This window comes from Rattus norvegicus, chromosome 16 (genome assembly GCF_036323735.1).
Source record: "Rattus norvegicus strain BN/NHsdMcwi chromosome 16, GRCr8, whole genome shotgun sequence".
Taxonomy (NCBI): domain Eukaryota; kingdom Metazoa; phylum Chordata; class Mammalia; order Rodentia; family Muridae; genus Rattus; species Rattus norvegicus.
In genome coordinates, this window is record NC_086034.1 from 55866456 (window position 1) to 55938544 (window position 72089).

Sequence of the window (72089 nt, forward strand, 5' to 3'; positions counted from 1 at the left end):
TCAGGTTTTTTTTTTTTATATAGGCAATTTAGTGCTATAAACTTCCCTTTAAATGGCTCTCATTGTGTCCCATAGGCTTGTGTATATTGTGTTTTCATTTTCTTTCAGTGCTAAAGTTTTTAATTTCTCTCTTGATTTCTGTGATAATAGTTTTCATTCAGTACTGAGTTGTTCAGACTCCATGAGTTTGCAGACTTTCTGTTCTTTCTCTTGTGGTGGCTACTCAGCTTTAATCCATGGTGCTCTGACAGGATGCAGGCTGTTATTTCAATTGCCTTGTATCTGTTGAGACTTGCTTTGTGTCCAAGTATGTGGTCAATTCTGGAGAATGTTCCATGAGATGCTGAGGAAAAGGTGTATTATTTTATATTTGGGTGAATTTTTCTATAGATGTCAGCTAGCACTGTTTGGTCTATAATTTTATTTAACTCTGGTATATCTCTGTTTAGTTTTTGTCTTCATGACATGTTTATTGGCAAGAATGGGGCTTTGAAGCCATCCACTAGCACTTTGCAAGCTTCAATAAGTGTTTTAGCTGCAGAAGTTTTTCTTTTATGAACCTCTGTGCCCTTGTGTTTGATGCATAGGTATTAAGAATTGCAATTTATTTGGGTGTATTTCTTTCCTTCAATGACTATATGATTTTCTTTCATATCTTTCTTGATTAGTTTTGGTTTGAAGTCTATTTTGCCTGACATTAAAATGGCTTTACCTGATTTTTGCTTAAGTCCATTTGCTTAGAATTATCATTTTTATCTTTCTATCCTTTGATGGTAAGTTATATTTCTTGGATGCAACAGAAAGAAGGATCCTGTTTTTCAGTATAATCTGTTAGTCTGTGCATTTTTCTTAGAGTATTAAGACCACTGATATTGAGAATTTTCAATGAGCAGTGTTTATTGATTGCTGTTATTTTGTTGTTATTGTGTGGATTTTCCACCTCTTTTGATGTACTGTTTTGGGATTACCTATTCCTCTGTTTTCTTGGGTGTGATTAACTTCTTCAGATACAGTTTTTCTTCTAGTGCCTTCTGGAGAGCTGGAATGATCATATCATGGAACATTTTTATACCTCCATTGATTGTGATTGATAGTTTTTCTCGGTATGGCTAGCATCTGTGGTCTAAGACCTTTTGACCTTCAGAATTTCCAGTGAATTTATTTCAGTGGGTCTACCTTCATATGCTACTTGGTCATTTTACCATGCAGCTTTTAATATTCTTGCTTTCTTCTACATATTTAGTGTTCAGATTATTATGTGTAATGGAGAATTTCTTTTCTGATTCTATTTGGTGTTCCATTTGTTTCTTGTACATTGACAGAAATCTCTTTCTTTAGTATGGGGAAATTTTCTTTTATCACTTGGTTTAAAATATTTTTCTCTGCCTTTGACCTTTGTTTCTTTGTCCTCATTATTTGTAGGTTTGATTTTTTTTATAGTGTCCCAGATTTCCTGGATGTTTTGTGCCTGGATTTTTCCTTCCTGTATTATTTCTTTAACTGAGCTGTCTATTTCTTCACCTTGTCTTCAGGATTTGAAATGCCCTCTTTCATGTCTTATAATCTATTGGTGAGGCTTACCCCTAGAGATTTTATTTGACCTCCTGAATTTTTCACTTTTCAGTTTTATTCCAATCTGGGCTTTCTCCAGGTATTCTCTTTCTACATTCATGTCTTGAAATGTTTTCATTATCTCATTCAACTCTTTGTGTTTTTATGTCTTCATTAATTCTTATCATTTTTAAGGTCCTCAAACATATTAATAATTGCTATTTTGAAATTCTTATCTTGTGCTTCAGTTCAATTGCATCTCTCAGGGCCTACTGCAACAGTATTTCTGGATCTTAGAAGAGACATACTGTTATGCCTCTTCGTGTTTGTGCTTTTGAGTTCGATTTTTGATGTTTGAGGTGTTTCTTGATGTCAATATTCGGTTTTTGTGGGGAACCGGTGTGGTGACAGTCCCAAGATGGCGCTCAGGACGGCAGCTAAGTCTCATGACTAGCACCTGACTTCCTCACACACCTGAAACTAGCCACGTCCATTGTGAGAGCTGTGCAGGCGCACCATGACGCAAGATCAGGTCATGTGACGTGGACCTATGAACTGAGATTACGCAGTCTGGACTGAGGAGGCGGAGTTGAGGGAGGATATAAGGGAGTGTGCTCGGGGGCTGGGAGGAGGAGAAGAAGAAAAGAAAAGAAAGATTCCTGCTAGCATGCTGTAAGGTTCCTGAATAAACTGCTTTGAGAAGAACGCTGTGTCGTCGCTCTTTTCTGCGGGTCGGAAACAGAAGTGACAGGTTGTTGTATGGTTGTTCCATTACTTGGTTGCAGTTGCGCTTCTGGATCCTAGACAAGTGTGGTGGCTGTGGCTATGGGGTCATTGGTTCAAGTGTGCTTCTGCAGGTCTCAGGTTACACAAAGGAATGGAAATGGGTTTAGGAGGAAAGGCTGCAAGAGGTTGGCCTTTACCTGATAGTTTGAGGATTACCTATCAGTATGGTGAAGATTAAGCCACAGAGGTGAAGGCTCTAGGAGGCACCAATCTATGCTCAATTGCTCTGCATTCAATGAGTTGGGTAGGTGTTGTCTTTACCAATGGGGCTCTACCATCAATGTGTGGAATGTGATCAATAACCTTGACAACAGCCTAAGTTGTTTGTGGGTTTCCATGGGACCTCCGACTAAACATCTCACTTAGATGTAACCCATTCCTTGAACTGGAAATTTCACTTGGTGGCAAAAGATAGCTATTTGTCCTTCCATTATTTGGTGCCTTTACTTATAGTTTCTACAAATAGAATTTGTTTTTATGGCACATATGAGAAAGAGCAGGAAGTGAGAGGAGAGGAAAAATTGCTATTGAGGTCCTTTGTCCTCAGCTTCCTGTTCCCACTACATTATGTCATGCCTCCTTGTCATAATGGGTTTTTATGCTGCCAAGACCTTAAGCCAAAACAAACTTTTCTATAGATTGCCTTGGTTGTGGTATTTAATAGCAGTATCAAAAAAAAAAAAAGCTAATACACAAAGACACACACACACACATAAAGGTCCTTTGTATCTTTCAGATTAGAGACCAATGTGAAAGCCAGGAAGTACAAATGAAAGAAAGAAAAAACATCCTAACACACTACACCCACTAAGTGATTCTTCGTGAAAAAATTTACTATTTTTAGGACAAATACTAAACCTGGAAAGGGAGTTGCCTTATGATAGTAAGGGATTCTTTTTTCAAGTCTTATTCTATTGCCTTTATGTGTGTGTCTGTCTTTTTGTATTAGTTATTTTTTCTTTCTTTCTTTCTTTCTTTCTTTTTTTTTTTTTTTTTTTTGGAGCTGGGGACTGAACCCAGGGTCTTGCGCTTGCTAAGCAAGCGCTCTACCACTGAGCTAAATCCCCAACCCCTAGTTATTTTTTTGATGCTGCTATTAAATACCACGACCAAGGCAATCTATAAAAACATTTATTTTGGCTTAAGGTTCTGGCAGCATAAAAACCCATTATGACAAGGAGGCATGACATAATGTAGTGGGAACAGGAAGCTGAGAGGTCTCATCTTTAAACCTCAGGCCCAGCAGAGAGAATTAAAAATGGGTGAAGATTAAAAACTCCCAAAGCCACCTTCAGTGACATACATGTTCCAGTAAACTACACCTCCCCAAAGAGTGCCACCAACTGGAAAACAACTGCTTAAAAGCCCAAGTCTATGAGAGTCATTGTGTATGTATGTGTGTGGGGAGGGGTGGTGGCAAGAGGGCCAGAAAAGGGTTTCTTAGAGTTTCTTTGGTGTGAAGTGACACCTTGACCAAGGTAAGTCTTATAAAGGAAAACATTTAATTGGAGCTAGCTCATAGTTTCAGAGGTTCATTACATTATCACATAGTAGGAAGTATGGCAGTGTGCAGGCAGACACAGTACTGGAGGAGCTGAGAGTTCTACATCTTGACCCAAACGCAACCAGGAGAGATTCAATTCTGCAGGCAGCTAGGAAGAAGGGTGTCTTCCTCACTGAGCAGAGTTGAGTACCAGGTGCACTCAAAGCCCACATATGCAGTGACACACTTTCTCTAACATGGTCACATCTCCTCCAACAATGCGTACCTTTTAATAATGTTACTTCCCATGGGCTAAGTATATTTAAACCGCCACACAGGACATCAGATGCCTTGGAACTAGAGTTATAGGCTTTTGTGAGCCATCTAATTGTGGGTACTGAGATCCAAATTCTGGTCCTCTAGTAGAAGGGTATGTGCTGTCAGCCACTGAATTACCTCTAGCATAAGCCTCCTAGCTTCTACCATGCTTTTCGCAGTTACCTGTCTACTACCACCCTCATAGTGTCTTTTGCTTCCTTTTCTTCTTTCTTCTATCTATTTAAACGATGACAACAAATCAAATAAAAACAAAACAACCAAAATGAAACCCACAAAAAAACAAACCAGGATTCTCTTGGGTAAAAGCATGTTACATGCCAGACCATGTACTTGAATAGCAATTTCTCCATTTGACTGTTTTTTTACCACTATGTGAATCTTTTAGCTCACAAATGGAGTTCCTCTTCTTGAATTTATTTCTGAAATTACTGCATATCTTTAATTTCCACCTTTTAAATTTGTCTGGGTTTTTATTATTTCTATGAATAGGCCTGTAAGGGCTTTGTCAGCAAAGTAATAAACAGCTTGGTTTTTCCAGCCAACAGAGAGAGACATATTGTAGGCTTTTGAATATTAAAATTGTTGAGTACCTCCTGGGGCTTATATGCATACATCCAGAAGACATCTCCAGATTCTTAAATACAATTCTGAAGGTCCACATTTCTTTCATTTGCATACGACAGAACTCTCAGAACTTTTTAGAAGGATGAATCCATATTTATAATATAAACTTTGAAGCGATTTGAAAAATATAAAGATCTTCTGAGCCAAATAGTCAAGATATTTTCTCCTTGTTTCCAAGAACATTATCCATATGTGATACATAAGACTTCTATGTTTCTCTAAGACAGAAAAAGTGAGTAGAATTTATTTCTAAGTCCATTATCCTCTGGATCTCATGCCAGACAATCACAGTGTCTGTACATTGTGGGTAAATGTCTACTTGGTGCCAAAAGAAAAGTCCCATCATTTAGAGACAAAAGCTTTACAGGAGGCATTAATAATCCCTTCTCAGCTTCCATTCCAAACAAAATTGTGCTCAGATCTGTTAACCATTGGAATGAGGGGCACAAGACCAAGGTTCTACTCCTTCTGATGAAGTATTTAATCTTAAATGCTAGTTTACTTTACTAGGACAGCAGAGGAAGATGGTGCCTATTTAAGGATTTAGTTTCAATGGATGTGTTTCAAAGACTGCCCTTTGGATTCCTGTGGTTTTAGTTGTTATTTCTGGGAAAAGGAGATTTGGGGTTTTTTTTTCTCTTCTCTATTTTAAAGTTGTTAGTTGGGTGACCCAGAAATTTCCCAGAACTGAAAATTTGCTTGTTCGTTCCATTTTCTCCCCAAATTGCTCTCATCATTCATCGATTGGTTCCTTCATTCATGATTATCCATGTATGCATGGTGTACCCTACTCTTTGGGCACAAGAATGTTTAAGTTTGGTCTGATTTCAGAGTCATAGATGTAAGGAGGAAGAGGGAGGGCTGGGATTTAGGAACTGGGGTTGAAATCTAATAGAAATATTTGTTTCCTCTCTTCTTTGTCAAAGATTAGAAACTGTTTCTGTTGCTTCTGGAACAGGAGCGTGAAGAATAATGAACTATATTTTTATTTCTCTCTGTCCCTTCTTCCTTCTCTCTCTCCCTTTGTCTGTCTGTCTGTCTGTCTGTCTGTCTGTCTGTCTGTCTCAATATGACAGAATCTGTTGAATGTTTTAAGGACATTCTTAACACAGCAGTGCTTTCTCCCTTGATCTTTAAGTGGTGCCTGCAAAGCATGCTTGAACCTGTGGTCTCCCTCTAGTCTATGCTCTGCACTCTCTATGATGGAAGTCAAACGTTCTTGTCTCAAGTAATAATTGGCTAAAGGAAAGCATATGCTTCAGTTTATGAAAAAGTGCCTCAGTAAGGAAGACCAGTGGTCCAGATGAAGGGGGTGCTACAGGGCTCAAATTTTTGCACATATTAAGTGCTGTTTGGGGAAAGAATGAAGAATATTTCATAAGGGGAAATATTATGCTGCAACTTGGCCTTACTTTGAGTTCTCCATTTCCTCCAACCCTCCAATGTTCCTATCCCAGGAAGGGTTTTGATAAGGCTCTGCACCTCTAGTCTATATTGGTGTTACTTGAAAACCTTCAACGGAAGATCTTGGGTACCTCAGATCTAACAGGCCGCACACTTTATGACGAGAATGCTAATGTGGTTCTTTTCCTGTGGTTTCGTTTACATGCAAAGTTTCTCAGAGATTTTGAATTCTAAAGGCAGGAACAAGTTCAGCTAATTTTGTATTACACTTAAGTTGTAAAGAGATTAAAATGATGCAAGATAAGAGAGAAACTGATAGGAAAGACATAGACAAGAAGAGAGGCTGGAAGTAACTGTGACCAAGGGGCAGTGATTATTTTCAATACTAACTAAAAAAAATTTAAAGATGAAAAAATATAAAATTATTCATAACAGTAAACCACAAAGAATTCTGTGAATATCTTTTCATTTAGTTTCTGTCTTCCTCTACAAATTGTGTTCTTTATTCTTCCTACAAGTCTCTTGAATTTGTTAAAGTTAATTATTTAACAGCTTAGGTAAACAATTTTGTGATGTTATTTGCTGAATAACTTTATTAAAGGTTAAGAAATATTTTGAAAAAAGCAGAAATGATGGTGTCTCCATTTAACTCTCTTTGACTCACTACACTTCCCAGAATCCCTTGCCCAGGGGTAGCACTTTCCACATTAGATGCAGGAGAGTTGGGCCCTTCCATATCAGTCAGCAATCAAGACACAACAAATACTCTACAGACTTGCTTACAGGTCAGTCTGATGAAGCATTAACTTCAGTAACAGGTACTCTGATGCTTTTTTCTAGCCTCCATGGGCTCTGGAGCACAGACATATTCACATAAGATCATGTACATAAACAATCAACAAACAAAAAGATCCCACATCTTTGGAAAAAAAAACACAGACAAAACAGAGGACTTGGAATAACTTGTACTTTTGATCAGTACTCTTTCTATTTGTTTAGAAGTGCACATGGGAAAACTTTAGGAAAATTGATGATAGATGACATTTGATTTTAAGAAAAACCTTGTAAGCAATCTCATTTTATTCAGAAAATAATAATTGTCCCTAGATTCAATTTAGTGCTATAATTATAGTCAATATGCTTTACTTGAAATTGTAGACTCAATAAAAATAAAGATTTCACTTTCATACACCCATTATTTCTTATTTTTTTTAAAAAAGGAAAGCTACCCCCAAGTTTAATGAAGCCATTACAGAAGAAATGGCACAATCAATTTCTAATATACAACACTGTGGCAATGAAATGAGCTATAATTTAAGTAAAGGCTTCTTCTTTTAGGTCGGCAGAAATGCAAAGAAAGCATTTTATTAGCATCCCATTTCTCTTACAGTCAGGAAGATGAGGCTAATGAAAAGACTAGAAGGTTAATAACAATCCCACTTCATTCACCATTTATTCTTTTAAAATACACAGCAATGTTTGGAGCCATCCTTACAGAACAATCTTTTTTTTTTTTTATTAACTTGAGTATTTCTTATATACATTTCGAGTGTTATTCCCTTTCCCAGTTTCCGGGCAAACATTCCCCTCCCCCCTCCCCTTCCTTATGGGTATTCCCCTCCCCATCCTCCCCCCATTGCCACCCTCCCCCCAACAGTCTAGTTCACTGGGGGTTCAGTCTTAGCAGGACCCAGGGCTTCCCCTTCCACTGGTGTTCTTACTAGGATATTCATTGCTACCTATGAGGTCAGAGTCCAAGGTCAGTCCATGTATAGTCTTTAGGTAGTGGCTTAGTACCTGGAAGCTCTGGTTGCTTGGTATTGTTGTACATATGGGGTCTCGAGCCCCTTCAAGCTCTTCCAGTTCTTTCTCTGATTCCTTCAACGGGGGTCCTATTCTCAGTTCAGTGGTTTGCTGCTGGCATTAGCCTCTGTATTTGCTGTATTCTGGCTGTGTCTCTCAGGAGCGATCTACATCCGGCTCCTGTAGGTCTGAACTTCTTTGCTTCATCCATCTTGTCTAATTGGGTGGCTGTATATGTATGGGCCACATGTGGGGCAGGCTCTGAAGGTGTTCCTTCAGTCTCTGTTTTAATCTTTGCCTCTCTATTCCCTGCCAAGGGTATTCTTGTTCCCCTTTTAAAGAAGGAGTGAAGCATTCACATTTTGATCATCCGTCTTGAGTTTCATTTGTTCTAGGCATCTAGGGTAATTCAAGCATTTGGGCTAATAGCCACTTATCAGTGAGTGCATACCATGTGTGTCTTTCCTTACAGAACAATCTTATAGAAACTTGAAGGAATGAGTTAGTTCTTTGGACAAGAAAGCAGCACAGCTTGATTCCTCATCCAGAGCACTCGCAGTGACTCTGGCTCCTATGTCACCTGTTGTAATTATTAGGTTCATAATCTGAAGCTGAATAGGGCCGAGGGACAAACTAGGCTGGAGCATATTTGAGGCTCTGGTTCAAACCCAAGAATTTTGAAAAAGAAAAATGAAATCTTTGATTGTCAAGTCGCTGAAATGAAATTAAAAAAAAAAGTCATTGAAATGTATCAAAAAATATCCTGTTACCAAAATGAGAGAGATTGCAGAGGAGTTCTTATGTAATCCGTGTGTCTGTTCAGTGTGTGTGTGTGTGTCAGAATATGTGAAAGTGGCCCCCTCTATATATGTACAGGTAGGTACATGACTATACACATCTATGCATTCATGGGAAGGTCAGAGGTTAATTCAGGTAAACAGAACTCTTCAGGTTCTGTTTACCTTTGCTTTGAGACAGGAGCTCTGATTGACTGGACGTTTGCCAAATAGGCTAGTAGGCTAGCTGACCAGTGAGTCCTTGAGATATCCTGTCTTTTGCCCCAGGCACTGGGGTTCTAAGCTCATTCCATCATGCAATGAGTTATTAAACAAGGTTTCTGGAGATGGAACTCCAGTCCCCATGTTTGGGAGGCAAGCACTTTTCCAACTAAGTTTTCTCTCCAGCCCCCATTGTAATTTTCTGTCAAAGAGAAGACGTTTCAGTTTTAACTGCATATTTCACAGCTTTTCCGAAGTACCTTCCCCAGTGATTGCCCCACCTACACTCCTTGTTAGTTTTCAATTGCGGTGTTCTTTCTCTGTGCTGAGAAAATTACTTTGGCTTCTTTATAGGAAAAATAGAAAATCATTTGGTTAGGAAGTTACTAAATTTCCCTCCTTTCATTCTCAGCATGTTTTCCCCCCTTCGATATACATTTTACCTGTCTGCTTCTTTCAAAAATATATAAAAGATTGGAATTGAATAGAGAGAAGAGTAGTAATTTTAGAGCCCACTAAAGTTGGTTGGCTTTGTGACAATAACTTAACCTTGTAAGCTTCAGTTTTTATATCTTTAAAATCGGCATTGTGATACCTTTGTCACCATACTGCTGTGAGATACCAGGTAGAGATGCTTACTAATAAGCCTTGAATGGGCTGGAATTAAATAAATAGCAGCTGTCATAGAAATTAAGTGTTCTCTCATTTTTGTAAAAGGGCAAACATCTTTCTACTCCTTTCCTCAGCATTGAAAAATCTTTCACCGTAGTGAAGAGAGGTTTCTTCCCCTTGTTCATTAGGGATGGGAGGCCTTTCTGACCTCAAACCACAACCTGCCTCAGGTGACATTTGTGAGATTCCTAGTTTGCTTTCTGTGGCTGTGATAAACATCATGACTGAAAGCAACTTGGGGAGGAAAAGGTATTTTTAAGCTTATAAACTAAAGCCCATCATTGTGGGAAAGCAAGGCAGGAACTGAAGCAGAGGTCATGGAGGAGTGAGCAGTGGCTGACTCTTTCTGTCATTCTTACACTTTCCAGAATGACCTGCCCAGGAGTAGCCCTATCTTCGTTTGGTGCAGGATGATGGACTCTCCATACCAGTAAACAACCAAGAAAATACCCTATAAACTTGTCTACAGGACAGTCTGGTCGAGGCATTTTATTAATAGAAGTTCCTTCTTTCCAGATACTCTAGGTTGTATGAAATTGAGAAAACCAAAGAAAACAAACACCCCAAAGCCAAAACAACCGGAATGGTGTCCTCTTTAGATTGCTTCTCCAGAAGTCAATAGTCACTGCCTCTATTTCCTTTTCTTTATTCTCTACAATAGTGGCTCTCGAGCTTCCCAGTGATGCAACCCTTTAATGCAGTTCCTTATGTTGTGCTGACCCCCAACTATAAAATTATTTTGTTGCTACTTCACAACTGTAATTTTTTCTTCTGTTATGAATCTTAATATAAATATCTGATATGTGGGATATCTGATATGTGACCCTGGGGAAATGGTTGCTCAACCCTTAAATGGGTCATGATCCACAGGTCGAGAATTGCTGCTGTACAACCAATCTTTCCGTGTTGTACCTTAGAAACTACACTTTTCAAAGTTTCTAACTCTTAAACCTCGACTTAAATGTGTTTCTTTGTCATCTGTCTCCTCACTGTCTATAGAATGGGACCAACTTATCTTCTGGGAGCAATCTGTTGGCAAATAAATAGTTCTCTGTAGAATTTTTGATGATTCTAGATAATGCAAAAATGTCTTTCATTAAAATTCCAATCTCTGTTAAATTATTTTTGGAGGCTAACTGGACATGCATTTTCATGTTGAGAATAACTAAACTCACATTATTTATTTATTTATTTATTTATTTATTTATTTATTTATTTATTTATTTATTTATTTATTATGTATATGTGATATAGAGACAGTCATTGAGAAAGAGATAGAATGCAGAGAGAATCAGGGAGAATCTGTGTGTACTCAGAAGAGTGGAAACAAACATCAGGTGTCCTGTTTATCATTCACTCCTTGAAGATAGTCCTTCTGTAAAGCTGGGCTAGTCTGTGAGCAAGCAGCCTTTAATAACCCTCCAGTCTCCCTAACACCTTTGCAACACCAGAGTTACAAATACAGGGTCAACAATGTCTATCTATTTGCCTTTCTTCCTTCCTTCCTTCCTTCCTTCCTTCCTTCCTTCCTTCCTTCCCTCCCTCCCTTCCTTTCTTTTTTCTTTTTAAATCAGGGATGCTGATCTCTGAAGTCCTCATGCTTATATAGCAGGCACTTTTATCCATGGATAACCTCTCCTTTTCACATTAATTATTAAGACAATGAGTACATTTGCCTCGGCAAACTGCCTGCTACTACAATGTGTGATGCTTTACTGCTTGCTTAGCTTTTTACTTCTTCCTGTCCTGTCATGTAGTTGCCACTGATTCCAAGAAATTTGAACTTGACTTGCAGTAAAGCTTTTTTTCCTGAAGGAGAAATGATGGTGACTGGAAGCATGCCTGGGGAAGGAGAGAACCTGAAGGATCTGCCCTTCCTCTCTTTCCCTTGTCCCTTCTGTTTTTTCTCAGTTAGTTAACTGGCCTTTCACCTGGTATAGCAGAGGAAGGCTAAAATGGAATGTTCGTGCTTGTTGTGTGATCAATGACTTAGCCGCCCAGAAACTCTCTTTCTCTGTCATTAACCATCAGCCATTCTTTAACCTAAAATGCCCTGGCTAGAACTATCTCCAGTCACTGTCAGACTGGCAGGAGCACAGAGCAAGCTCTCTGTTGACTGCCTTGAAGCCAGATAGCATTCACTTTGATTGAGGCCATGAGGAGATAGAAAAATTCTTGAAAGGAATGCTAGGGCCCTGGTGTTTCAATGCTAGCTCTCCCCAAAGACATAATGTCACTGATAATCTCTTCCTCTTTTTAAAAATCTCTTCCTCTTATGACATTCTTTTCTGTCTATCATCTTGCAGAAAAGTCCCTTAGTTGTGTAGATGATTCTTATAAATTTCCTTAGGAACTCTTCAAGTGTTGCAGAAGTCCCTGTTATCTGCACTGGAGAAGGTCAACATGTTCACATCATGAAATCTGTCATTTTTAATAACCCGTTTCACACATGCATGCATTGAGGACATCTTTTTAAGTGTCCTTTTTATAAAGGAGGGTATTCAGCCTTAAAGATGTTCTTCATCCTTTTTAAGTATACACAACCAGTGAGTTGAATTGTGAAGCTGAGATTTCGTTCAAAGCCTGTCTTTTGTCAAAACCCATGTCTACACATGATGCCACTATATTTATGTCTCTCTGCTCTATTTATCAGTATATCCTTGCTTCTTAGAAAATTCCTCAACCTCCTGGACAGTTAAACTTCAGTACTAGTTGACAAACAGTTTATAAGTATTGTTTAAATGTTGCTACACATCCAAGTCAGGGCTATGGATTTTGACAGATTCACAGGAAATACGTCAACACAGATGGTTACCAAGTCACACGACCAGAGATAATAAGGGAAGGCAGACATGGCTCCTGCTGAGGAGACCTGTGAATCATTCCTTTCTGCATTCAGATCTTCTACAATATTACGTGAGCACTGTCAAAGTACCAGGCAAGTAGGAAAGTAAATTATCAAGGTGATGTTTCTTCTGGCACAGATAGAGTAATATAAGAAGATTTTCAGGATAAGAAAGGGACCTATCAGCAGCAGCTCTCTGCTCCCAAACCCCGTGGGAGAGAGACCTCACCGCCTGATCAGGTGGGCACTCCTGCAGAGCGGAGGAGACCAACAACAATGCCCACCCCTGCCCACATCCCTGGCCCAAGAGGCAACTGTATAAGGCCTCTGGGTTCCCGTAGGGGAGGGCCCGGGAGCGGCAGGACCCCTGCGCCTGAGACACTGCTGGAACCTGAAGGAAACAGACCGGATAAACAGTTCTCTGCACCCAAATCCCGTGGGAGGGAGAGCTAAACCTTCAGAGAGGCAGACACGCCTGGGAAACCAGAAGAGACTGCTCTCTGTACATACATCTCGGACGCCAGAGGAAAACACCAAATGCCATCTGGAACCCTGGTGCACGGAGGCTCCTGGCAAGAGCGGCGCAGATCTTCCCGGTTGCTGCCACAGCGGAGAGGACTTAGGCAGTACCCCACGAGCAAACTTGAGCCTTGGAACCACAGGTAGGACAAACTTTTCCCCTGCAAGAAACCTGCCTGGTGAACTCAAGACACAGGCCCACAGGAACAGCTGAAGACCTGTAGAGAGGAAAAACTACACGCCCGAAAGCAGAACACTCTGTCCCTATAACTGGCTGAAAGAAAACAGGAAAACAGGTCTACAGCACTCCTGACACACAGGCTTATAGGACAGTCTAGCCACAGTCAGAAATAGCAGAACAAAGTAACACTAGAGATAATCTGATGGCGAGAGGCAAGCGCAGGAACCCAAGCAACAGAAACCAAGACTACATGGCACCATCGGAGCCCAATTCTCCCACCAAAACAAACATGGAATGTCCAAACACACCAGAAAAGCAAGATCTAGTTTCAAAATCATATTTGATCATGATGCTGGAGGACTTCAAGAAAGACATAAAGAACTCCCTTAGAGAACAAGTAGAAGCCTACAGAGAGGAATCGCAAAAATCCCTGAAAGAATTCCAGGAAAACACAATCAAACAGTTGAAGGAATTAAAAATGGAAATAGAAGCAATCAAGAAAGAACACATGGAAACAACCCTGGACATAGAAAATCAAAAGAAAAGACAAGGAGCTGTAGATACAAGCTTTACCAACAGAATACAAGAGATGGAAGAGAGAATCTCAGGAGCAGAAGATTCCATAGAAATCATTGACTCAACTGTCAAAGATAATGTAAAGCAGAAAAAGCTACTGGTCCAAAACATACAGGAAATCCAGGACTCAATGAGAAGATCAAACCTAAGGATAATAGGTATAGAAGAGAGTGAAGACTCCCAGCTCAAAGGACCAGTAAATATCTTCAACAAAATCATAGAAGAAAACTTCCCTAACCTAAAAAAAGAGATACCCATAGGTATACAAGAAGCCTACAGAACTCCAAATAGATTGGACCAGAAAAGAAACACCTCCCGTCACATAATAGTCAAAACACCAAATGCACAAAATAAAGAAAGAATATTAAAAGCAGTAAGGGAAAAAGGTCAAGTAACATATAAAGGCAGACCTATCAGAATCACACCAGACTTTTCGCCAGAAACTATGAAGGCCAGAAGATCCTGGACAGATGTCATACAGACCCTAAGAGAACACAAATGCCAGCCCAGGTTACTGTATCCTGCAAAACTCTCAATTAACATAGATGGAGAAACCAAGATATTCCATGACAAAACCAAATTTACACAATATCTTTCTACAAATCTAGCACTACAAAGGATAATAAAGGGTAAAGCCCAACATAAGGAGGCAAGCTATACCCTAGAAGAAGCAAGAAACTAATCATCTTGGCAACAAAACAAAGAGAAGAAAAGCACACAAACATAACCTCACATCCAAATATGAATATAACAGGAAGCAATAATCACTATTCCTTAATATCTCTCAACATCAATGGCCTCAACTGCCCAATAAAAAGACATAGATTAACAAACTGGATAAGCAACGAGGACCCTGCATTCTGCTGCCTACAGGAAACACACCTCAGAGACAAAGACAGACACTACCTCAGAGTGAAAGGCTGGAAAACAACTTTCCAAGCAAATGGTCAGAAGAAGCAAGCTGGAGTAGCCATTCTAATATCTAATAAAATCAATTTTCAATTAAAAGTCATCAAAAAAGATAAGGAAGGACACTTCATATTCATCAAAGGAAAAATCCACCAAGATGAACTCTCAATCCTCATCTTCAGTTGGTTTATATACAAGTGTGCAATTTCTAGGCTTGAAAGTAAAATCATGCTATCTGGTGCTGGATAGAGGAGCCTTATTTTTTATTATGGCAGCTTGCTATTTTTGTAACATGGTGATTTGGTTGAACACAATAAAGTACAGTAGTAACTGATCTCCCCTTCTTCCTGGATGAGTGAGGAGATGATTAAATGTTGATGTCAGCATCCTTGAGCATATTCAGATGAGCTTCTGCTTCTGTTGAAAAGGATGCTGTGTTTGATTGTGGTCCGAAGCTTTGAAGCACTACTTGGCATCTCCTTCCTTGGAGGTCTCACTGTTTAAACATAACAGATTTGATAGCTTGTTGGTAAGGTGAGGTCCAGCTTGTCTCCACTAGGTCATCTTCATGTGAATCTGGTGGTTATACGGTTTTGTTCTAGGGATATTTCATTTTTTTAATAACAGTTTTAGCTGACATTCATGGAGAGAATGAATCCTTAGAACTGTGCCACTAGTGAAAGGAAATCCTGTCTAGAGTATGTTTCTTTACAAAGCTGTGTCACACCATCCTTTGGGCCCTCTGCTGGAAAAGTAGAATCAAGTCTCAAATAATGCCTTTTAAATTGTATCCTCTAGTATTATAGATGTAGGACAGTACTGTATCATACCTCTGTGGATGTAAAATAGCTTGTACTTGCTTTATGATACGTAGTAGTGACCGTGCTTTATCAGAGCTGTTTTTAATGATGTTGCTCAGAATGTTTTCTTTCCAGATGATGATTGAGAAGCTAATTTAAAAAAAAATGGTGCCAGGTACCACAAGAGTAACAGAACTGTGCTGTTTTCTTGGGTTTTGTTTTTTTACTTTTTTTTTTTAATGGAGTGTGCTGGATGTCTCTACAGTTTTGTTCAGATGACTGCAGAACCTGGAAAAGCTGTTGGTGCTGTTGATGCATAACACACTGCTATTATTGGTCTTTTTATATAAATATAAATATATATATATACAGATATATAATTTGAATTTTTTGAAACTTTACCTGTGCTGTCAACTTTGGAAAAAAGTATCCCCGTTTACTGTGTTGAGTTGGCACTGTACAGAAATTAACAGCCATATTGGTCTAGAAATGTTGAACTTAAGTTTTTTCCATTTGTACAGGGGTAACACACTGTATTAAATATGTAAGGTCTTATCTACGTGGGTTTGATTACAAAAACTAATAAAGTATTCTCTAAATTTAAAAAAAAAAAGAAAGGGACCTATCATTTGAAGTAACAGGATAAGATATGACTTGAGTTGTCAAAGTGAGCATGCTGTAGATTTGGTCGAGCTTACCTTCGAAACGGAAAGAATTCCCAACTGTGTGAAAAGTCAAGAAAGGAATCTTTCAGTCGAGAGGGCAAGGAAAGCAGTGTTGGTGACTGGGGAGCAAGAACTATCTAGCAATTTTTAAAAGGCGAGTTCAGGGATCCGAGTTGCCCTGATTGCATGTGAATGGTGGATCCTTAGTGAAGCAGCAGTAATGTGGGAATCCACTCTATACTTCCCAGCTGCAGTGGAACACTTTCTTGCCACCTGCTCTCTGGAGTTCTCAAATGAACGACACAGAATGCCAGGGCAGGTTGGCAGGAGAGAATGGGTGGGTGGGGCACCGTCATGGAGGCAGAGGTGGGGGGATGGGATAGGGGTTTCCGGAGGGGAAATCTGGAAGGGGGATAACATTTGCAATGTAGATAAAGTATCCAATTAAAAAACATGAAGGGAGAAACAAAGAAAAAAAAGATGCACATGCACAGTCTTATTTTTTAAATATGCCCCAATCAGCTCAGTCGCTGGGCCACTCCCCTCCAATATTCCCGAGTTCATACGTACTAAACCTGTATTTTATCTTTGCTGCCCGGGACCCCGATGGGCATCCTTCCTTGGCCTGCTTTGTTACTCTGTCTTCTGTAGGTCTTCTGCCTGATCTTCCCGCTTCCGGAGAATAACAGTATTTCCTTTCTCCTTCTCTTGTGGGAATTCTAAAAGTCCCGCCTCTGTCTTCCTTCCCAGCCATTGACTGCCAGCAACTTTATTTCCCAATCAGAATCAATCAGGGGGCAGAGACTCAGTACAGATGTGTGGGTTCCCACGTGATTTCAGGAGCCAAATTAACACATAGCTTTAGAATCAATCCAGAACACCTTAGGCCTGAGTCATGTGGTCCTAAGACCTATGGCTTCCCCGTAAGCGTCTGAAGGTGGAGTGCAGGTGATGTCTTTCACTTTGTGTGGACACGCTTGCCACAAAGGGCAGTCATCTATCAGTCTCAAACTCTTCGTTTTTGTACCCAAGCATCATGACCAGCCCCTTCGAATCTCACTTCATAATTTACAGCAAGTTTCAAGGATATTATGTGTTTATGTCTTCTATTAAAATTTGTTACCTGAAGGGGCTAAAGGGACAGTTTCCCTCCATTGCAGTTCATGTTCTATTTACTCTTATTTTACATGTACTGATTAATTGGCAATTAGACCTCCAGGGTTCTGGTTTCCAGAAGCATTTCTGTAGTTGCTCAATGAAACAATTCTAGCTATGGCTTTAAAGTGAGCTTGCAAATGTAAAGTTTCAGATGTGTTGATTTTAGAACAAGGGGGTTATCTGGGCGGATTTGAATTAATTGCATAACCCTTGTAGTGGATGAATGTTTTCTTTGATCACAGGAAGTGTATCAGGACAATGAGTAGATGAATATTTTCTTTGTCTGATTACAGGAAGGATATCAGGACAATGAGTTTCAGTTATCCTGAAAGAAAGGGGACATTTGAGTGAATTGCGCACACACAGTGGTTCATGGGTCAAGGAACTCCAAGTAGGTTAGTAGGTTATAGGATTTAAGGACATCTTCGGCTGACAGTTTCCAGAAGAGTGGGACCTTCCATAGTTGTCCACTCAACAGCTACAAGAAAGAAATCCTGTAATTAGAAGAGAGGTAGGAAAAGATAAGCACCAATAATTTGCCCAAAGTCAAACATTTTTGAGGATAGTATCAGGAGTGGAAAATCTAGCTGCTACATGTTCAGACTTCTGACCTACAGAAACTGTGAAGGAATCCATTTGTCCTGTGTTAAGTCACCTGTTGAGGTTTGGTCTTTTGCTGTGTATTGAATGTTAAGTGTAGGCCCCCTACACCTGGTTGCCCTAGAGATGAGAGAGTCTGCATGTAGACCCAAGTGACTCTATATGAACTTGCCACATGTTTTTTTCTGATTGGTAAATAAATATGCCAATAGCCAGTTGCTGGGAAGAAAAGACATTGGTGATTTTTAGGGTACCTGGGCCTAGGGGGTTGAAGGAAAACCACAATGAGGAGAAGAAGGTAAGGAGGAAGGGAGAGGTTAGGAGTCAAGAAAACCTGGCCCTAAGGGCTGGCCAATTGGAGTTAAGAGCAGCCCAAATGAAACATACTAGGTAATAACTCAGGAATATCGATAGGAAAGTAGATTGTAATAGCATAGAGGGTAGATAATTGCTCAGCTCTTGTGCTCTTTAAGCCTTATTGTAAATAATGAAATTCTGGGTCTTTTATCCAGGAACTGAGTGACCAAAGCGGGGGTAGACCGCTCAGATTGGGATTAAAAATTTCTACAACACCACTAACTGTAGTAAATTGTTATATGGTATTAGAAAACTAAAACATATATGCTACTTGCAAATATTAGGAGCTTCACTTTTTCAACGGGAACTGAGGTGGCTTCCAAGAGGGTTTTCTCATGCCGGTCAGATTCTGGAATCAGTCAGGTGGCCAAACAGTTACTTGATCACAGATTGATGACCTATGGTCAGCACAGGGAACAGTCTCAGATACAGCGTTTGTTTAGTTTCTGAGATAGGTCTGACTGTGCAGGGCTCAGACTGGCCTGAACCCATCTAGCAGCCCAGACTTGCTTTGAAGTTATAATTCTCCTGCATTAGCTCTCTTAGTGCTGCCTTTGCATTTGTGAGCCATCATACCTGAATAATTGTTATCTTCCTATCCATTCATATGACATTTTGGTCCTTAATGCTCTAGTGATTCCAGAAGAATGTGTGGAGTTGAAAAAGTCATGCTAGCCAACAGTGGTAATGCTGTCATACTCAAATAGCCATTGATTTGAGTTTCTGGTAATATTGACACAAACATGTTTTCTACCTGTAGATATATATCTATATATCTATATACCTATCTATATATATTTGGATAGGTATATAGATATGGATATAGATATATATTTATATATATACACATCAACAATATTATGAATAATAACAGTATTTGACAATAAAAATAAAACATGGTGTTATTGGTTTATACATTTTTTACTATAATTTTAATGTATAACATGAATTCCATTTATAAGAAAAAAGAGGGCTGTGTTAGCTTGCAATGTTGTGCCAGGAAGTGTTCATGAACCCCAAAAGACCGCCAAGTATGTAATAGCATGAGGGTCTCTCTATTGGTCTCCTCCAGCCAAACCCTGACAAAGGAGGACGGGAAGGGAAAGTAGAGCAGCCTCGAACCCTCAGCAGGAAAGGGTTGATAGGAGAATAAGAGCAAGTGAGGGGGTAAAGGAGGGGGTGTCCGGTCTGACAAGCATCTAATAGAATGACTATAAGCTGACAGGTGGGGACTCTGAAGCAAGACCGTATACAGTCACAAATGGTCTGAAAGTACACCTGAACCAATCAGACTCATCTTTGACTAACTGTTGCTAGCAAGTAGCTTGGGAGTAATTCTGGCAAGAACAAGCCACGGGGTCCTGCTTGGAAAGTGGTTATTGCTGCAGTTTTGCTGGAGGTCAATTTTCAGGCCTTTTTTCCTTTAAGACAGAGGCCAGGCCCAAGATGGAGTAGGTTTGGATTCTCAACAACACTGCATACCTATTGCCTTTACTTGCATCTCTTGATTGCGTCAAGGAAGCCCATCAGTAGACAGACCTAAGCCATCTAGGCCTGTGTTAGTATACTCTGTGATGTTTGTACACCTGCAGAATCACTTAAAGACACAGTGATCAGAAGAAATCGACCTCTCTTAAGTCATGCATGACTGTGCTTCTTTTATTACCCCAAATATCTGAATGCAAATAAGATCACTCTATCATGTGTTTATCCTGGATGCTGATCCTCACAGCAAACCCTTACATTATTAGAAACACACTCATATGCTCGAAAGTTCAAGGTTCTTTTTAAACATTGACAAATTAATGCTCATGGCATATTTCAAGCAATAACTCCAGGTGTCGGAGTTAATAGATCAGCACAGCAGGTTCCTTGATAAGTTGTAGAATTACAGCATAGCAAGTAATACTACTAAGTCATTCCAGGTACAGGGGGAGCCCTACAAAATGTACATCAACTCATGTTCTTCATATTAGCTGTGTGCATATAGCACAATATGAAATGCTCCTAGGCAAAGATGTAATTTATTTGGTTCTTGAGGGATTGTCAGTCAGCCTGAGATAGAAAACCTTCAAGTTTCTGAGAAGAATCAAATACAGTTGGGAATAAGGGCATTGAAATGTAAGATGCATATCTTACATCAATACTCATTTGGAGAACTATGGGGAGTATGCCTTAAGGAATGTTGCAATATACTGAGTGTTAATGTCAGGAAATAGCTACTTTCTGAATGCTTTCCTGCATGCATTCAGTAGTGGAGAGTAAAAGAAAACATTGGATCCTGGTTTTGCCATCGCAAATCTATAGGAAACTATGGAGATGTGAAAACCATCACCTGGGTCATGCCTGACTAGGCAGGGTTCATAGAAGGAAAGAGAAGATGAATGGCAGTCATGTAAGAGAATCAAGAAAGTGAGTGAAATCAAATTACTCAGAGCCCAAATGAATGGTTCCACAGAAATTTGTTCTGGGATTCCATGCTTTGAAGACAGGAGATACTATCATAAAGTATAGATTTTATTTTGTTATTTCTTAGAATTTCAACTTCTGACATATCAGTTTTATTATTTTATGCTTCTCTATGTGGATACATTTGAATGTTGAATACGCTCTCTCTCATGCCCAACCATACCTTTTCATAAAGTGCAGACTTTAACGTTCAACCATAAATATCTGGAGTGTATTTCTGGGAATATCCAGTGTAGTATTTATGCTGATGAATATTGAAAACTTGTAGAAACTGACCATGGGCTCATGGACCCCCCCACACTTGAATATGATTTATACATGAAAGCAAAATGCTAACTTTAAAGTCTTATGTAACCCAGATATAAATGTTTAATGTGTGTGTTGAATATGTGTGTGCACATGTTTGTACAAATATGTGCTTGTGTGTTGTGTTCATGGAGACTAGAGACAGATAGGTGTGTCTTCCTTACAGTTCTCCACCTTTGCTTTTGAGCCAGCATCTCTCACTGAACCTGGATCTTACGGATTGAGCTCGACAGGCTAGCCAGCAATTTCTAAGGGCTCTACCAGTCTCCATCTTCATAGCACTGGAATTATAGCCCTGTGTCACCACACCTAGTGTGTACGATGGGTGTTAAGAATATGAACTTGTGGGGTTGGGGATTTAGCTCAGTGGTAGAGCGCTTGCCTAGCAAGCGCAAGGCCCTGGGTTCGGTCCCCAGCTCCGAAAAAAAGAAAAGAGAAAAAAAAAAAAGAATATGAACTTGTATAACAAGCATTACTTTGACTGACTCATCTCTCTAGCTCTCAAACTTTAATTTTATCTGTTTAAGCTGGTCCATTGTCTCTGGCCTTACACTTGTATGGTTTAGTATTGTACTTTATTGAAAAGCACCTTGGGACAGGTTTGTGTCAAAGGTGCTATAGGAGTTTGTTTGTATTGTGCTCAAAGTAAGTGCATTTCTCTCTAGATTGCAAGCACAATCAATAAGATGAATGAGTTCCTTGAACTCATTTAGTGACTTGCCTATAACAGTCCCATTACCAAGTCCCCAGTAACTTAGCAACTTTTCATCAAGGGTGGCCTCAGGACTGAATAAGCAAGCAGAAATCACATTCACCTAACCTGGCACTTCACATTGTACCTGATGCCTCTGGCAAGCTGGGAGTTAAAGCAGTTCTTATTACATAGCTCTCTTAAGTTAGCTTTTCTAACAGCTTTGTCCCTTTAAAATGCACTTCAGTGTTATAGCTGGAAGACTTGGGCATTTGAAAAAGACCAAGCCAGATTCAAAAATCTAGTTCCACTTAGAACGTTAGCCTCTGCATCACAAAACCTGTTAGCCAGACTCCCATCTCTACTGAGACATTTTCATGGAAAATGGCTTGGGCTGGTTTACTGGTTTTTTGGTACTCCTTGCCCAAGGGATCATATCTTGACATAGACAAAGAGGAATACATAATTGAAAGAGGAAACCCAAAGCGGAGGTTCTGCGGTTAATTTGCCAAAAGGGATGGATTAATTCAATTTAGTTCGGTAGAGTGATTTCCCTAGAAATTTAAAACTTCTCCTGTATAAAAATGGAGGCTGGACTGGAAATCCTTCCATAAAGAAAGACCAAGATGGATTTGCATAGGAGTGGTGTGAGAGAGATGTACGTGGGCAAGGCATCATGTGGGACCAGCTGCTCTGTGATCACACACACACACACACACACACACACACACACACACACACACACACACACACACACTGGACTGTATTAATTCCAGCAATCAAATTTGGCCAAAGTGGTGCTACCTGATCTCCTCAGACACGCAACTGGGAGGAGTCAGTTTGGTGCTTTCATATTTCCTGTCCCATGTGCCTACATGGTGCTTAATTTCTCTCACTCTTTTAACTGTAGACTCTTTATTTTGTATCTATGGGTAAACGCAGATTTTTATAGGAATTAAGTGCTTAATTTTCACCCAATTCTCAAAGGAGACAAGTGATTTAGATAACTAAACATTTCTATTTTTAAGAACATAAACACATAAAATGGCATTATGACAAAGCACGTCTTAATGTTGTTTGCTTTTTATTTCCTTCTCCCACATCTTTCCATTGCCACATATATTATTCTCTCTTGCAGCCTTGTCTGCTCTCTCTACCGACTTAGGGTCACACCTTTATTCCATGTGTTTCTCCATGCTCACACTAGCAGTGTGAAATCTGCCTGTTTGTTCATGTAAGTTTATATGCGAATGCTTGAATCTTCAGAACATCTTTGGCAATTATTAAAATTTTTGTATTTTATTACACACAGTATAATGTAAATTCTCCTTAGATAATCAGTATAGGCAACAATTCCTTCTGATTGGCTGCATAGGATCTAATGCATGGGATGACTTTTGCTCAGTTAATCTCCATATTGGTGGATACTTTGTTTATTCCACACTTTATTTTTTTTCAGTGTAAACAAAGCTTCATTGAGTACCTTTACTGCTTATTGCTGTCTGCCCTAAAGGAAATATTCCTGGAAATGACCTTGCAAGAGAAAGAGGATGTATTAAATTTTAATAGCTGCTGCCAGATATAAAGTCAATGGTATGTTCCTTACACTATTTTATGAGAGCACCCTTCACCTTCCTACAATAGATTCAGCCCTCCTTCTAAATTATTGTGTGCTTGGGTCTACAGAGGATATTGTACTTTTACCTTTACTTGCATTTTCTGACTGTTATTTTCTGTCTGCATTTTATGAAATACCTATTAGCATATTAGAGTTGCCTTTCTAAGACTTGACTGTATATACCATTTGCCTATTTCTTTTACTCTATTTTAATTTATTAAATGCATTATTAAATATTTCTGTATTACTGTAATTCCTTATCTAATAACTGCTTCTCAACATGTAGTGTTTTATAGCAACGTTTAAAATGAAACTTTATTTTTAAGCTTATATTTCCTCAATGGCTTATATAGTAGGCTTTTATTTTTCATTTACCCTTCATTTTTGTTTAACCCTCTCTTTCTGCTCCTGTATCTTCATCCCTATCCTACTTATTCTTCCCAGCCCAAGTATCTCCTGTCTCTTTCTTTATCTCACCAATGTTCTACCTGTCTCCACTCCCTACATCCCCCTAAGGGTAGCTGCTCATAGCAGCATCCTTTTAGCTTCCTATCTTCTATAGGTACTTGAAGTTAAACAAGCAAATCTCAAAATTCAAAGTCAGGATCTGTAATGAGAGACAACATGCAATATTTATCTCTTCAAGTCTGGGCTACCTCAATCATCATAACCTTTTCAAGCAGAATTAATTTTACCTACAAATTTTATTTTTTCGAAGCTGAATACAATTCCATTGTTTATATGCATCGCATTTTCAATACTGAGTGATCAATGATTGACATTGGATCAATGAAAAAATCCAAATATACCACTTTATAAGACAATTAAAATATGTTTAAAAATTATCTTGAAGGGCTGTATAATGTAGTCCCCGCAGACTTCATTTACCAAAACCTAGTACTAGGTTTGGAATACTTCATTATGAGTTCTATGTTGCTCTGGGAGACTACAGAAGTACTACATAAAAAAATAGGCTTTTGATAGTCCTCTTGATTTGCTCACCAGAATTATTTGATAAGATCCCATGCCTAAGATGCTAAATTGTTGATTTTGGCATATAGAGAAATTAAGCTGGACCTGACCTGGAAGATTATTAGCTAGCTTCCATAGTGCCAGAGGGTTCCATTTAGGCTTCTCGGGAAGATAAGTTCAACCTTACAAACTATAATGCTAGCCTACCAAGCAAGATGTGCTCACTGGTACAACATTGACACCAGACCTGCATAATCCTGAGTTTGTCAACAGCCAATCATGGATCAGGAAGAGACTCTTGGTTTCCTCTCACTTCCTGCTAAATTATTGGCTAATGATGGTTTCTGGGTAAGGGACAGCCATTGTCCTCAGTTAAATATGAAGTGGTGAACCATGTTCCAGTCTGAAGACCAAGGTCACGAGATGGTCCTGGTGAAAACTCAGTGGGTCAAAAACCAGAACATAGCAAAAGACATGAATGTGAGAATGGGAACTTTGGGGTGATGTGTGAGGGAGGTAATAAAGACAGGGTTGGGGGTGAGAGTAAAGAGAACAGGCTGAATACAGGTGTGAACCTGACGAGTCTAATCAATACAAACGAACATGAAATTCTTGGTTCATCTTGATGACAAGTGACTGGAAAGTGAAAACTTTCATGAGGAGACTTTCTATTGTGTGTCATAGGACTTTGTTCCTAAGATGCTATTTTATTGAGGAGTTATAATGAGACTTACAAAAAAGCAATATATCCAATTTGTTATAGTAGTCAAAATTTGTCATACTTAGAAGTTTGCTTCCACTTTCATGAAAATATGAATGTTTTGCTCTAGTTCATCTGTAAAGAAACAACAAACCCTGGTGCTCTAGTGTCTGCAGTAGGACTTAGACAATGAGAGACATGGAGGGGATGTGGGTAATGGAGATGAGGTGACAGAGAGGGGGTAAAAGTGATCAAGTACGTTATAGGTATGGAGGAAAATGTCAGAGTATGACCAATTACCTTGTTTAGTTACTGTACATTATTGTCATCTGTGCTGCTTTTTTGTGGCTTTTCTATGCATGTATTTCTGTATTTTCATTTCTCAGGCTTCTCAAGGTAGGATTTATAAGATATACTCAGGGGCTGGAAGATGGCTTAATAATTAAGAAGATTTGCTCCTTTTTTCATAGGACTGGAGTTCTGTTTAAGACCTACATTGGGCAACTCACAGCAATCAATTCCAGCTCCAGGGGATCTGATACTTTTGATCTCCATGGGCACTGGCACTCATGCGAGCAAACACACACACATACACACACAGACACACACACACACACACATACACACAGAGACATACACAACTACGGCGGGGGGGAGAGACAGAGACAGACAGAGATAGGGACAGAGGCAGACAGACAGACACTCACACAGTAGTAAGATAACCATAAAAAGAAGGAAGCATATTTAGTATCTTTACTTTGGTATCCATGTCTGTTGTGGTGTGGAAATCTATAATTCTGGTTTCTGGAATAATCTTCTGAAGGTTATGGCCAGTTTGACATATTGACCAACACTCGATCAATTCATGTTCACAAATGCTCTTCAAATTACACTCTTCAGCATCATCTGTTATATCACCATATACAGCTCTTTGAATTCATCCAGGAATTCAAGTATATTTGTTTCTTCTGATATGAATTGGGTAGGTTTGCTTCTGGGCTGGTAATACTCCAGTACAATTGTTGAACAGTAGTTTGTAGAAATGTTCTTTGAATCTTAGACAGATAAAAGAAAATAGTAAACTCTATCATTTTCTCTACACAAGCAGAAATATCAGCAATATCATGTAACTCTTCTACGTTTTAAACAATAAAGATGGGAGAAAGAGGAAGTTAGTGAGGAAATGAAGACACTTCAGAAATATAGCCACAAAGATTTGTAAGAGCTTCCCTATTGATGGGTGCTAAGGGGGCTAGTCTTGAAAGTCAGTGTAGTTTAAAAAAATGTTAAGAAATTGAGGTCCTATCTTTCTGGAGAACTGACATGTGAATAAACAGACCTCTAATTTCAGACCCTGACAGAGGCTAAATCTAGGAAGAATGTAATCAAATGACTCCTGTAAGAACAGGTATGACATACTCCTATGTAATTCCTACACTAATTATTTTAAATTTGAGGCAATATTAATCTCTGGAATCCTATGCCTTTGTCAACTATTACTCTTGAATTTCCCAGAAACATTGGATGGGCACTACACTACATGCATTTACAAACCAGTCTTTCCAGTGTGACCACTGTGGTTGGAGACAGAGAGCTTTAATTTCATGCTCCAGATGTCTGTTACTTTAGCCCAATGCCCTTAGAGCTGTCAGGATTTTCATTATCACCAGTGAGACACCTGGTAGGGATGTTAAGGTTCCTGCTGTGTCTCCTATCTCCCTGTGCTCCAAGACTGCTCCGCAGTCTGTACGGCAGGGGTCACATTCTTCCTGAAGGATTAGGTAGATAGGCCATTGTGCCTATGTGATGTTGTCTTTGGGTGTAGACCCAGAACTACTTATGGTGGAGTCCTGTAATGACTCTGATCAGTTGTCTGTATCTTTGGCATGATTCTTAGCTATTGATTTTCTATTGGCCTTTGGCTAAAAGAATAAACTGTTAGCTTGAACAATTAATAGCTTAAAGTTAGGGAGGTCTCAATTCATAATGAACATGAATTTCTCCTGCTAGTTAAATACATCTCAGGCTATTAGCTAGACAAATTTTCCTAATTGCTACAAAGAGCAGTTTTTCTCCTTGGAAAGACAAATATCAGGTGCTTTTCAGTTGCACAATTAAATAATTCATTCATGTCAGTTCCAAGAACAAAAGAATAGCAGGCCACAATCCATGTTTCTTTAATCTTAGGTAGGTGGAACATTGCACTCACGTTTGTCATTTTCTCTTCCTTTTCTTCCAACATGATTCCAGTTTTAATGAAATGCAAAGCATGTTGAAGGTCTTTCTTTCTCTATCCAACTATCTCCTTAGGTAAGAAAATTTTGATCTGTTTTGAGATTAATTCTATGAAGCTTACTGTGGAAGATCGAATGTCGTTCTTCATTAAATATTTCCTCCAGGTTTATTGAGTTATAACTTATAAATAGAAACCATGCCTGTCAAAGGTCCAAAACATGGCATTTTGCTAGACATATTAATTATCAATGATTCCCATCACTGGACTGTGTGTGTGAGCATGGGTGCATGTGTGTGCATGAATTAGTGTTTCTCTCTCTCTCTCTCTCTCTCTCTCTCTCTCTCTCTCTCTCTCTCTCTGTGTGTGTGTGTGTGTGTGTTTGTGTGTGTGTGAAGAATACACAAGATGTGAGCTCTAAGCAAATTTTGAATATATGATACATACAGGAAATTTCGTCTGCAGATATACTCATTTAAGAACTGAGCTTTTTTGCTTTTTGACTAACACTTTCTCATGCAATAGTATCCTCTGATGCCTGGTAGACACCTGGTAATCACCTTGAGTCTGATATGACATTCTTAGATTTTCTTTAGAAGCAAGATTATGAAGTACTTATCTTCCCACCTCTGACTTATTTCTCTTACGTCTTTCACGTCCAATTCCACAGTCAACGAGACCATATGTACAAAATGCCACATACTCACCAGCTTTCTATTGTAGTAACGGAACTCTTGAGATTCCTAACTTCTAAAGGGAAAATGTTCATTTTTGTTTACCATTTTAGAGAGTTCAGTACATAATTGATTTTCACTAATTCTTAGGTCTGATGAAAATTTAGTGTCTCACTATAAACAACACTCAGAGAGCACCCTGGGACCACCTGTAGTTACATTTTACAGACAAGTTCTAAAGGACATCAGGACTTCCCACATGGTCTTGCTTCTTGAAAGTTCATTGTGCTTCCTGAGAGCCCCATACTAGAGACTAAACCTTTAACACCTGGACCTTCTGTAAGCCCACAATATGGAAACTATAACACTCTAGTGCTGAGCTCCTAATAGTACTCAGTTAATTGTAGCTTTTAAACAGTATTTAAAATGTCACAAGAATAAGAGAACAAAAGTCCTTTCATTTGAAGGAAGCATGAGACACGAGACAGGAGTCACCTAGGTCAGTCTGATCTAGCACAGACGGTTTCTGATGACTTCCTGACTCCACAAAGATAATAAAAAATCCCATAAAAATTCTTTTCCTGTTAGTAGTATTTCTTACCTGGAATGTGTGGCCTAAATGAGCCATGACCAATCAAGGAACTGTCTAGTTCTTAGCAATTGATGTGATTTTAATTTCCAACTTACTGTAATTTCATTCTTGCCTTTTAAAAAGAGTATAAAACCAGACCTCTTGGATGTTATATTGGAGCACTTGTTCTAGGCAACTGTAATAATGTTGTCTGGGTTATACCCTCACCTTAGCTCATTGTTCTTTAATTCAGCATGCCTTAACTTGCCTCGTGAGTTGATAGGTTTTATCATTTCTTTGAACCTCCAGCTCCGCTTTAAAGGTCTGTTCTCTTAAAAATGTTATTTAGGGAAATAAGAACCATCTATAAAGCCTAATTCTGGAGATGTAACCAGGCTGAGTAATTCTAGTGTGATTCAGAAACTACAGGCTGGAAGTCAGCATATACTATATATGGTAGGGTGATCATGTGCATCCTAGCCACATATTACTAGTACCAATATCATGGATGGGGTATATAGTATGGATCAAGATTCCATGCCTAGATATCTACTAGTATTTTGGAAGAACAATGGGTTCCCATTGTGCAATGTGAGAAGGGCAGCAGAGACTCAATATCTTTTTTTTTTTATTAACTTGAGTATTTCTTATATACATTTCGAGTGTTATTCCCTTTCCCGGTATCCGGGCAAACATCCCCCTCCCCCCTCCCCTTCCTTATGGGTGTTCCCCTCCCGACCCTCCCCCCATTGCCGCCCTCCCCCCACCAGTCTAGTTCACTGAGGGTTCAGTCTTAGCAGGACCCAGGGCTTCTCCTTCCACTGGTGCTCTTACTAGGATATTCATTGCTACCTATGAGGTCAGAGTCCAGGGTCAGTCCATGTATAGTCTTTAGGTAGTGGCTTAGTCCCTGGAAGCTCTGGTTGCTTAGCATTGTTGTACATATGGGGTCTCGAGCCCCTTCAAGATCTTCCAGTTCTTTCTCTGATTCCTTCAACGGGGGTCCTATTCTCAGTTCAGTGGTTTGCTGCTGGCATTCGCCTCTGTATTTGCTGTATTCTGGCTGTGTCTCTCAGGAGCGATCTACATCCGGCTCCTGTGAGACTCAATATCTTATATGGGAATCATTCCTTGATCAAAGAAAACAGAGATGTATTCATAATCATACAGATTGGTTCAAATGCCTACTCTGCCTGTTTGTTGACATCAGATCTTATACACTGCTTCTAATCTGTTTCTTCTTCTCTAATGAGAAGACAAGATATTAGCAGCAACTATTTCAGAGGTTTACAGTAAAGATAAAATACGTTATATGTAACATATTACCGGTAAAATACTACATGGCCTATCATAAAATATTACAAATTTAAAATATGCCTGCTATTTTAGAATTTTATAGAAATTTGGGGCATAGAACGTGCAAGAAAGCTGCCCAAGGGTGATCATGGGATAAGAGGCTGCGAATCAGAGGCAGAAACAGGGACTCATGACGTGTTGTGATTGGGGAGAGCCAATTCACATTCAATAGACACAGTAGCATATTTCCCGTATCATTCATGTTTACTTGAGGAAAATCCTCTTTCCTGTATTCTGCTACATACATCAGGTTTTTCCTTAGAGATTCTGTCCTGCTATCCAAACTCCCGATCGGCCCTGCCTGTGCCTCATGCACCTGACATCCTCTGCATTTAGCTCAGCTGCCCTCTTCTCAGTATCTACCATACATTTCCCTACTTGTTGTGCTAATTTTCTGAAGATTAGTTTCCCTTCTGCTGCGTTCTCCATTTTTTTCTGTTATCACAGGCACATTCAATCAATGCTGATACAAATGTGGTCTTTGGGTGACTGAAAGGATCAAAAAACTATTGAAGGAATTACCACAGTGCTTCTCCTCAGCCTGGAGACTCCTGTGCGCCAAGCTGGAAGGATTATAAAAGGAGAGATTGCCTCCTCTACTTTGAGGGGCTTCTCCCTTGCTGATTTTGCCTCCTGTGCTACATTTCACTTTAGCTCTCCTCAGGCATTGTTAGGCAGCCTTGCTCTCACAGGCCCAAGGCACCAACAGCTGCAAGAGCCACACCACACAGAATCTGGAATGTTCTAGTTTCAATTCTAAATTTGAAAACAATAGTGTCAGGATGGTGAGGCAGTGGACAGACTAGTACATTGCAGACAGAGAACTACTTGGCCATGCTGCTGGGAGCCGTGTTAGATGTCACAAGGAAGACTGGTTTTGTTGTGAGAAGTTGACTAGATTTCTAAATCTCTTCAAAACTTTTACAAATGTATATATATATATATATACATATATATATATATATATATCGTTTAAGTGAACTGTAAAATTGTAGTTTGCAATTTGGACTAGAAAATGCTGCCTACTTTTGTTTCTTAAATGAATCTGAAAGGTAAGTGACCTGAAGCAAACAAAATTATTATTTTTGCTACCAAAATACCCTTTTAAAGCATCCATTAGTTTGCTCTATTTATCTGTAAAGTAGTAATAATAATAATTTCCATCTTATGTGCAGAGTGTAAAAGTAATATACATTTTGCAAGATGGGAAATACTATAAATGCCATTAAAAGCAGCCTAATCCAGAGCATTCAAGGCTTCATGTAGTTCTCTGATGCTAAGTGCAGGTGAAGTTTGGTTCAATGTCTTTTTGTGTTTTAAATTTCTTCCGTCTCACTTTGATTTTAATGTTGACTTTACTGCTTTCAAGTCAGCAAGAGTTAAGTTCTTCTCATCATAGGGTTCATATTAAATTTTGATGAGGTCTCTGTGTAACCCATGTTTTATTAGTTCTTGAGTTGCTAATAGCTAAATACATTGGGTCAAACATTTTAGAGACTACAAATATCCCAGTAAAAAACTCAGTAGGAAGCTCATTTTGCTGATTTCTTAACTGCTTGCTTATCTACTGTGATAAATGCCCTCTGAAAAGATTAACAGCATTGAATATTTAGAATCTTAGATGAGGTAATACAAAATAAGTTTGAAGCACAGGTTTTGAATATTTAATGGTGTGTTAATGAGGAAACCAACTAACCAAATAAAACCACCTAATTTGTTATTTTGACAGATCTCAAATCATAAAATTCATTTTCAACCATGCTAAAGTCTTTTCGTTTGCACCATTATAGTTAAAGTCTGCCAGTAATTCTATTATGAATCCCATTTCCAGAGAAAAATCTATTTGGCAATAAAATTAATTCTAATTTAAGTCTTCTTTCAATGTTTCTATAATAAGCCACAAAATCATAGTTACTAAATTCATATGACTTTAGGAAACACTGTTAACATTCACATTTTTTAAAGTAAATATAGGGATTAAAGACATTCTTTCATTGGGCACATAAATATCTTTAGTCAGTGATAATATTTGCTCCATACCTGGATATATATAAATACTTGGTATACTTTCTTTAAAAATATTGCTGGGCATGGGAGGTGCATACCTTTAATCCCAACATTTGAGAGACAGAGGCATGCAGATCACTGGGAATTTGAGACTAGCCTGGTATATATAATGAGTTCAGACCAGCCAGAGCTACATAGTGAAATCCTAGGCAAAACAAAGCAAAACAAAAACAAAAATAAAACAAACCAAAACACAATAACCAACAGCCAAACCAACCATCCAAAGAAAAAAACCAAAGCCGAAATACAAAAAAATAAACAGAAAGAATATTAACCAAAGAATAACTACTTTCCATGTACATTCAAATCAGGGAGCTGTTAATGTAGTATACATATAGTATAATTCATATTTTGCATGTCTTGAGGATGGTACTTCAAGTTTATATATTTATGATCTAAATACGTATGAACTGCACCATTGTGCCCATACATTTCCAACCTTAATGTTAGTTTTTGCAGAAAAATCCTCACACAATAACAGTAAGAGTCTACTTAATGCTCATTAAACAGTCACACTGGGGAGAGACATGGGAAGTGTTCATCTATATAATTGTCTAGGGTCTATCTTAGAGAGACTGTAGTCTTCAACATATGGCTTGAAAATGGAACTTGAGAAAGATAAACACATGAATAAGAAGTCTCAAGCATAAATAAGTAAAAACTGGTAACAGACAGAGCTACGGAGCAGATCTTGTCACGTGAACTCGGATTCATTGATGAGAATGCCTAATAAAGAGGGTAACTGGAAGTGAGGGTTAGCTCTTGCCCAGTGAGAAAATGAGAACATGGGTTTAGAAAAACAGTTATGAACCTTAGCCACCATACAGATGGCTGATTTGTAGGATTGAGGATTGGATCACATGGCTTCATGGAAACTTTTAATGTGAGATAAAAGTATAATGTCTATCATTTCTGTTGGCTATTATCTACTCCGGGCAAATGGCTATCTAACTCAAACTCAAGCAAGGTTGGATTAGAACTCTTTTTAAGCCCTGATATATAATGTATTAAAAAACATTAGTTAAATTACAGTAAATTAATCAAACAATAATGAATTTAATAAACAATTCACTTATATGAATTATATTATATATACACAATACAATAAATAATATACTGTATAAATATATGATTAATAAAATGTTATTTATATTATAATAATTAATTTAATGGATTAATTAAAATAATATAATAAAATATCTTATATATTTAAAAATAGAAATGCAAATAAATCTTTTTTTCCTGGGCTTATTGATTTGAAAAGTACTACTTACTGTGATTGACTGTGTACATGTCAGAAAATAGTTATCTCAGAGCTTACTTCAAACTCTATTATTTTGTATGTTTACTGAAAAATGGATTACAAAAAGAATGTGTTTCATTGAGCTTTACAATACTAATTTCTCTCAAGCTGATCTGATCCATAAGGAACCAATCACAGCCACACCATTACATGCCATTCTTAGCTTCCAGGATATCAAAACCCTTGCTTTATTCTATAGCCTCTTAGAATCATGGTGGTCCTATGAAGTGACACATTGATTACTAATTGAGGAAATACCAGAACAATAAGGTAACTCTCTCCTTTTGTATGTTATATGTGATTATAACAAGGTCTTGCTGAACATACGTCATCATCCATGAATCACATCTCCAATGGTCTGACAAAATATACTCTTAATTTTAGAAAACACATTTTGGCCACAGATAGACCTTACAAGTTTTGCAAATTCTTTCAGTTCTTCTTAAGAACTCTAAAGTCACTGGTAACGGATTACACAACATTGCTAAGTGACTTGTATGTATCATAATGAGGGTTGCTTATGCTGAGATTATAGTCTAGTGAAGGGATGTACGCACATAAGATGTTTGAACAAGAAACTTGACCATAAAAATATAAATATGTAGTACAGGTTAGAGCGCAGCCAGATAGAAAAATGGCCTAGTGCTTAGACTTTGGGGAAAAAAAATAAGACCTGAGCCAAGTAAAACATAACAAATCATTTCCTTATTCCCATGATAGCTATACCTCTAGTATAACAGTGGGCACATCTTCCCTGACAGGTTTGTATTGGAGCATGCATGGCCCAGTGCTATATTAGACTATTAATGGCTTTTCTCCTTCAGTGGCCTGCCATAGTATCTTCCAGCACCTTGAAAGCTTACCGGCAGGGATCAGGTTTCCCAATCATTTCTAGCTTGATTTTCTGTCCTGCAAACAAACTTTGTGGTGATGACAATAATAGTTTGTTATTGTCTACATATTGCAAGCAGAGGAGACAAATGCTCAATATTTGCTCTAAGTTTATCAACTTGAGATTCACTGTAGTCAGAACTTTATTTTTTAATTTTAACTTTTAATTCTAAGGTGAAATAACATTAGTTATTGTGCAACTTTTTGGGGGGAAGTTATGAATAGATGTTTATCCACCCCAGATAGAATGCTGACAATAGGCCAAAGTATTTCTCTCAGGTCTAGATTAGCAAACCAATTATCTATCTGGGGCTACTGACAGACTCATGGGTGAAGTGTCATTTACTAGAGGTTTGTCATACAAAGGCAATTGTGTGTCTGAAACGACTAGTCAGCATCAATGATAAGTCACAAAGCTGCATTCCTAGGGCTACTCACTCAACTTGCAGGCAACTCCTTTGAAGAGCTTCCTCTGCTGGCAGTGGCTTACTCCTTTCATAATCTTATGGATGGAAACCATTGAATCCTGTGGATATTTTGAGTTCTTGGGACTTTCCAGAGACTCCATTCATTTCACCACAAGAAAACGTTTCAAACTGGAGGAGGCAGTCATACAATGTCATCAAGTTTATTTCGTTAAAGCTCTGATAGAGGGTTGTGGTTTTCTAAACACACATAACTCATACACCAGCATTGCCACAATTTTAGATTCTACTCATGAAGTTACTAGCAAGGCTAGCCTAATTTCAGAAATATTTAGGACCAATAACTGTCTTTAGGAATAGCATTTTTGTTATCCATATTATCCCTGTCCTGAGGATAATGGGCAGACAACTGTGGTGTAAGAGTGCTCTCCCTCTCACCATTTCAGTTCATGGATCATCTCCAGACAAGTTCTCCTGGACACTGATACACAGTCTATGGTTTCTTCTGTCATGGCCTCTTAAACCTTACCTTTCTCATGCTCATAACTTTACACTCAGGAGCAAACTAATGGTCTAACATTGTCAGGATCAATAATATATTTGTATAAAAGTGATGCCTCAGGAAATAAAAAAATTAGTATAGCAAGGTGGCTTCATCATAAATGTATTAGAAAACATAGGTTGCTGGTAGGAGAAAATTAATGTGGGAAGTAGATCATTTAGTGACTTGTCATGGTCTTTTCTACTAGCTCCCCGATTCCTACTGCCTAGTGTTTTCTTCCTTTGTAATTTATCTTCCTCTCAAGATTGGATTGAAAGTAATCATTTGATTCTCCCCAATAAGCAATGAGCTATTAAAAACATTTCTGATTTTCAACTAGATTGTAGAGTTGTTTTTTTTTTTTTCTTTAAAGAGATAGTTCTCAGGAGCTAGAGAGATAGCTTAGATGTAAGCGCATGTACTGCTCTTGCAGAGGATTGGGGTTCAGTTCTCAGTGCCTGTGTTGTACCGTTTACCACTGTTTATGCCTGTAGCTCTGAGATGATGTCCTCTTTATGATGTCCAGATCTTGCCTCTTCAAACACCATACCCCTTCATCCATAGTCAGATACCTTCCCCCGAGAGAGCAAGAGAAAGAGAGAGAGAGAGAGAGAGAGAGAGAGACAGAGACAGAGACAGAGACAGAGACATAGAGACACACAGAGAGAGACAGAGACAGACAGGGACAGAGACATTTAGTGAACACAATAATGGGTCAAATTATGACATCATATTATGATATATCATAGTACTTGATTCAAAGCTCATCCCCATCCATCACAATGTTCCTGTTTCAAACTGTTTGTGTAATTAAAAAATATTGTATTTTTTGTCTTTGTTTTCTGTCTATGCATCATGTATGTGCTGGTGCTCACAGAGGCCAGAAGAAGGCATTGAATCCTCGGGAAATAGAGTTAGACAGTTGTAAATCATCATGTGGGTGCTTGGAGCCAAACTCAAGTTCTCTCCAGGAGTAATGCAAACTTTTGTCCATGTAGCCATCTAACCAGACGATAAAGGTGATATTTCTGACAGAATGTATCTATGTAGTCCAGGCTGGTCTTGAATTTTGGGTCCTCCGATCTCCGAGAATTCTGGGATTACAGGTGTGCCATTGTGTGGCATGAAGATTATGCCAAAGAGGGACTGGCACACAACTGGTGAGGTGGAACAAAACCAAACCCCAGAAATTAAAAAAAATTGAGATTAGAATCTCATCCTGAACTATCAGGAATGAGGCTAACTCCTTTCAGTGCCTGGCTTGGAGCATGTAACCCAGAGACCCCACAACCAGGTGGTCACAAGTAGTCAGTCATGTAACACAGCACTTGGAATGCCACTCCAGGTGAATGAGGCATCTCGGTTCCTTAGCTTTCAGCCAAAGACCTTTATTCATCCTGGAGAATCTCACCCCCTAAATCATATAACCCTTCCCTGGTTTACCCAGAATAAAGTTCATGTGTTCATATCCACCCTAACTATGAACAAAGATCACCTAGGAGAGCTGCTTCATGAAAGATTGTTGGAAAAGACCTTCATGTCAAAGGGCCATAGCACTAAGATCCTCAGAGAAGGCCCTTCCTCCCTGCCTGGTGTACTGTGGTGTCAGGATAGAGGTGGACTAAAGATTCCAGCCATTCCGGACTTCAACCTGTCCTCTCTGAGCTGGTGTGCCAGCGGCATCTGGACCCCCTCTACCCTCAGCGATGTGGAACAAGAAACCATATGCCATTGTGGCCAGATTTACTAGGAGACTTTGTGGCTTTTTAGCTTACAGGTTTCCATAAAATCAAAACAAAACAAAATAAAACAAAACAGCAACAACAACAAAAGCAAGACAGGAAACAAAGCAACAACAACAACAACAATCACAGCCTAGCCATATGGGAAAGGCTCTGACTAATACAGCATGGGAATGAAAGCTCCAAAGCCTTGAAAGATATCATGAAATAATATGAGCTTTTAGGTTAAACCATTAACCCAGGGATGGTGTCTTTATAATACTCTTAGTAGAGGGCACAAAGGAGAGGGCTCAATTAGTCTCTGCCCAGATCCCCGACATGCAGAAACTCCGCGATGATAGCACATTTGTCTGAGTTTTGGTGTCAGCAAATTGGTTTCAGCAATGCTCATAAATGCATGTTCTGCTCCTCTCCATGTAGATGGCTGAATCGGGGTAATCTAACAAGCACTGTATGTTTCTGACTTTGATATAGTTGTTCCTTAAAAATCAGTATCTTTTTTTTTTTTTTTTACTTTTCTATTTTTTGGAGCTGGGGACCGAACCCAGGGCCTTGCGCTTGCTAGGCAAGCGCTCTACCACTGAGCTAAATCCCCAACCCCAAAAATCAGTATGTTTTAATTCACGTGACAAAATCTGTGTATATGTGAAACTTCATTTCCAGTTTTCATTGGGCAGCTCAGAAAGAATGTGATTGGAGTCTCCCTTTACTTGGTGTGGGTAGAGAAGTTGAATAAGTGTATAAGACTGAAGAGTCACGATTACAAGATCTTATGTATTTTGACAGAGCTTCTTCAAATAATAACACTTGCTTGCAAAATGTGACAGAAGTTATAGTGATATGTGAGGAGTATCATAGTCTTCCAAACTAAAAATATCAAATTTGGTTTATGCCAGTTCTTCTCAACATCCTCATGCACATTGACATAGATATATCTTTGTGTCATTAGAGAAGTTTCCCATCTAAGAATACTCTTCATCTCGGTTTTTATGGAAAAAGCCTTTCTCTTGATCATCATGTCCAGGTTATGTTTCAGAAGTAGGAATATATACTTGTGTATATAGCTATCTTATATACTTAATTATGCACTATAGAACTTTTATAGTATAATTATTATATCTTACATTATCACAAAATAAAGATTACGCATGTGCAATACATGTAAAGTATAAAGACCAGAAACTTTGTCTCTATCTGTTGTTTCTTATTAAGTGATTAAATTTAAAGAATTCCCTGCAGATTTTAGTGAAGTACCAAAATTATTATAATGAAAAATAATGACAAAAGCTTTGACAAAGCTTCAGGGCTTGCCAAACAGTGGGAAATCTTGGTATGTTGAAATGAAGGAATGCATAAATGACGCAAAGTCAAATGGATGTATTTGCTTTCCATGTTAGGACTATGAATTTGAAAAATGTGGAGGTGGAGAAATGGTACTCACTGTCTGAGATTAATGTTTATTCAGCAATAAACAATCTCATTGCCAAATGAATGCCTGAAGGAATATAAGGAGTCTCTGATTTTTCCACACATGATCCTGATACACTGACATACATCATAAGGTTCCATCATTTGATGCCATTTGTCACTTGTTTTGAAAGAGTCATGAAAAAAGAAAATATAGAAAAATAACGGGAACATAAGATAAAAATCAACAAATAATTATAAGCAATAATAATGACGTATACACGGGTGGGATGCTTTATCAGTTTAAGCATCTCCCAAGCAAATAGAGGCCTGGAGTTCAGATGCCCAGAACTCATAGAAATGCCTGGTGAGTGTGGTGACCTACCAGGTCACCTTCTGAAGGTGGTGACAGAATCCCTGGAGCAAACTGGCTAGTAGGAATAACCAAATCTGTAAGTTCTGGGTTTGATTTTGGCTGTGATCACTCATTGCATAGGGTGGAGAAAACATGGATGGAAATTTCTGACATCTAAGTTGTCTCCATCACGTATGTGAACAAGCAAACCTTTCTGTTCTGAACCATTCACACATACATGAAAAGAAAAGATGAAATAGAAAATGACATATTTCTCAAAGTAGTTATAGTCTAGAATGGTATATAATTAAATGAGTTTTACAAACAATTTTTATAATGTTATAGGTTGAACTTTCAAAACAGGTTATAATTTTATGGCCTATGATTATTTCACGTAAAGCAGGCATTTGTTTAGAACATCATGGTTCTAAAAGATTCTTACAAAAACAAGGTAATAGGCTAATATTTGAATTGTTATAATTCATTATATACCTTATTATTTCAATACACAGATATAGAATAATATGTATTTTTCTTTTTATTGTAGATCTAACTTTGATATAACAATCTTTGAAGAGAAAGAAGACTGACACTTATTTTTCTCATTGAAGTGAAACTTTAAAAGTTTCTGAATGGAATGAAAAGTTGTGGAAGGCAATAAAATTCTCATTATTCATTGGAAAGGAGCTGTACACCAAAAATATGACTTTTGTTATCATACAAAGCAGTGGGTTTTATCATGGCCACTTCAGAAAAACAAAAGATGGACATTAGAAAATTAGAGCTGATTCTGTCTTTGAATGTGAAACAGCATCAGAGCCCAATGTGTATGTGAAACTTAGCATAAATAAAAGTTAAAAGCTGCTTAGAACTGTGCGAGGCACCAAGTAAGGCTCACTGAACTTTAGATTATCCTCTATAGCACGAATAGAATAGGAACGATGGCTGCATTCCTTCTTGTTCTCTTTTAAGCAACTAAATTTGGAAGCCAACCCTGATGGTTTTAGTTAAATACCCAAACTGATCACATTGAAAAATAATGACGAAAGTGAGTTTTAGAACTTTGAGGTCCCTTTAGAGTCACAAAATGTCATCTCTAGAACACATCTGGCTCTCATGATCCCAGCATTAGTCTGTGAGACTTCTAGATTACAGTATTATCATCTAGGTGGCTTAAAACATCAGAAATTTATACTCACAGTTTGGTGGACACCTGAAGTGCACAACAAATGCATCAGTAAAGCCACTGTGTCTCTGAGACATGGGGTGGATTTTTTCCCTCTTCTTAGTTTGATGGCAGCTGTCAACCCAGGTGCTCCATGTTACTGCAGTCTATTCCTCATCCTCATAGGATGGCATTCTAATAAGTCTTTGCTGCACTCTACAGTGATAATATCTTAACCAATTACATCAGCAAAGTCTCTCTTTCAAGGAAGATCACATGTGAAAATGCTATAGCTTATGCCTTCAATATATCTTTATGGGGGTGGGGCACATTCAATGCTGAAGAATCCTCACCTGGTGAAAAATATTTTAAAAGTATATATGGGAAGCGTAGATGTTACAGTGAAGTAACTTCCTGTCTCTTTGAGTAACTGCACAGTCTCACAGATGTCCTCTTCTATTTAAAATGAGATACTAGGTGTGTGCTAATGTATGGTAATGTGAGAGGATGTTATCAGAATCTTCATTGGTCATGACTACAATACCACTAGCCTAGGTCATGTTTTGGACTCAGGTGTATGAGATATAAGTAGCTTTCTCTGGCATTTTGAGATATATTAATCATAATATACATTATGCAATAAGTTAAATTATACATCTGATATATAATATTTACACTACTGTCTGACTGTTGATATTATTTAGTTCCGTAACTTTATCATCATCCCAATTATCATCACCCGAAGTCCCAATATACTCCATTTCCCTTTGCTTCAATCCTTGAAAATCACCAATTTTCTCTGGGCATGCTGCAAATGCCTTTAATCCTGGCACTAGGGAGCCAGAGGCAAGAAGATCTCAGAGTTTGTGGCTAATTTGCTCTATGTAGCAAGCTCCAGGACAGCATGGACTATGTAGAGAAACCCTACACTCCAAAATATATCAACTTGCTTTTGTCTCTATAGATTCATCTGTTCCTTCTATTGATAGAAGATATGATGCTGTTATTATGTCTGGCTTACTACATATTGAATAATATTTTCCAAGTTTATCAACATTGAGGCATGTATTAGTACTTTGTTCCTCCTTATGATGCAGACACTTGAGAATCTTTTCATATTGTTAGTTATGTATCGGTCTTCTTTTGAGAAATATTTATCTATATGTTTATGTCATTTTATTGGGTTAATTTTTGCCACTGCATTCTAAGAGTTTTAAGGGTATAGCTGAAATAGACAAATATATATTTTTGAAAATATTTTCACTCATTGCACTTAGGAAAATTTTCTAGATAGTATCTTTGACATAAAATGTTTTAGTTAATGAAATATAATTCACCTATTTTTCCTTTGTTGTTTGTGTTTTGATATTATATTATCAACTCAGAAGGAATAAAACTGCCTGTCTTTTCTTCTAAGATTTTTTTTTAGCTATTTGCCTGAAGTGTTAATTCCATTTTGAGTCAATTTTTTTTTCCCGGAGCTGAGGACCAAACTCAGGGCCTTGTGCTTGCTAGGCAAACACTCTACCACTGAGCTAAATCCCCAACCCCTTGAGTCAATTTTTGAAGAATAATTTAACTTTATCTTATAGTGCCTCTTGTTGAAAAGATCCTATTGTTCCCCCATAGAATAGTCTTTTCCTCTTGCTCTACTATGGAGGAGTAAGTTAAATATACAAAATGCTTTGTGCTTTTCTATTCATATTTCGATGCTCCTGAATCTTTGCTGACTGTTAGAATGTTGCACTTCCTCCTATTATCTTCTTCTTGGTATTCTTCCTATGTGCTGCCTGGCACAAAGTGGAAGATGTGGAAATATCTCATACTTTTGTTATTAATTACTTAATTTATTTACATACCAAATGTTGTCCTCCTCCGGTCCCCTCTCACAGAGTTCTTTCCCTATCCTCCTCCACTTCCCTCAGCTCCCCCACCAACCAAGGAGATCTAATATTTTCAGGTTGTTTCTATAACACAGTGTTTAAAACTCAGGCTCCAGAGGTAGACTGCCTACAATAAGAATCTGATTCGGACACTTTCTAGTGGTATATTTCAGAAAAAAAAACATGAAGAGATTCTATGTTCTCCAGTTTCCCAGTCTTCAACTGGGGAAGGAACATCAGTGAATTCAAAGGAAATACATGAACCATAAATGATGGTTTGCATATTACACACATAGGAAAACTGGGAAGATGGCAAGCACTCAGCAGTAATAATAACATGCTATTCTTGTTTAAACTTATCCGACCTGTCCCATGCTTTTACTTTCTGTTGCCTCTGTGTTTCAGGTCAATCTTTCCACTGACTTCCAGCTGAGACTGAGATGTATTGGTAGTTGATAAGGATTAGGTAGATAGAAGAGCAAACTAAATCAAGAAGGCATATAAATCACAAACACTTAAGCGTTGTGTGTAGGGTCTGGAAGAAAGTAGGAAAAGGTTTAACTGCTGAGGGTAATCCAGGGAGCATCAAGTCATGGAAAATTGCATTGACATTGTACAGGGGGACATCAATAAAAGGAGGGAGGAAGACATGGTTTACATATTTTTTAAGATTTACAGAAACTTATTTCTAGAACCAGAAGTGCACATGAATGATTTACTTCTTTAAGAATTTTTACATTGGTGTGTAAACTCAAGAGTATCCTTGTGACACAGAGATAATATGCCTTATCACCATTTGCCTTTTCTCCTGTCACCTCCTGTAGTTCCTTTGACTGATTGTTTTCCTTCCCCCACCAATATTGTCTCCTTGTATTTTGACATCATATATAATGATTTATTTACTGTAGTAAGATCTATGTAATAAGTCAGTAAAGGTATCTGTTTATCTATTCAGTGTGATGGTTGGCTTTAATTGTCAACTTGACAAAAGTCTAGATTCATCTGGGAGGATAGTTTCAATACAGGATTGTCTCTGTTAGGTTGGCCTGGGGACAGGCTTGTTGGGGATTACCTTGATTCCATTTCATGATGTGGGAAAACACAGCCCACTATGTGCAACTCCATTCTTTAGGTGAGGGATTCTGGATTGTATAAGAATGGAGACTATACTGAGTATGAGTAAGCATGGATACATTTAACTTCTGCTCTTGCATATAGATGTGATGTAGCGATCTGCTCTAGAGTCCTCTCTGTCTGGACTTCCTCACAGTGATGGCATGTAACCTAGAATTATGAACTGAAATAAACTTTTTTCCCTTCAGTTACTCTTTGTGAACGCATTTTTATCACAGTAATAGAAACACAACTAGGGTAGTTAGGGTCCTGTTATATAGTTTAGGCTGCTCCTAACCCAGGATCCTCCTTTCTAAATGGCTCTCCTGCTAGTTTTACTGGTTTGCCCAACCACATCCAGCATAGTAGTTAATTATGAGTGACTGATGAGCCCTACCTCATTCCTGCTGTTGGTTGCTTGTTGAGGGGACCTGTCCTTAAGACTCCTCATTTATCTACACTTATTACTGTTTTATATGAGGTATAAAAATACATGTTTAATTAGGCATATAATTGGTAAAAAGAGGTTCTTTCAGAAAACAGTAATTTAGACTTATTAAATAAGACTACCTGGATACGTAGTCTTCTTATTCTTATGCTTTTATTGAAGACTCAAAGGAATAAATATGTCATGTAAATTCATATGAAAAGAGTAGTAAGGGACTATTATCAAAGAAATAAAAATAGAAACAAGAATCGTTTTTACTGGAAATGGCCATGGTTTTAATTTGGTGATTTACTTTCTTTTGTGGCTAGCCGGCTCTCTGTACAACTACTTAACCCTTGTCCATAAGGATCACAGAGCCTTGGTTTCACATTGGTGATCAATCTGTGCATGGCCTACATCTCTAATTGGGAGAGACAGAAAGCATCTTAAGACTTTTAACTGAGAGGCTTTGCTTAATAGGTGAGAAGTCCAGGAAGCAACTCGGCTAGAACATTCCTTTGTCTAAAAACGTAATGATTACATCAATATTAACCACAGCAGTTATAGTTCCAAGTTTTTATACTTAATTGGGCAGCCTAATAAACCTGCTTACCTCCTTATTAAGACAACATATAGCCTCATCTTGAATAGGGAGGACCCTGACAAATATTGCCACTTTTAGATTGAAGGGAGTGAGCATGCCCATAATTATTTCCTTGTGTTGATTTTTTACTCCATACAATGTGGTAGCTACATGTTTGTTTACTTAATGGGTGACAAAATAATGTACAAATGCAAAGAGGGGACTATAAATAATTATATAGGTGCCCCAGTAAAACATCCTATGAGCGTCGCAATTATGCAACAGAAATCACTCCGGTTTGAACAAAACTAAGTACATATTTTTTAGTTTTCTATTTGGTATGGGACGATATAGAAAGAAGAGACTTTCTAATTCAGTGGTAGAATGCTGTCCCTTTGCTTATATGCACCTTTTGTCACAGATACATGTTATTTATTCTGCATATTAAATTCCTGTGAATGTCACTGTGACCCCTGAACAAAGTGGAAAATGGTGTGAAGTTCTCTCTCTTTCTCATTGCTATAGTGAGAAACTCCTATCTCTTTAAGATTTTCTTTAGGACATATTCATACTGTTCATATTTAGCCATTAGAAAGGAATTGCAAAGCCTCCCTTGAGATTTCAATGGATATTTTTCAGTATGGAGTTTCCAGCAATGAAATTCTTCAGGATATTATAAGAAATAACACTAACATAAATTTTATGGTTGAATCCTAGTGGTGCAAGAGACCTCCAAGAGGATCCAGTTCAACTCCCTCATGTTTCAGAGAAGAAACCAAAACCACAGTAATATAAAATGAATTTCCTCAGGTCACACTGCCAGCTAAGAAGCTAATGCATTTAAAATGAAAATCTAGAAGGATGCTATTTCAGGGGCTTATTTATTATTGTTATTGTTTAAAAACAATTTCCTGCTTCACTTTTTGCCTTCATCTACACAAGCATTTTATACGAGGAATATGTATAGCAAGGTATCGATCAGAAATGGGCAAAAGGAAAACTGAATTGAAATAAGAGCTGTTAAAAATCCAGCAAGAGGTAAACTCCAGACTATAGAACCTTAATTATAAACCATCATTTGGGTCTAATATTTAAATATACTATAATCCCAAAGTCTCAAACTTCACCAGCCTGTGATAAAAATGTAAAGTTACACTTGTTCTTAATATCCATGTATGATGATGTGAGACTCTAGTGGTTTAGTTTTGGGAAATTACTTCCTCTCAGAGTGACCCTCAGCTATTCCAAGAGGTCACTGGAATCCTGCTTCGTGTGTGGCTAGAAAGTCTTCCCAATGTCTCCATCCTTCTCATCATTCTGGGGGATGCTGGCTGGGCTGCTTATACATATATGAACATGGTTGTTTTCTGGAGGACATCACTGTCTCTTTGTTAAATCCACTTGGTGATGAAATATTGGTCCGCTTTCATTGTCTGCAGCCTTATGAGGGCTGGAATAGAACACTGTAAACTTTTCATGCCTGGCCAATGAAAAAGAATCAAAAAGAGACTGATTCCCAGGATAAAAAGGTTCAGAACATTCCTGTAATTCTTACTAGTAGGAAAGCTCCTGGTCTGAATCCTGACCTGCCTGATTCCCTGTGGCCAGGGCAATATCTAGCCACCACTGGAACTATATCAAGAATTTCAGTATTTTAGATTCAGAAACCGTTTGCAGATTCATTTGGAAAAGCAAAAAACCCAGGAGAGCGAAAACTATTCTCAATAAAAGAACTGGGAGAATCACCCCCCCCCCCACCTCAAGCTGTATTACAGAGCAGTCATGATTAAAATGTGCATGACATTGGTACAAATCAAAACCCTGAGATACCACCTCACACCAATCAGATTGGCTAAGATAAAAAACTCAGGTGACAATAGATGCTGGTAAGGATGTGGAGAAATAGGAACAACTGGTACAACTACTCTGGAAATCAGTCTGGCAGTTCCTCAGAAAATTGGACATTGTACTACCTGAGGACCCAACTCTACCACTCCTGGATATAAACCCAAATGATACTCCAACTTATGACAAAGACACGTGCTCCACTATGTTCATAGCAGCCTTATTTATAATAGCCAGAAGCTGGAAAGAACCCAGATGCCCTTCAACAGAGGAATGAATACAGGAAATGTGTGTACATCTACACATCTATTAAAAACAATGACCCCATGAAATACTTAGGCAAATGGATAGAGCTAGAAAATATCATCCTGAGTGAGACAACAAGTTACAAAAGAACACACATGGTATGTACTCACTGATAAGAGGATACTAGCCCAAAAGCTCAAATACTCAACATATAATTGATACAATTCACAGACCATATGAAGCTCAAGAAGAAAGAAGACCAAACTGTGGATGCTGCAGTCCTTCTTAGAAGGGGGAACAAAACACACATGGGAGTTAGAGGATGGGGGAACTTGGGAGGAAGAGAGGAGGGGGAGGGGGGAAAAGAGGGCATGATTACCTATGAGAGGGTCAGGAATTTGAACAGAGGTATGTAGCAATGGGAGATGCTGAACTGGGGGTAACCACTGGCAAGTACAAGATCCCAGGAAAGCAAGAGGCTCCCAGGACCCAACAGGGATGAGATTAACTGAAATGCCCAAAAGAGGGTAGGTAGAACCTGTAGAGACCATATCCAGAGGTTAGGCAAGGCCACCCACCCTTCTCGAAAATTTAACCCAGAATTATTCCAGTCTAAAGTATGGACAAAGAGAGGAGCAGAAACTGAAGGAAAGTCCATCCAGAGACTGCCCCACCTGGGGATCTATCCCACATGCAGCCACCAAACCTAATCACTATCGTGGATGCCAAGAAGTGCTTATTGACAAAAGCCTGATATGGATGTGTCCTGAGAAGCTCTACCAGAGTCTTACGATACAGATGAGGATGCTTGCCATTGGACTGAGCACAGGGACCCCAATGGAGGAGTTAGAAAAAGGACTGAAGGAGCTGAAGGGCTTTGCAATCCCGTAGGAAGAACAACAATATCAGCCAACCAGATCCTTCAGAACTCCCAGAGACTAAACCACCAAACAGAGAGTACACATGGAGGGACCCGTGGCTCCCTCTGCATATATAGCAGTGGATGGCATTGTCTGGCATCAATAGGAGGAGAAGCCCTTGGTCTTGTGAAGGCTCGTCTACAGTGTAGGAGAAAGCCAGGGTGTGAGGTCAGAGTGGATGGGTGGAAGGGAGAGCATCCTCATAGAAACAAGAGGAGGAGGGATGGGAAAGGGAGGAACTGGGAAAGTAGATAATATTTATAATGTAAATACATAAAATATCCAACATAAAAATAAAATGTTTCTGTACACCATAAAAAAAACACCCTAGTAAAATCTGTAACTTACTAAATAAAACACCAAATATAATTAATTTGCTGTCAGAATGATGAAGCCTACAGAAAATAGAGGTCAAGGAATATTTGCTGGAAGAATCAGAATAATTTTGCTTTTACTCTCTTATTACCTCAAGTTCATGCCCTGACAGCTAACATACAGAAAGTGTCAGTAAGGGTTTCCTGGGTTTTCCATTGAGAGAATGAGCACCCTAACATTGGACACACTCCAAAGAAAGAAATGTTTCCCTCTTCTATAGGGTTGATTAACTGCCAATGGAATCCTCAATTTGGGCCTGGTGGGTCCCTCCTTTAGTATTGCTAGAATCTTGGCTGGTTTGATCTTTTGCAGGTTTTGCACAGGTGATCACAGCTGCTCTGAGTTTATGAACGAAGAGCATATCATGTCCTAGAAGATAGCATTTCGCAACACTCCTTCCCCTCCTTGAACACTTAAATATTTTCTCCTGCCCTCTCCTCTACAGCGTGTATTTAAACAGTCCTAAATATATTCAGTGAGATATTTAAAAATAAATAAATAAAAGAGCACATGAAGATGGGAAATATACATGTTGGCTGGGTGTGTGAAAGGATAGTCAGTGGACATGATCAAAATTCATTGTCTTCATGTGTGAAAGTATCAAAGAATAAGTAAAACATGATATTAAAAAATAATTTCCTGGACTTTATTTTTATGTATTTGCCAACTTGGTTGTATTTTTTAAATAGAATCTCACTGTATACCTTTAGCTAGCCCATAACTCACTTGACAGCCTCAAATTTAGGAAAATCCTCCTGCCTTAACCTCTCATGTGCCAAGATAATAGACCTGATCCACCATGCCTGGGTAAAAAAACTAGATATATTTTGTTTCCTCTTCCTTTCTTCTTTTCTTTTCCCAGCTATGGTTCTTAAACTCAGTGTCTTCCTTATGCCTGAAAATAGTTGTAACACTGAGCTCCATCTCTAGTTGTCTCTGGATCAATGGATTTGTCTTTGGTTGTGAAGGCTAAATTGATATCTATCTGGGATTCTTGGTATGGGGTGGAAGTATTCAATTTTTAATATTAAAATGTTTAATTTAAGGATTGTATGAGTCAATTCAACAAAAAAAAAACAGATTACAGGTTTCACACCTAAACCTCTTGATCCCCAATCTAGACAAACAAACCTGGACCAAAGCATCTAAAAGTGTTACTGTAATGCCAATGGTTACTATGTTTTCATTTTCAGGTTAAGTTCTCTTTATGAAAACATTTCTCTGTAAGATTGCTCTCATCCCACTGCTAGCTGGGGACTTCATTGAATAGCCCTGACTTTGTAATCAAAACATCATTTTGGCTCTGTGACTAATTTTGTTTTTTTTTCCTTTTTAATGGCAGTTATTGCCAACTAAGAATGTAGTCTGATTGGGATTGCTGTGTTGACAGTCACAAATGAAACAGAAATGACAAGTGAGGAAATATCAATGCTTTCAGTGTGAAAGTAAAGCCGTTTGTAATCTTTTTCCAGTTCATGAAGAAATAAAAACAGAAGACTTGGGGATTATTGAAAAATTTATGTTATAAACATTCTTACCAACCATTTATTTTAATATTCCATCAATCCCATATGTGAAACGAACTAGAACAACATTATTTTAATATTTAATTTTATAATTAAAAGCTTTAGGCTTACTCTATGTCTATCTCCATGGATACCTCACAAACCAATACTTTCTGTAAGATAAGGTCTAGAAGTTTGTAAGTGATTGAATTGAACTTAAACTGAAGTAGGAATTTCTGGTGTCTTTGGAGACTCAGCTGTGTTATGTGATGTTTTCCTGGAAACTGTCTTCTGAGAGGATGTTTTGTTGAAGCAGACATGTGCTAAGAACAGACTCATGGTGCTTTTCTAGAAGCTGCCTGGTGAAAAGGCACGTGACGTTTTGCTGGAGCTGATGCTTGAGAGGGTATGTGATGTTAGAAAGTTCATAAGTTCTTTCCAGCTTCTCCCTATTATAAGTAAGGCTGCTATGAACATAGTGGAGCATGTGCCCTTGTTATATATTAGAGCATCATTTGGGTATATGCACAGGCATGGTATAGTTGGGTAGTACTATGTTCAGTTTTCTGAGGAACTACCAGACTGATTTCCGCAGAGGTTGTACCAGCTTGCAATCCCACCAACAATGGAGGAGAGTTCCTCTTTTTTCACATCCTTACCAGCATCTTCTGTCACCTGAGGTTTTTTTTATATATATATAATTTTTTTTATTAATTTGAGTATTTCTTATATACATTTCGATGGTTATTCCTTTTCCTGGTTTCCGGGCAAACATCCCCCTCCCACTCCAATTTCTTGTCGGTGTTCCCCTCCCCATCCTCCCCCCATTGCCGGCCTCCCCCCAACAATCTAATTCACTGGGGGTTCAGTCTTAGCAGGACCCAGGGCTTCCCCTTCCACTGGTGCTCTTACTAGGATATTCATTGCTACCTATGAGGTCAGAGTCCAGGGTCAGTCCATGTATAGTCTTTAGGTAGTGGCTTAGTCCCTGGAAGCTCTGGTTGCTTGGCATTGTTGTACATATGGGGTCTCGAGCCCCTTCAAGCTCTTCCAGTTCTTTCTCTGATTCCTTCAACGGGGGTCCTATTCTCAGTTCAGTGGTTTGCTGCTGGCATTCGCCTCTGTGTTTGCTGTATTCTGGCTGTGTCTCTCAGGAGTGATCTATATCTGGCTCCTGTAGGCCTGCACTTCTTTGCTTCATCTATCTTGTCTAACTGGATGGCTGTATATGTATGGGCCACATGTGGGGCAGGCTCTGAATGGGAGTTCCTTCAGTCTCTGTTTTAATCTTTGCCTCTCTCTTCCCTGCCAAGGGTATTCTTGTTCCCCTTTTAAAGAAGGAGTGAAGCATTCACATTTTGATCATCCATCTTGAGTTTCATTTGTTCTAGGCATCTAGGGTAATTCAAGCATTTGGGCTAATAGCCACTTATCAATGAGTGCATACCATGTGTGTTTTTCTGTGACTGGGTTACCTCACTCAGGATGATATTTTCCAGTTCCAAACATTTGCCTACGAATTTCATAAAGTAATTGTTTTTGATAGCTGTGTAATATTCCATTGTGTAGATGTACCACATTTTCTGTATCCATTCCTCTGTTGAAGGGCATCTGGGTTCTTTCCAGCTTCTGGCTATTATAAATGAGGCTGCGATGGACATAGTGGAGCACGTGTCTTTTTTATATGTTGGGGCATCTTCTGGGTATATACCCAAGAGAGGTATAGCTGGATCCTCGGGCAGTTCAATGTCCACTTTTCTGAGGAACGTCCAGACTGATTTCCAGAATGGCTGTACCAGTTTGCAATCACACCAACAATGGAGGAGTGTTCCTCTTTCTCCATATCCACGCCAGCATCTGCTGTCACCTGAGTTTTTGATCTTAGCCATTCTCACTGGTGTGAGGTGAAATCTCAGGGTTGTTTTGATTTGCATTTCCCTTATGGCTAAAGACGTTGAACATTACTTTAGGTGTTTCTCAGCCATTCGGCATTCCTCAGCTGTGAATTCTTTGTTTAGCTCTGAACCCAATTTTTAATAGGGTTATTTGTCTCCCTGCGGTCTAACTTCTTGAGTTCTTTGTATATTTTGGATATAAGGCCTCTATCTGTTGTAGGATTGGTAAAGATCTTTTCCCAATCTGTTGGTTGCCGTTTTGTCCTAAACACAGTGTCCTTTTGCCTTACAAAAGCTTTGCAGTTTTATGAGATCCCATTTGTCGATTCTTGATGTTAGAGCATAAGCCATTGGTGTTTTGTTCAGGAATTTTTTTCCAGTGCCCATGTGTTCGAGATGCTTCCCTAGTTTTTCTTCTATTAGTTTGAGTGTATCTGGTTTGATGTGGAGGTCCTTGATCCAGTTGGACTTAAGCTTTGTACAGGGTGATAAGCATGGATCGATCTGCATTCTTCTACATGTTGCCCTCCAGTTGAACAAGCACCATTTGCTGAAAATGCTATCTTTTTTCATTTGATGGTTTTGGCTCCTTTGTCAAAAATCAAGTGACCATAGGTGTGTGGGTTCATTTCTGGGTCTTCAATTCTATTCCATTGGTCTATCTGTCTGTCTCTGTACCAATACCATGCAGTTTTTATCACTATTGCTCTGTAATACTGCTTGAGTTCAGGGATAGTGATTCCCCCTGAAGTCCTTTCATTATTGAGGATAGTTTTAGGTATCCTGGGTTTTTTGTTATTCCAGATGAATTTGCAAATTGTTCTGTCTAACTCTTTGAAGGATTGGATTGGTATTTTGATTGGGATTGCATTAAATCTGTAGATCGCTTTTGGTAAAATGGCCACTTTTACTACATTAATCCTGCCAATCCATGAGCATGGGAGATCTTTCCATTTTCTGAAGTCTTCTTCAATGTCGTTCTTCAGAGTCTTTAAGTTCTTATTGTACAGATCTTTTACTTGCTTGGTTAAAGTCACACCGAGGTACTTTATATTATTTGGGTCTATTATGAAAGGTGTCGTTTCCCTAATTTCTTTCTCGGCTTCTTTCTCTTTTGTGTAGAGAAAGGCTACTGATTTATTTGAGTTAATCTTACACCCAGCCACTTTGCTGAAGTTGTTTATCAGCTTTAGTAGTTCTCTGGTGGAACTTTTGGGATCACTTAAATATACTATCATATCATCTGCAAATAGTGATATTTTGACTTCTTCTTTTCCGATCTGTATCCCCTTGATCTCCTTTTGTTGTCTGATTGCTCTGGCTGGAACTTCAAGAACTATATTGAATAAGTAGGGAGAGAGTGGGCAGCCTTGTCTAGTCCCTGATTTTAGTGGGATTGCTTCAAGTTCCTCTCCATTTAGTTTAATGTTAGGAACTGGTTTGCTGTATATGGCTTTTACTATGTTTCGGTATGGGCCTTGAATTCCTATTCTTTCCAGAACTTTTATCATGAAGGGGTGTTGAATTTTATCAAATGATTTCTCAGCAACTAATGAAATGATCATGTGGTTTTGTTCTTTCAGTTTGTTTATATAATGGATCACGTTGATGGATTTCCGTATATTAAACCATCCCTGCATGCCTGGAATGAAGCCTACTTGATCATGGTGGATGATTGTTTTGATGTGCTCTCGGATTCGGTATGCCAGAATTTTGTTGAGTATTTTTGCGTCGATATTCATAAGGGAAATTGGTCTGAAGTTCTCTTTCTTTGTTGTGTCTTTGTGTGGTTTAGGTATAAGAGTAATTGTGGCTTCGTAGAAGGAATTCGGGAGTGATCCATCTGTTTCAATTTTGTGGAATAGTTTGGATAATATTGGTATGAGGTCTTCTATGAAGGTCTGATAGAATTGTGCACTAAACCCGTCTGGACCTGGGCTCCTTTTGGTTGGGAGACTTTCAATGACTGCTTCTATTTCCTTAGGAGTTATTGGGTTGTTTAAATGGTTTATCTGCTCCTGATTTAACTTCGGTACCTGGTATCTGTCTAGGAAATTTTCCATTTCCTGAAGATTTTCAAGTTTTGTTGAATATAGGTTTTTATAGTAAGATCTGATGATTTTTTTTTAATTTCCTCTGTATCTGTAGTTATGTCTCCCTTTTCATTTCTGATTTTGTTAATTTGGACACACTCTCTGCGTCCTCTCGTTAGTCTGGCTAAGGGTTTATCTATCGTGTTGATTTTCTCAAAGAACCAAGTTTTGGTCCTGTTGATTGTTTCTGTGGTCCTTTTTGTTTCTACTTGGTTGATTTCAGCTCTGAGTTTGATTATTTCCTGCCTTCTACTCCTCCTGTGTGTATTTGCTTCTTTTTGTTCTAGAGTTTTTAGGTGTGCTGTCAAGCTGCTGACATATGCTCTTTCCTGTTTCTTTCTGCAGGCACTCAGCGCTATGAGTTTTCCTCTTAGCACAGCTTTCATTGTGTCCCATAAGCTTGGGTATGTTGTACCTTCATTTTCATTAAATTCTAAAAAGTCTTTAATTTCTTTCTTTATTTCTTCCTTGACCAGGTTATCACTGAGTAGAGCATTGTTCAATTTCCAAGTATATGTGGGCATTCTTCCTTGATGGTTATTGAAGACCAGTTTTAGGCCGTGGTGGTCCGATAGCACGCATGGGATTATTTCTATCTTTCTGTACCTGTTGAGGCCCGTTTTTTGACCAATTACATTGTCAATTTTGGAGAAAGTACCATGAGGAGCTGAGAAGAAGGTATATCGTTTTGTTTTAGGATAGAATGTTCTATAAATATCTGTTAAGTCCATTTGGCTCATGACTTCTCTTAGTCTGTCTAGGTCTCTGTTAAATTTCTGTTTCCATGATCTGACCATTGATGAGAATGGGGTATTGAAATCTCCTACTATTATTGTGTGAGGTGCAATGTGTGTTTTGAGCTTTAGTAAGGTTTCTTTTACGTATGTAGGTGCCCTTGTATTTGGGGCATAGATATTTAGGATTGAGAGTTCATCTTGGTGGATTTTTCCTTTGATGAATATGAAGTGTCCTTCCTTATCTTTTTTGATGACTTTTAGTTGAAAATTGATTTCATTTGATATTAGAATGGCTACTCCAGCTTGCTTCTTCCGACCATTTGCTTGGAAAGTTGTTTTCCAGCCTTTCACTCTGAGGTAGTGTCTGTCTTTGTCTCTGAGGTGTGTTTCCTGTAGGCAGCAGAATGCAGGGTCCTCGTTGCGTATCCAGTTTGTTAATCTATGTCTTTTTATTGGGGAGTTGAGGCCATTGATGTTGAGAGATATTAAGGAATAGTGATTATTGCTTCCTGTTATATTAATATTTGGATATGAGGTTATGTTTGTGTGCTTTTCTTCTCTTTGTTTTGTTGACAAGGCGATTAGTTTCTTGCTTCTTCTAGGGTATAGCTTGCTTCCTTATGTTGGGCTTTACCATTTATTATCCTTTGTAGTGCTGGATTTGTAGAAAGATATTGTGTATATTTGGTTTTGTCATGGAATATCTTGTTTTCTCCATCTATGTTAATTGAGAGTTTTGCAGGATACAGTAACCTGGGCTGGCATTTTTGTTCTCTTAGGGTCTGTATGACATCTGTCCAGGATCTTCAGGCTTTCATAGTTTCTGGCGAAAAGTCTGGTGTAATTCTGATAGGTCTGCCTTTATATGTTACTTGACCTTTTTCCCTTACTGCTTTTAATATTCTTTCTTTATTTTGTGCGTTTGGTGTTTTGACTATTATGTGACGGGAGGTGTTTCTTTTCTGGTCCAAACTATTTGGAGTTCTGTAGGCTTCTTGTGTGCTATGGGTATCCCTTTCTTTAGGTTAGGGAAGTTTTCTTCTATGATTTTGTTGAAGATATTTACTGGTCCTTTGAGCTGGGAGTCTTCACTCTCTTCTATACCTATTATCCTTAGGTTTGATCTTCTCATTGAGTCCTGGATTTCCTGTATGTTTTGAACCAGTAGCTTTTTCTGTTTTTTTTTGTTCCTCTTTCTCCACATCCTCGCCAGCATCTGCTGTCACCTGAGTTTTTGATCTTAGCCATTCTCACTGGTGTGAGGTGAAATCTCAGGGTTGTTTTGATTTGCATTTCCCTTATGACTAAAGATGTTGAACATTTCTTTAGGTGTTTCTCAGCCATTCGGCATTCCTCAGCTGTGAATTCTTTGTTTAGCTCTGAACCCCATTTTTTAATAGGGTTATTTGTTTCCCTGCGGTCTAACTTCTTGAGTTCTTTGTATATTTTGGATATAAGGCCTCTATCTGTTGTAGGATTGGTAAAGATCTTTTCCCAATCTGTTGGTTGCCGTTTTGTCCTAACCACAGTGTCCTTTGCCTTACAGAAGCTTTGCAGTTTTATGAGATCCCATTTGTCGATTCTTCATCTTAGACCATAAGCCATTGGTGTTTTGTTCAGGAAATTTTTTCCAGTGCCCATGTGTTCCAGATGCTTCCCTAGTTTTTCTTCTATTAGTTTGTGTGTGTCTGGTTTGATGTGGAGGTCCTTGATCCACTTGGACTTAAGCTTTGTACAGGGTGATAAGCATGGATCGATCTGCATTCTTCTACATGTTGACCTCCAGTTGAACCAGCACCATTTGCTGAAAATGCTATCTTTTTTCCATTGGGATGGTTTTGGCTCCTTTGTCAAAAATCAAGTGACCATAGGTGTGTGGGTTCATTTCTGGGTCTTCAATTCTATTCCATTGGTCTATCTGTCTGTCTCTGTACCAATACCATGCAGTTTTTATCACTATTGCTCTGTAATACTGCTTGAGTTCAGGGATAGTGATTCCCCCTGAAGTCCTTTTATTGTTGAGGATAGCTTTAGCTATCCTGGGTTTTTTGTTATTCCAGATGAATTTGCAAATTGTTCTGTCTAACTCTTTGAAGAATTGGATTGGTATTTTGATGGGGATTGCATTGAATCTGTAGATTGCTTTTGGTAAAATGGCCATTTTTACTATATTAATCCTGCCAATCCATGAGCATGGGAGATCTTTCCATCTTCTGAGGTCTTCTTCAATTTCTTTCCTCAGTGTCTTGAAGTTCTTATTGTACAGATCTTTTACTTGCTTGGTTAAAATCACACCGAGGTACTTTATATTATTTGGGTCTATTATGAAGGGTGTCGTTTCCCTAATTTCTTTCTCGGCTTGTTTCTCTCTTGTATAGAGGAAGGCAACTGATTTATTTGAGTTAATTTTATACCCAGCCACTTTGCTGAAGTTGTTTATCAGCTTTAGTAGTTCTCTGGTGGAACTTTTGGGATCACTTAAATAGACTATCATGTCATCTGCAAATAGTGATATTTTGACCTCTTCTTTTCCGATCTGTATCCCCTTGATCTCCTTTTGTTGTCTGATTGCTCTGGCTAGAACTTCAAGAACTATATTGAATAAGTAGGGAGAGAGTGGGCAGCCTTGTCTAGTCCCTGATTTTAGTGGGATTGCTTCAAGATTCTCTCCATTTAGTTTAATGTTAGCAACTGGTTTGCTGTATATGGCTTTTACTATGTTTAGGTATGGGCCTTGAATTCCTATTCTTTCCAGGACTTTTATCAGGAAGGGGTGTTGAATTTTGTCAAATGCTTTCTCAGCATCTACTGAAATGATCATGTGGTTTTGTTCTTTCAGTTTGTTTATATGATGGATCACGTTGATGGTTTTCCCTATATTAAACCATCCCTGCATGCCTGGGATGAAGCCTACTTGATCATGGTGGATGATTGTTTTGATGTGCTCTTGAATTCGGTTTGCCAGAATTTTATTGAGTATTTTTGCGTCGATATTCATAAGGGAAATTGGTCTGAAGTTCTCTTTCTTTGTTGCGTCTTTGTGTGGTTTAGGTATAAGAGTAATTGTGGCTTCGTAGAAGGAATTCGGTAGTGCTCCATCTGTTTCAATTTTGTGGAATAGTTTGGATAATATTGGTATGAGGTCTTCTATGAAGGTTTGATAGAATTCTGCGCTAAACCCGTCTGGACCTGGGCTCTTTTTGGTTGGAAGACCTTTAATGACTGCTTCTATTTCCTTAGGAGTTATGGGGTTGTTTAACTGGTTTATCTGTTCCTGATTTAACTTCGATACCTAGTATCTGTCTAGGAAATTGTCCATTTCCTGAAGATTTTCAAATTTTGTTGAATATAGGTTTTTATAGTAAGATCTGATGATTTTTTGAATTTCCTCTGAATCTGTAGTTATGTCTCCCTTTTCATTTCTGATTTTGTTAATTTGGACACACTCTCTGTGTCCTCTCGTTAGTCCGGCTAAGGGTTTATCTATCTTGTTGATTTTCTCAAAGAACCAACTTTTGGTTCTGTTGATTCTTTCTATGGTCCTTTTTGTTTCTACTTGGTTGATTTCAGCTCTGAGTTTGATTATTTCCTGCCTTCTACTCCTCCTGGGTGTATTTGCTTCTTTTTGTTCTAGAGCTTTTAGGTGTGCTGTCAAGCTGCTGACATATGCTCTTTCCTGTTTCTTTCTGCAGGCACTCAGCCCTTATGAGTTTTCCTCTTAGCACAGGTTTCATTGTGTCCCATAAGTTTGAGTATGTTGTATCTTCATTTTCATTAAATTCTAAAAAGTTTTTAATTTCTTTCTTTATTTCTTCCTTGACCAGGTTATCATTGAGTAGAGCATTGTTCAATTTCCACGAATATGTGAGCATTCTTCCCTTATTGTTTTTGAAGACCAGTTTTAGGCCGTGGTGGTCCGATAGCACGCATGGGATTATTTCTATTTTTCTGTACCTGTTGAGGCCCGCTTTTTTGACCAATTATATGGTCAATTTTAGAGAAAGTACCATGAGGAGCTGAGAAGAAGTTATATCCTTTTGCTTTAGGATAGAATGTTCTATAAATATCCATTAAGTCCATTTGGCTCATGACTTCTCTTAGTCTGTCGACATCACTGTTTAATTTCTATTTCCATGATCTGTCCATTGATGAGAGTGGGGTGTTGAAATCTCCCACTATTACTGTGTGAGGTGCAATGTGTGTTTTGAGCTTTAGTAAGGTTTCTTTTACGTATGTAGGTGCCCTTGTATTTGGGGCATAGATATTTAGGATTGAGAGTTCATCTTGGTGGATTTTTCCTTTGATGAATATGAAGTGTCCTTCCTTATCTTTTTTGATGACTTTTAGTTGGAAATTGATTTTATTTGATATTAGAATGGCTACTCCAGCTTGCTTCTTCCGACCATTTGCTTGGAAAGTTGTTTTCCAGCCTTTCACTCTGAGGTAGTGTCTGTCTTTGTCTCTGAGGTGTGTTTCCTGTAGGCAGCAGAATGCAGGGTCCTCGTTGCGTATCCAGTTTGTTAATCTATGTCTTTTTATTGGGGAGTTGAGGCCATTGATGTTGAGAGATATTAAGGAATAGTGATTATTGCTTCCTGTTATATTAATATTTGGATATGAGGTTATGTTTGTGTGCTTTTCTTCTCTTTGTTTTGTTGACAAGGCGATTAGTTTCTTGCTTCTTCTAGGGTATAGCTTGCTTCCTTATGTTGGGCTTTACCATTTATTATCCTTTGTAGTGCTGGATTTGTAGAAAGATATTGTGTATATTTGGTTTTGTCATGGAATATCTTGTTTTCTCCATCTATGTTAATTGAGAGTTTTGCAGGATACAGTAACCTGGGCTGGCATTTTTGTTCTCTTAGGGTCTGTATGACATCTGTCCAGGATCTTCAGGCTTTCATAGTTTCTGGCGAAAAGTCTGGTGTAATTCTGATAGGTCTGCCTTTATATGTTACTTGACCTTTTTCCCTTACTGCTTTTAATATTCTTTCTTTATTTTGTGCGTTTGGTGTTTTGACTATTATGTGACGGGAGGTGTTTCTTTTCTGGTCCAATCTATTTGGAGTTCTGTAGGCTTCTTGTGTGCTATGGGTATCTCTTTCTTTAGGTTAGGGAAGTTTTCTTCTATGATTTTGTTGAAGATATTTACTGGTCCTTTGAGCTGGGAGTCTTCACTCTCTTCTATACCTATTATCCTTAGGTTTGATCTTCTCATTGAGTCCTGGATTTCCTGTATGTTTTGAACCAGTAGCTTTTTCTGTTTTTTTTTGTTCCTCTTTCTCCACATCCTCGCCAGCATCTGCTGTCACCTGAGTTTTTGATCTTAGCCATTCTCACTGGTGTGAGGTGAAATCTCAGGGTTGTTTTGATTTGCATTTCCCTTATGACTAAAGATGTTGAACATTTCTTTAGGTGTTTCTCAGCCATTCGGCATTCCTCAGCTGTGAATTCTTTGTTTAGCTCTGAACCCCATTTTTTAATAGGGTTATTTGTTTCCCTGCGGTCTAACTTCTTGAGTTCTTCTATTTTTTCTTCTATTAGTTTGTGTGTGTCTGGTTTGATGTGGAGGTCCTTGATCCACTTGGACTTAAGCTTTGTACAGGGTGATAAGCATGGATCGATCTGCATTCTTCTACATGTTGACCTCCAGTTGAACCAGCACCATTTGCTGAAAATGCTATCTTTTTTCCATTGGGATGGTTTTGGCTCCTTTGTCAAAAATCAAGTGACCATAGGTGTGTGGGTTCATTTCTGGGTCTTCAATTCTATTCCATTGGTCTATCTGTCTGTCTCTGTACCAATACCATGCAGTTTTTATCACTATTGCTCTGTAATACTGCTTGATTTCAGGGATAGTGATTCCCCCTGAAGTCCTTTTATTGTTGAGGATAGCTTTAGCTATCCTGGGTTTTTTGTTATTCCAGATGAATTTGCAAATTGTTCTGTCTAACTCTTTGAAGAATTGGATTGGTATTTTGATGGGGATTGCATTGAATCTGTAGATTGCTTTTGGTAAAATGGCCATTTTTACTATATTAATCCTGCCAATCCATGAGCATGGGAGATCTTTCCATCTTCTGAGGTCTTCTTCAATTTCTTTCCTCAGTGTCTTGAAGTTCTTATTGTACAGATCTTTTACTTGCTTGGTTAAAATCACACCGAGGTACTTTATATTATTTGGGTCTATTATGAAGGGTGTCGTTTCCCTAATTTCTTTCTCGGCTCGTTTCTCTTTTGTATAGAGGAAGGCAACTGATTTATTTGAGTTAATTTTACACCCAGCCACTTTGCTGAAGTTGTTTATCAGCTTTAGTAGTTCTCTGGTGGAACTTTTGGGATCACTTAAATATACTATCATGTCATCTGCAAATAGTGATATTTTGACCTCTTCTTTTCCGATCTGTATCCCCTTGATCTCCTTTTGTTGTCTGATTGCTCTGGCTAGAACTTCAAGAACTATATTGAATAAGTAGGGAGAGAGTGGGCAGCCTTGTCTAGTCCCTGATTTTAGTGGGATTGCTTCAAGATTCTCTCCATTTAGTTTAATGTTAGCAACTGGTTTGCTGTATATGGCTTTTACTATGTTTAGGTATGGGCCTTGAATTCCTATTCTTTCCAGGACTTTTATCAGGAAGGGGTGTTGAATTTTGTCAAATGCTTTCTCAGCATCTAATGAAATGATCATGTGGTTTTGTTCTTTCAGTTTGTTTATATGATGGATCACGTTGATGGTTTTCCGTATATTAAACCATCCCTGCATGCCTGGGATGAAGCCTACTTGATCATGGTGGATGATTGTTTTGATGTGCTCTCGAATTCGGTTTGCCAGAATTTTATTGAGTATTATTGCGTCGATATTCATAAGGGAAATTGGTCTGAAGTTCTCTTTCTTTGTTGTGTCTTTGTGTGGTTTAGGTATAAGAGTAATTGTGGCTTCGTAGAAGGAATTCGGTAGTGCTCCATCTGTTTCAATTTTGTGGAATAGTTTGGATAATATTGGTATGAGGTCTTCTATGAAGGTTTGATAGAATTCTGCGCTAAACCCGTCTGGACCTGGGCTCTTTTTGGTTGGAAGACCTTTAATGACTGCTTCTATTTCCTTAGGAGTTATGGGGTTGTTTAACTGGTTTATCTGTTCCTGATTTAACTTCGATACCTAGTATCTGTCTAGGAAATTGTCCATTTCCTGAAGATTTTCAAATTTTGTAGAATATAGGTTTTTATAGTAAGATCTGATGATTTTTTGAATTTCCTCTGAATCTGTAGTTATGTCTCCCTTTTCATTTCTGATTTTGTTAATTTGGACACACTCTCTGTGTCCTCTCGTTAGTCCGGCTAAGGGTTTATCTATCTTGTTGATTTTCTCAAAGAACTAACTTTTGGTTCTGTTGATTCTTTCTATGGTCCTTTTTGTTTCTACTTGGTTGATTTCAGCTCTGAGTTTGATTATTTCCTGCCTTCTACTCCTCCTGGGTGTATTTGCTTCTTTTTGTTCTAGAGCTTTTAGGTGTGCTGTCAAGCTGCTGACATATGCTCTTTCCTGTTTCTTTCTGCAGGCACTCAGCCCTTATGAGTTTTCCTCTTAGCACAGGTTTCATTGTGTCCCATAAGTTTGAGTATGTTGTATCTTCATTTTCATTAAATTCTAAAAAGTTTTTAATTTCTTTCTTTATTTCTTCCTTGACCAGGTTATCATTGAGTAGAGCATTGTTCAATTTCCACGTATATGTGGGCATTCTTCCCTTATTGTTTTTGAAGACCAGTTTTAGGCCGTGGTGGTCCGATAGCACGCATGGGATTATTTCTATTTTTCTGTACCTGTTGAGGCCCGCTTTTTTGACCAATTATATGGTCAATTTTAGAGAAAGTACCATGAGGAGCTGAGAAGAAGTTATATCCTTTTGCTTTAGGATAGAATGTTCTATAAATATCCATTAAGTCCATTTGGCTCATGACTTCTCTTAGTCTGTCGACATCACTGTTTAATTTCTATTTCCATGATCTGTCCATTGATGAGAGTGGGGTGTTGAGCTTTAGTAAGGTTTCTTTTACGTATGTAGGTGCCCTTGTATTTGGGGCATAGATATTTAGGATTGAGAGTTCATCTTGGTGGATTTTTCCTTTGATGAATATGAAGTGTCCTTCCTTATCTTTTTTGATGACTTTTAGTTGGAAATTGATTTTATTTGATATTAGAATGGCTACTCCAGCTTGCTTCTTCCGACCATTTGCTTGGAAAGTTGTTTTCCAGCCTTTCACTCTGAGGTAGTGTCTGTCTTTGTCTCTGAGGTGTGTTTCCTGTAGGCAGCAGAATGCAGGGTCCTCGTTGCGTATCCAGTTTGTTAATCTATGTGTTTTTATTGGGGAGTTGAGGCCATTGATGTTGAGAGATATTAAGGAATAGTGATTATTGCTTCCTGTTATATTAATATTTGGATATGAGGTTATGTTTGTGTGCTTTTCTTCTCTTTGTTTTGTTGACAAGGCGATTAGTTTCTTGCTTCTTCTAGGGTATAGCTTGCTTCCTTATGTTGGGCTTTACCATTTATTATCCTTTGTAGTGCTGGATTTGTAGAAAGATATTGTGTATATTTGGTTTTGTCATGGAATATCTTGTTTTCTCCATCTATGTTAATTGAGAGTTTTGCAGGATACAGTAACCTGGGCTGGCATTTTTGTTCTCTTAGGGTCTGTATGACATCTGTCCAGGATCTTCAGGCTTTCATAGTTTCTGGCGAAAAGTCTGGTGTAATTCTGATAGGTCTGCCTTTATATGTTACTTGACCTTTTTCCCTTACTGCTTTTAATATTCTTTCTTTATTTTGTGCGTTTGGTGTTTTGACTATTATGTGACGGGAGGTGTTTCTTTTCTGGTCCAATCTATTTGGAGTTCTGTAGGCTTCTTGTGTGCTATGGGTATCCCTTTCTTTAGGTTAGGGAAGTTTTCTTCTATGATTTTGTTGAAGATATTTACTGGTCCTTTGAGCTGGGAGTCTTCACTCTCTTCTATACCTATTATCCTTAGGTTTGATCTTCTCATTGAGTCCTGGATTTCCTGTATGTTTTGAACCAGTAGCTTTTTCTGTTTTTTTTTGTTCCTCTTTCTCCACATCCTCGCCAGCATCTGCTGTCACCTGAGTTTTTGATCTTAGCCATTCTCACTGGTGTGAGGTGAAATCTCAGGGTTGTTTTGATTTGCATTTCCCTTATGACTAAAGATGTTGAACATTTCTTTAGGTGTTTCTCAGCCATTCGGCATTCCTCAGCTGTGAATTCTTTGTTTAGCTCTGAACCCCATTTTTTAATAGGGTTATTTGTTTCCCTGCGGTCTAACTTCTTGAGTTCTTTGTATATTTTGGATATAAGGCCTCTATCTGTTGTAGGATTGGTAAAGATCTTTTCCCAATCTGTTGGTTGCCGTTTTGTCCTAACCACAGTGTCCTTTGCCTTACAGAAGCTTTGCAGTTTTATGAGATCCCATTTGTCGATTCTTGATCTTAGACAATAAGCCATTGGTGTTTTGTTCAGGAAATTTTTTCCAGTGCCCATGTGTTCCAGATGCTTCCCTAGTTTTTCTTCTATTAGTTTGTGTGTGTCTGGTTTGATGTGGAGGTCCTTGATCCACTTGGACTTAAGCTTTTTACAGGGTGATAAGCATGGATCGATCTGCATTCTTCTACATGTTGACCTCCAGTTGAACCAGCACCATTTGCTGAAAATGCTATCTTTTTTCCATTGGGATGGTTTTGGCTCCTTTGTCAAAAATCAAGTGACCATAGGTGTGTGGGTTCATTTCTGGGTCTTCAATTCTATTCCATTGGTCTATCTGTCTGTCTCTGTACCAATACCATGCAGTTTTTATCACTATTGCTCTGTAATACTGCTTGAGTTCAGGGATAGTGATTCCCCCTGAAGTCCTTTTATTGTTGAGGATAGCTTTAGCTATCCTGGGTTTTTTGTTATTCCAGATGAATTTGCAAATTGTTCTGTCTAAGCCTTTGAAGAATTGGATTGGTATTTTGATGGGGATTGCATTGAATCTGTAGATTGCTTTTGGTAAAATGGCCATTTTTACTATATTAATCCTGCCAATCCATGAGCATGGGAGATCTTTCCATCTTCTGAGGTCTTCTTCAATTTCTTTCCTCAGTGTCTTGAAGTTCTTATTGTACAGATCTTTTACTTGCTTGGTTAAAATCACACCGAGGTACTTTATATTATTTGGGTCTATTATGAAGGGTGTCGTTTCCCTAATTTCTTTCTCGGCTTGTTTCTCTTTTGTATAGAGGAAGGCAACTGATTTATTTGAGTTAATTTTATACCCAGCCACTTTGCTGAAGTTGTTTATCAGCTTTAGTAGTTCTCTGGTGGAACTTTTGGGATCACTTAAATAGACTATCATGTCATCTGCAAATAGTGATATTTTGACCTCTTCTTTTCCGATCTGTATCCCCTTGATCTCCTTTTGTTGTCTGATTGCTCTGGCTAGAACTTCAAGAACTATATTGAATAAGTAGGGAGAGAGTGGGCAGCCTTGTCTAGTCCCTGATTTTAGTGGGATTGCTTCAAGATTCTCTCCATTTAGTTTAATGTTAGCAACTGGTTTGCTGTATATGGCTTTTACTATGTTTAGGTATGGGCCTTGAATTCCTATTCTTTCCAGGACTTTTATCAGGAAGGGGTGTTGAATTTTGTCAAATGCTTTCTCAGCATCTAATGAAATGATCATGTGGTTTTGTTCTTTCAGTTTGTTTATATGATGGATCACGTTGATGGTTTTCCCTATATTAAACCATCCCTGCATGCCTGGGATGAAGCCTACTTGATCATGGTGGATGATTGTTTTGATGTGCTCTTGAATTCGGTTTGCCAGAATTTTATTGAGTATTTTTGCGTCGATATTCATAAGGGAAATTGGTCTGAAGTTCTCTTTCTTTGTTGTGTCTTTGTGTGGTTTAGGTATAAGAGTAATTGTGGCTTCGTAGAAGGAATTCGGTAGTGCTCCATCTGTTTCAATTTTGTGGAATAGTTTGGATAATATTGGTATGAGGTCTTCTATGAAGGTTTGATAGAATTCTGCGCTAAACCCGTCTGGACCTGGGCTCTTTTTGGTTGGAAGACCTTTAATGACTGCTTCTATTTCCTTAGGAGTTATGGGGTTGTTTAACTGGTTTATCTGTTCCTGATTTAACTTCGATACCTAGTATCTGTCTAGGAAATTGTCCATTTCCTGAAGATTTTCAAATTTTGTTGAATATAGGTTTTTATAGTAAGATCTGATGATTTTTTGAATTTCCTCTGAATCTGTAGTTATGTCTCCCTTTTCATTTCTGATTTTGTTAATTTGGACACACTCTCTGTGTCCTCTCGTTAGTCCTGCTAAGGGTTTATCTATCTTGTTGATTTTCTCAAAGAACCAACTTTTGGTTCTGTTGATTCTTTCTATGGTCCTTTTTGTTTCTACTTGGTTGATTTCAGCTCTGAGTTTGATTATTTCCTGCCTTCTACTCCTCCTGGGTGTATTTGCTTCTTTTTGTTCTAGAGCTTTTAGGTGTGCTGTCAAGCTGCTGACATATGCTCTTTCCTGTTTCTTTCTGCAGGCACTCAGCCCTTATGAGTTTTCCTCTTAGCACAGGTTTCATTGTGTCCCATAAGTTTGAGTATGTTGTATCTTCATTTTCATTAAATTCTAAAAAGTTTTTAATTTCTTTCTTTATTTCTTCCTTGACCAGGTTATCATTGAGTAGAGCATTGTTCAATTTCCACGTATATGTGGGCATTCTTCCCTTATTGTTTTTGAAGACCAGTTTTAGGCCGTGGTGGTCCGATAGCACGCATGGGATTATTTCTATCTTTCTGTACCTGTTGAGGCCCGCTTTTTTGACCAATTATATGGTCAATTTTAGAGAAAGTACCATGAGGAGCTGAGAAGAAGTTATATCCTTTTGCTTTAGGATAGAATGTTCTATAAATATCCATTAAGTCCATTTGGCTCATGACTTCTCTTAGTCTGTCGACATCACTGTTTAATATCTATTTCCATGATCTGTCCATTGATGAGAGTGGGGTGTTGAAATCTCCCACTATTACTGTGTGAGGTGCAATGTGTGTTTTTAGCTTTAGTAAGGTTTCTTTTACGTATGTAGGTGCCCTTGTATTTGGGGCATAGATATTTAGGATTGAGAGTTCATCTTGGTGGATTTTTCCTTTGATGAATATGAAGTGTCCTTCCTTATCTTTTTTGATGACTTTTAGTTGGAAATTGATTTTATTTGATATTAGAATGGCTACTCCAGCTTGCTTCTTCTGACCATTTGCTTGGAAAGTTGTTTTCCAGCCATTCACTCTGAGGTAGTGTCTGTCTTTGTCTCTGAGGTGTGTTTCCTGTAGGCAGCAGAATGCAGGGTCCTCGTTGCGTATCCAGTTTGTTAATCTATGTCTTTTTATTGGGGAGTTGAGGCCATTGATATTGAGAGATATTAAGGAATAGTGATTATTGTTTCCCTTTATATTCATATTTGGATGTGAGGTTATGTTTGTGTGCTTTCATTCTCTTTGTTTTGCTGCCAAGACGATTAGTTTCTTGCTTCTTCTAGGGTATAGCTTGCCTCCTTATGTTGGGCTTTACCATTTATTATCCTTTGTAGTGCTGGATTTGTAGAAAGATATTGTGTAAATTTGGTTTTGTCATGGAATATCTTGTTTTCTCCATCAATGTTAATTGAGAGTTTTGCAGGATACAGTAACCTGGGCTGGCATTTGTGTTCTCTTAGGGTCTGTATGACATCAGTCCAGGATCTTCTGGCCTTCATAGTTTCTGTCGAGAAGTCTGGTGTGATTTTGATAGGTCTCCCTTTATATGTTACTTGACCATTTTCCCTTACTGCTTTTAATATTCTTTCTTTATTTTGTGCGTTTGGTGTTTTGACAATTATGTGACGGGAGGTGTTTCTTTTCTGGTCCAATCTATTTGGAGTTCTGTAGGCTTCTTGTATGTCTATGGGTATCTCTTTTTTTAGGTTAGGGAAGTTTTCTTCTATGATTTTGTTGAAGATATTTACTGGTCCTTTGAGCTGGGAGTCTTCACTCTCTTCTATACCTATTATCCTTAGGTTTGATCTTCTCATTGCGTCCTGGATTTCCTGTATGTTTTGGACCAGTAGTTTTTTCTGCTTTACATTATCTTTGACAGTTGAGTCAATGATTTCTATGGAATCTTCTGCTCCTGAGATTCTCTCTTCCATCTCTTGTATTCTGTTGGTGAAGCTTGTATCTACAGCTCCTTGTCTCTTCCTTTGGTTTTCTATATCCAGGGTTGTTTCCATGTGTTCTTTCTTGATTGCTTCTATTTCCATTTTTAATTCCTTCAACTGTTTGATTGTGTTTTCCTGGAATTCTTTCAGGGATTTTTGTGTCTCCTCTCTATGGGCTTCTACTTGTTTATTTATGTTTTCCTGGAATTCTTTCAGGGATTTTTGCGATTCCTCTCTGTAGGCTTCTACTTGTTCTCTAAGGGAGTTCTTCATGTCTTTCTTGAAGTCCTCCCGCCTCATGATCAAATATGATTTTGAAACTAGATCTTGCTTTTCTTGTGTGTTTGGATATTCCGTGTTTGCTTTGTTGGGAGAATTGGGCTCCGATGATGCCATGTATTTTTGTTTTCTGTTGCTTGGGTTCCTGCGCTTGCCTCTTGCCATCAGATTATCTCTAGTGTTACTTTGTTCTGCTATTTCTGACAGTGGCTAGACTGTCCTATAAGCCTGTGTGTCAGGAGTGCTGTAGACCTGTTTTCCTGTTTTCTTTCAGCCAGTTATAGGGACAGAGTGTTCTGCTTTCGGGCGTGTAGTTTTTCCTCTCTACAGGTCTTCAGCTGTTCCTGTGGGCCTGTGTCTTGAGTTCACCAGGCAGGTTTCTTGCAGGGGAAAAGTTGGTCCTACCTGTGGTTCCAAGGCTCAAGTTTGCTCGTGGGGTACTGCCTAAGTCCTCTCCGCTGTGGCAGTAATCGGGAAGATCTGCGCCGCTCTTTCCAGGAGCCTCCATGCACCAGGGTTCCAGATGGCATTTGGTGTTTTCCTCTGGCATCCGAGATGTATGTACAGAGAGCAGTCTCTTCTGGTTTCCCAGGTGTGTCCGCCTCTCTGAAGGTTTAGCTCTCCCTCCCACGGGATTTGGGTGCAGAGAACTGTTTATCTGGTCTGTTTCCTTCAGGTTCCAGCGGTGTCTCAGGCGCAGGGGTCCTGCCGCTCCTGGGTCCTCCCCCACGGGAGCCCAGAGGCCTTATACAGTTTTCTCTTGGGCCAGGGATGTGGGCAGGGGTGAGCAGTGTTGGTGGTCTCTTCCGCTCTGTAGCCTCAGGAGTGCCCACCTGATCAGGCGGTTGGGTCTCTCTCTCACCGGGTCTGGGAGCAGAGAGCTGCTGCGGGCCGGGATCCGCGGGTGTGGGACTTCCGGTAAACACAGAACGTGCCCGGTCCTAGAGAAATTCTGCTTCCGTGTGTCCCAAGCTCACCACGCAGCTTTCTTGCAGCAGAAATTTTGGTCTTACCTGTGGTCCCGAGGCTCAGGTTCGCTCGTGGGGTGCTGCCCAGGGGCTCTCTGCCAATCTATGTCTTTTTATTGGGGAGTTGAGGCCAATGATGTTGAGAGATATTAAGGAATAGTGATTATTGCTTCCCGTTATATTCATATTTGGATGTGAGTTTATGTTTGTGTGCTTTCATTCTCTTTGTTTTGTTGCCAAGACGATTAGTTTCTTGCTTCTTCTAGGTTATAGCTTGCCTCCTTTTGTTGGGCTTTACCCTTTATTATCCTTTGTAGTGCTGGATTTGTAGAAAGATATTGTGTAAATTTGGTTTTGTCATGGAATATCTTGGTTTCTCCATCTATGTTAATTGAGAGTTTTGCAGGATACAGTAACCTGGGCTGGCATTTGTGTTCTCTTAGGGTCTGTATGACATCAGTCCAGGATCTTCTGGCCTTCATAGTTTCTGGCGAGAAGTCTGGTGTGATTCTGATAGGTCTGCCTTAATATGTTACTTGACCTTTTTCCCTAACTGCTTTTAATATTCTTTCTTTATTTTGTGCGTTTGGTGTTTTGACAATTATGTGACGGGAGGTGTTTCTTTTCTGGTCCAATCTATTTGGAGTTCTGTAGGCTTCTTGTATGTCTATGGGTATCTCTTTTTTTAGGTTAGGGAAGTTTTCTTCTATGATTTTGTTGAAGATATTTACTGGTCCTTTGAGTCTGGGAGTCTTCACTCTGTTCTATACCTATTATCCTTAGGTTTGATCTTCTCATTGAGTCCTGGATTTCCTGTATGTTTTGCACCAGTAGCTTTTTCTGCTTTACATTATCTTTGACAGTTGAGTCAATGATTTCTATGGAATCTTCTGCTCCTGAGATTCTCTCTTCCATCTCTTGTATTCTGTTGGTGAAGCTTGTATCTACAGCTCCTTGTCTCTTCTTTTGGTTTTCTATATCCAGGGTTGTTTCCATGTGTTCTTTCTTGATTGCTTCTATTTCCATTTTTAGTTCCTTCAACTGTTTGATTGTGTTTTCCTGGAATTCTTTCAGGGATTTTTGCGATTCCTCTCTGTAGGCTTCTACTTGTTTATTAATGTTTTCCTGTGTTTCCCTAAGGGAGTTCTTCATGTCTTTCTTGAAGTCCTCCAGCATCATGATCAAATATGATTTTGAAACTAGATCTTGCTTTTCTGGTGTGTTTGGATATTCCATGTTTGTTTTGGTGGGAGAATTGGGCTCCGATGATGCCAAGTAGTCTTGGTTTATGTTGCTTGGGTTCCTGTTCTTTCCTCTCGCCATCAGATTATCTCTAGTGTTACTTTGTTCTGCTATTTCTGACAGTGGCTAGACTGTCCTATAAGCCTGTGTGTCAGGAGTGCTGTAGACCTGTTTTCCTCTCTTTCAGTCAGTTATGGGGAGAGAGTGTTCTGCTTTCGGGCGTGTAGTTTTTCCTCTCTACAGGTCTTCAGCTGTTCCTGTGGGCCTGTGTCTTGAGTTCACCAGGCAGCTTTCTTGCAGCAGAAAAGTTGGTCTTACCTGTGGTCTCGAGTCTCAAGTTCGCTCGTGGGGTGCTGCCCACGGGCTCTCTGCAGCGGCAGCAACCAGGAAGACCTGTGCTGCCCCTTCTGGGAGCTTCAGTGCACCAGGGTTCCAGATGGTTTTGGTTTTCCTCTGGCGTCCGAGATGTGTGTGCAGAGAGCAGTCTCTTCTGTTTTCCCAGGCTTGTCTGCCTCTCTGAAGGTTTAGCTCTCCCTCCCACGGGATTTGGGTGCAGAGAACTGTTTATCCAGTCTGTTTCCTTCAGGTTCTGGCGGTGTCTGAGGCAGGGGTCCTGCCGCTCCTGGACCCTCTCCCACGGGAGCCCAGAGGCCTTATACAGTTTCCTCTTGGGCCAGGGATGTGGGCAGGGGTGAGCAGTGTTTGTGGTCTCTTCTGCTCTGCAGCCTCAGGAGTGCCCACCTGACCAGGTGGTTGGGTCTCCGGTTTCATGAAATTCTTAGGCAACTGGATGGTCCTGGAAAATATTATCCTGAGAGAGGTAACCCAATAACAAAAGTACATACATGGATATTAGCCCAGAAGCTCGGATTACCCATGTTACAATCACAGACCACATGATGATCATAAAACGGAAAATCAAAGTGTGGATGCTGTAGTACTTCTTAGAAGGGGGAACAAAAATACTCACTGGAGGAAATACAGAGACAATGTGTGGAGCAGATACTGAAGGAAATGCCATCCAGAGACTACCGCACTTAAGGATCCCTTTCATATATTGCTACCAAACCCAGACAATCATGTAGACAGGAGCCTGATATAGCTGTGCCTTGAGAGTCTATTCCATAGCCTGAAAAATACAGAGGTGAATGCTTGCAGCCAACCATTGAACTGAGAATGGGGTCCCCAATGAAGGAGTTAGAGAAAGGACTGAAGGAGGTGAAGGGGTTTACAAATCTATAAGAAGAACAACAATATCAACCAACCAGACACAAGAGCTCCCAGGGACTAAATCACCACCATCCAAAGAGTACATAGGGATGGACCCATGGCTCTAGCCACATACATAGCAAAAGATGGCATTGTCAGGCATCACTGGGAGGAGAGACCCTTGTTCCTGTCAAGACTAGATGCCCTAGTGTAGGGGGATGTCAGGGTGGGGATGCAGGAGAGAGTGGGTGGGTGGATGGGGACGCACCATCATAGAAGCAGAGGCAGGGGGAATTGGATAGCATGCTTCTTGAGGGGAAACCGGGAAAGGGAATAACATTCGAAATGTAAATAAAAATCTATTGCCAATAAAAAACAAAAGGAAAAAAAGTTCGTAAGTATAACCCAACAGACAGTGGACTGATGTTCTTGCATTGGTGTGTCTTGTAGCTCTTTGCTGGTCTTTGCTGGGTTTCACTCATTCTGGTCTCTGCTGACAACACTCTTGCATTGGTTCACCTCACTTTCTTCTTTGATCTTCACCTGTCATGACTTCTCTCTTCAAGAGAGAAACACACCAAAGAACTTCTGGTGGTATTCCAGATGGTTCTTGCTGCTTTCATGGACTCATGGCAATTGGCAGAGCCTTGCATGTTCTTGTGGTTTTAGGTGGTGCTACTGACTGTGTTTAGTGTTCGCTGAGTGGACTGGACTGCTGACAATGAAGATTGGAATCGCTTCAAAGAGCTATTTCTAAACATGTCCACAACCCCTGTTTCCTTCCTATTAACCTTTCTTTTCCCCTACCTCTGGTGTTTGGTGGGCTAGAAGGGAGGTTAAAGCATTAAACCATAATTAAAGTAGGTTTTGAAAACGTAAGCCTACATTAAACTCCAGAAAAAAAAATGTTAGCACTGAATTGTTTTGTTAACACAAACTTGAGCATTTAATATACTAAACGCCCAAACAACATTTTTGTTGGTGTACATGCCACACATTTTAAAATGTTTTTTCTGCAATAAATTTGATATAATTATTTAGCATGATTTAGTCATTATTATGTGGAAATATGAAATATGCAACCAAAGGAAGAAAGATTTCTTATGGCTGAGTTGCCCTAATGCTGAGATAGATGCTGTAAGGGATGAGAAAAGCTGGAGCCCGTTACTGAAACGTACTCCATGATATGATCCAATCAATCTCTTATCAACTGAACATCAGAGAAGCTTCTTCATCTATGGCCTGCTCTTAGCATGAAGACACAACTGGTTTTCTTTTTATGATGTTCTTTCAAGACCAGATTAAGGTAAAGAGACTCTAAATAAGCCACGTTGTAAGAGTCATACAAGAAAGGAAATGTAGGGTTTGCCTTCCGGTTATACAAAGGTTTGATAGAGACAAATGGGAAAGTATCATATGAGCTCTGACATTTGCTCTGGAGTCAGAAAATGAAGTAGACAAGATATGTCAGGATTGGAAGACCTTAAATTCCGAAACTTGGGTCTCTTAAACTTATGGAAGTACAGCTGTAGAAGGTGGTTAAGAGCACTTGCTGCACTTTGCAGAAGACCTACTTTGATTACTAGAACCCACACAGTGGTTGACAATTGTTCATAACTTCATTCCAGGCAATCTGGTGCCCTCTTCTGACCTCTCCAGGATCAACCATACCTACGGTGCAGAGCATACATGCTGGCAAAACATACATAAATACAATGAGTTCTTGATAAAAACAGGAAAGGAATGAAGATGATCTG

The 72089-nt window shown here is 38.8% G+C and overlaps 1 long non-coding RNA gene across 2 annotated transcripts; it reads left to right on the forward strand.

The window, feature by feature from the left end:
* The first annotated feature begins 3535 nt into the window (after window positions 1-3535).
* On the forward strand, window positions 3536-39274 carry LOC134482383 (uncharacterized). Of its 2 annotated transcripts, XR_010058397.1 has the most exons (3): window positions 3536-3725; window positions 23196-23329; window positions 39139-39274. It is a non-coding gene; the product is annotated as an uncharacterized LOC134482383 (long non-coding RNA). The 2 variants fall into 2 exon arrangements; XR_010058396.1 differs by lacking the exon at window positions 23196-23329.
* The last annotated feature ends 32815 nt before the right edge of the window (window positions 39275-72089 follow it).